This window comes from Melanerpes formicivorus, unplaced genomic scaffold (assembly GCF_026170545.1).
Source record: "Melanerpes formicivorus ecotype bairdi unplaced genomic scaffold, bMelFor1.0.p_v2 SCAF_82, whole genome shotgun sequence".
NCBI classification, from domain to species: Eukaryota; Metazoa; Chordata; class Aves; order Piciformes; family Picidae; genus Melanerpes; species Melanerpes formicivorus.
In genome coordinates, this window is record NW_027142434.1 from 1,890,685 (window position 1) to 1,957,171 (window position 66,487).

The following is a 66,487-nucleotide window of genomic DNA, read 5'->3' on the forward strand; positions in this document are numbered from 1 at the left end:
AAGAATTTCTTCCCAGCCAGAGAGATTGGCCCTGGGGATGTGCTGCCCAGGAGTCCCCATCCCTGGAGGTGTTCCAGAGGGGATTGGATGTGGCCCTTGGAGCCATGGTTTAGCTGTCAGGAGGTGTTGGGGGACAGCTTGGACTTGATGATCTCTGAGGTCTTTTCCACCCTTGTTGTTGATTCTATGATCCTCTGATGCTGGAGCAGAGCAGAACCACCTTGAGCCTCACAAAGCAGAGAAGGACAAACAAGTTAAGCCCAGCCTGAGGTGGGCACAAGCCAACCTCAGGAGGTTCAACAAGACCAAGGGCAGGGTCCTGGGGGGAGGCAATCCCAGGCACAAATCCAGGCTGGAAAGCAGCCCTGAGGAGAGAGCCTTGGGGGTGCTGGGGGAGAAGAAGCTCACCAGGAGCTCTCAGTCTGCACTTGCAGCCCAGAAAGCCAAGCAGAGCCTGGGCTGCAGCAGCAGAAGTGTGGCCAGCAGGGCAAGGGAGGTGATCCTCCCCCTCTGCTCAGCTCTGGGGAGACCCCACCTGGAGTCCTGCCTCCAGCTCTGGAGCCCCTATGGCAAGAGGGATCTGGAGGTGCTGGAAGGTGTCCAGAGCAGGGCCAGGAAGATGAGCAGAGGGCTGGAGCTGCTCTGCTGTGAGGACAGACTGAAGGAGTTGGGGCTGTTCAGTCTGGAGAAGAGAAGGCTCTGAGGTGACCTCATTGTGGCCTTCCAGGATCTGCAGGGGGCTGCAGGAAGGCTGGGGAGGGACTGCTCAGGATCTCAGGCAGTGCTAGGACTAGGGGGAATGGAATGGAGCTGGAGGTGGGGAGATTGAGGCTGGAGGGGAGGAGGAAGTTCTTCCCCATGAGAGTGGTGAAGGCCTGGACTGGGTTGTGCAGGGAGGTGGTTGGGGCCCTGTCCCTGGAGGTGTTTAAGGCCAGGCTGGCTGAGGCTGTGGCCAGGCTGATCTAGTGTGGGGTGTCCCTGCCCATGGCAGGGGGGTTGGGGCTGGCTGATCCTTGTGGCCCCTTCCAACCCTGGCTGGTTCTATGACAATCAGTCCCTGCTTCAACTCAGCAACCCATCCCCCTCCAGCAGCCCCCTGCTGGGGTTGCCAGCCTGGCTCTTCCCTCCCCTCTGACAGCCCTGCTGGAGGTGATTTCCTCCCAGCCCTGTGAGAGACTCCCCTGGGAGCCTCCAAAGGCTGCTTGGGGCTGACCTGAGGAGGCCAGGGCACAATTCTAATTTCATCCCCCATTAGCAAGTGGTTATTGGTTGTCTCCAGATTGCATTTGTCAGGAATGGCAATTCTTTGCCAAAACAAACCCTGCTGCTTTATTTATGACCTGGGCAGATTCTGTTACTCTCCCACAGAGCTTCACCCTCCAGCAGGCAGCTCGGCAGGCCCTGGCCCTCTGCCCTCTCATGTCTGCAGCCCAGCCATGAAATTGTCTGCTGGGAGCTGGGCTGAGGGCACACAAAACCTTCTCACTTCCCCATCACAGGGTCACAGAGCTGCCAGGGCTGGAAGGGAGCTCAAGGCTCAGCCAGCTCCAAGCCCCTGCCATGCCCAGGGACACCTCACACCACAGCAGCTTGCTCACAGCCACCTCCAGCCTGGCTGCAAACACCTCCAGCCAGGAGGCTTCCACCACCTCCCTGGGCAGCCTGGGCCAGGCTCTCACCACCCTCCTGGCCAACAACTTCTTCCTCACAGCCAAGCTCCATCTCCCCACTTCTAGTTCTGCTCCATCCCCCCCAGTCCTGTCCCTCTCTGACACCCTCCAAAGTCCCTCCCCAGCTTTCCTGCAGCCCCCTGCAGATCCTGGAAGGCCACAAGGAGGTCTCCTGGGAGCCTTCTCCTCTCCAGCCTGCACAACCCCAACTCTCTCAGGCTGTCTGCAGAGCAGAGCAGCTCCAGCCCTCTGCTCCTCCTCCTGGCCCTGCTCTGGACACCTTCCAGCCCCTCCAGAGCCTTCCTGGCACAGAGGCTCCAGAGCTGGCCCCAGAGCTGCAGCTGTGGGCTCAGCAGAGTGGAGCAGAGGGGCAGAATCCCCTCCCTGGCCCTGCTGGCCACACTTCTCTTGCTGCAGCCCAGGCTCTGCTTGGCTCTCTGGGCTGCCAGTGCTCACTGCTGGCTCCTGTTGAGCTTCTCCTCCCCCAGCACCCCCAAGGCCTTTCCTTCAGCCCCTGCCCAGCCTGTAGCAGTGATTAGGATTGCAAATGAGGAGAAAACACAGAATACCAAGGCAGTAGGTCAGAGGATGCTTTGCTTGGGAAACACCTCCCAGATGCTCCAGCCCAACCATTCCCTGGCTCTTCCAAGACTGGGGCTAAGCCATGGCCCTCAGCCCCACAGCTCTGCCTCTTGGAACCACCTCCAAGCATGGGGATCACACACACACACACACCCCTGCTTCACCTCCCTGTGCCAGTCTTCTAAGGGTCCAGCACAGCTCCTCAGGGTCCAGCACAGCCTCTCAGGGTCCAGCACAGCTCCTCAGGGGCCAGCACAGCCTCTCAGAGTCCAGCACAGCCTCTCAGGATCCACCACAGCCTCTCAGGGTCCAGCACAGCCTCTCAAGGGCCACCACATCCCCTCAGGGGCCATCACATCCCCTCAGAGGCCACTGCAACTCCTCTGGGTCCAGCACAGCCCCTCAGGATCCACCACAGCCTCTCAAGGCCCACCACAGCCCCTCAGGGTCCAGCACAGCCTCTCAGGGTCCAGCACAGCCCCACAGGGACCAACACAGCCTCTCAAGGTCCACCTCAGCCCCTCAGAGTCCACCTCTGCTCCTCAGGGTCCACCACAATATCACAGTATCACAGTCTCACAGTATCACTTAGGTTGGAAAGGACCTCGAGGATCATCGAGTCCAACCTATCAACACAGACCCCATGACCAGACCATGGCACCAAGTGCCACAACCCCTCAGGGTCCATCACAGCCCCTCAGGGTCCAGCACAGCCCCTCAGGTGTGCCAGCCTCCCCTGCCAGCAGGGCCCCATCAGGCTGATGAGGCTGGGTGCTGGAGGCCATCTCCTGGGTGCAGCGAGCCAGGAAGCCTCCCAGCTGCTCCTGTTTGCTCCATGGAGGCTGGGAAAGGTGACCTGGGAGCAGCCTCCTCCTTTTCCCCCCTCTGCCTGAGCTCTGACATCAGCTGCCCCAGTTAAGCTGACAGCCATCAGATGGATGTGGCCTTTGCTGCTGGCATCCTGGCTGGTGCTGCAGCCTGGCTCTGTGACCTTAGTGGCATGTGGCAAGGCCACAGGGCCCTGGCCTCTGCCTGGGGCTGCCTGCCCAGGGCAGCTTATTTCCCCAGGCTGTGCTCACAGCTCAGCAATGTCCACAGGCTATTTTTGCAGGCATGCCTCGAGAGGCAGGAGGGAGGCCAAGAGCCTTCCAGAGAAGGCAACCTGGGGATCTCAATGTTCTTCTCAATGGGAGGTGAGCTGAGGAGCCCCAGGGAAGACACAAACCTCCCAGCAGGGTGAATGGAGAGGGAGGGCAGGGAGCAGCAGGGCTCCTGGAGAGCTGCCCAGCTGCTGGGGAGCAGGGGAGAGGCCACAGCAGGAGGCAAAAGCTGAAACTGAGGGCAGGGGTGGAGGGGAGGGCAGTGGCATCAGCCCTGGAGCTGGGGCAGGGCAGTGCCATCAGGCTCAGGAGCTGGGGCAGGGCAGTGCCATCAGTCCCTGGCAGCTGGGGCAGGGCAGTGCCATCAGGCTCAGGAGCTGGGGCAGGGCAGTGCCATCAGTCCCTGGCAGCTGGGGCAGGGCAGTGCCATCAGTCCCTGGAGCTGGGGCAGGGCAGTGCCATCACCCCTGGAGCTGGGGCAGGGCTGTGCCATCACCCCTGGAGCTGGGGCAGGGCAGTGCCATCACCCCTGGAGCTGGGGCAGGGCAGTGCCATCACCCCTGGAGCTGGGGCAGGGCAGTGCCATCAGCCTCAGGAGCTGGGGCAGGGCAGTGCCATCAGTCCCTGGAGCTGGGCAGGGCAGTGCCATCACCCCTGGAGCTGGGGCAGGGCAGTGCCATCAGCCTCAGGAGCTGGGGCAGGGCAGTGCCATCAGCCTCAGGAGCTGGGGCAGGGCAGTGCCATCAGTCCCTGGAGCTGGGGCAGGGCAGTGCCATCACCCCTGGAGCTGGGGCAGGGCAGTGGCATCACCCCTGGCAGCTGGGGCAGGGCAGTGCCATCACCCCTGGAGCTGGGGCAGGGCAGTGCCATCAGGCTCTGGAGCTGGGGCAGGACAGTGCCATCACCCCTGGAGCTGGGGCAGGGCAGTGCCATCAGTCCCTGGAGCTGGGGCAGGACAGTGCCATCACCCCTGGAGCTGGGGCAGGGCAGTGCCATCAGCCCCTGGAGCTGGGGCAGGACAGTGCCATCACCCCTGGAGCTGGGGCAGGGCAGTGCCATCAGGCCCTGGCAGCTGGGGCAGGACAGTGCCATCACCCCTGGAGGCTGGGGCAGGGCAGTGCCATCAGGCCCTGGCAGCTGGGGCAGGGCAGTGCCATCAGTCCCTGGCAGCTGGGGCAGGGCAGTGCCATCAGTCCCTGGAGCTGGGGCAGGGCAGTGCCATCAGCCCCTGGAGCTGGGGCAGGGCAGTGCCATCAGTCCCTGGAGCTGGGGCAGGGCAGTGCCATCAGCCCCTGGAGCTGGGGCAGGGCAGTGGCATCACCCCTGGAGCTGGGGCAGGGCAGTGCCATCAGTCCCTGGAGCTGGGGCAGGGCAGTGCCATCACTCCTGGCAGCTGGGGCAGGGCAGTGCCATCAGACCCTGGAGCTGGGGCAGGGCAGTGCCATCACTCCTGGCAGCTGGGGCAGGGCAGTGCCATCAGTCCCTGGAGCTGGGGCAGGGCAGTGCCATCACCCCTGGAGCTGGGGCAGGGCAGTGCCATCAGTCCCTGGAGCTGGGGCAGGGCAGTGCCATCAGCCCCTGGAGCTGGGGCAGGGCAGTGCCATCAGTCCCTGGAGCTGGGGCAGGGCAGTGCCATCACTCCTGGCAGCTGGGGCAGGGCAGTGCCATCAGCCCCTGGAGCTGGGGCAGGGCAGTGCTATCAGCCTCAGGAGCTGGGGCAGGGCAGTGCCATCACTCCTGGCAGCTGGGGCAGGGCAGTGCCATCACCCCTGGAGCTGGGGCAGGGCAGTGCCATCACCCCTGGAGCTGGGGCAGGGCAGTGCCATCACCCCTGGAGCTGGGGCAGGGCAGTGCTATCAGCCTCAGGAGCTGGGGCAGGGCAGTGCCATCAGCCTCAGGAGCTGGGGCAGGGCAGTGCCATCACCCCTGGCAGCTGGGGCAGGGCAGTGCCATCACCCCTGGAGCTGGGGCAGGGCAGTGCCATCAGGCTCTGGAGCTGGGGCAGGGCAGTGCCATCACCCCTGCAGCTGGGGCAGGGCAGTGCCATCAGTCCCTGCAGCTGGGGCAGGGCAGTGCCATCAGTCCCTGGAGCTGGGACAGGGCAGTGCCATCACCCCTGGCAGCTGGGGCAGGGCAGTGCCATCACCCCTGGAGCTGGGGCAGGGCAGTGCCATCACCCCTGGAGCTGGGGCAGGGCAGTGCCATCAGCCTCAGGAGCTGGGGCAGGGCAGTGCCATCACCCCTGGAGCTGGGGCAGGGCAGTGCCATCACCCCTGGAGCTGGGGCAGGGCAGTGCCATCAGCCTCAGGAGCTGGGGCAGGGCAGTGCCATCACCCCTGGAGCTGGGGCAGGGCAGTGCCATCAGGCTCTGGAGCTGGGGCAGGGCAGTGCCATCACCCCTGCAGCTGGGGCAGGGCAGTGCCATCAGTCCCTGCAGCTGGGGCAGGGCAGTGCTATCAGCCCCTGGAGCTGGGGCAGGGCAGTGCCATCACCCCTGGAGCTGGGGCAGGGCAGTGCCATCAGGCTCTGGAGCTGGGGCAGGGCAGTGCCATCACCCCTGCAGCTGGGGCAGGGCAGTGCCATCAGTCCCTGCAGCTGGGGCAGGGCAGTGCCATCAGGCTCAGGAGCTGGGGCAGGGCAGTGCCATCAGTCCCTGGAGCTGGGGCAGGGCAGTGCCATCACTCCTGGAGCTGGGGCAGGGCTGCAGACAGAGCCTTGCCACAGTCCCTCCGTGCTCCTGCAGGCCAGCAGCAGCTCTCCATGGGTCTGTGGAGTGCTCTCTGCTCTCTGGAGCTCTTCAGGGTTCCCCTCTCTGCCTTCCTGGGCTGCTGGAGGTTTTGTTTCATAGAGTGATGGAGTTGTTTGAGCTGGAAGGAGAGCTTGGAGCCCACCAGGTTCCAACCCCCTGTGCTAGACAGAGCCTCCTGCAGCAGGCAGCCCTGACCCAGCTGGGACTCTGTCAGTCAGGGCTGGACAAGGGCACTCTGGGCCAGTGAGGCCCCAGACTGCAGCCCTGTGCCCAGGCTGGCAGGGAGCAGCAGCTCTGGGTGAGTCAGCCTGGCTCCTGTTTCCCCCTGCTCAGCTCCTGGCACTGGCATTGTCTGCCCCAGCCGCCCTCCCCTCATCCATCAGCCCTCCTGACACAGGATCCCTGCCTGCCCCCCACCCCTGCCCCCTTCCAGCCTCCTCCCAGTCTGGCCATGCAGCCCTGACCTTCTCCTGCCCGTGGCAGGGCTGCAGCCCTGCAGCTCCATCTGCCCTGGCCACTCACTATGTCCCCATGCCCAGCAGGCTGCCAGCTGGGGGTGCAGAGGGCAGCGCATGGGGGGCTGGGTGCCAGCAGGCACTGCAGGCAGAGGAGCCCTGGCAGACCCTCAGAGACCCTTCCAACGTGGGCTGCAAGCCACCAGGGCACCTGAGGATGGTCTGAGTGGGAAGAGACCTCAAAGCTCAGCCAGCTCCAACCCCCTGCCACGGGCAGGGACCCCTCCCCCCAGCACAGCTTGCTCAGGGCCTCATCCAGCCTGGCCTTACATCTTTCCAGGGATGAGGCAGCCACAGCCTCCCTGGGCAGCCTGTGCCAGGCTCTCCCCAGCCTCACAGTCCAGAGGAGGCCACAGAGATGCTCCCAGGGCTGGAGCAGCTCTGCTGTGAGGGAGCTGGGGCTGTGCAGCCTGCAGAGGAGAAGGCTCCAGGGGGACCTCAGAGCTGCTGCCAGCACCTGAAGGGATCCTGCAGGAAGGCTGCAGAGAGACTTCTGCTGAGGGGGTCTGAGCCAGGCCCAGGGGGAATGGTCTGAAGCTGAGGCAGAGCAGGTTTAGAGTGGAGCTGAGGAAGAAGCTCTTCAGTGTGAGGCTGGGGAGAGCCTGGCACAGGCTGCCCAGGGAGGCTGTGGCTGCCTCCTGCCTGGAGGTGCTCAGGACCAGGCTGGATGAGGCACTGAGCAGCCTGGGCTGGTGGGAGGTGCCCCTGCCCATGGCAGGGGCTGGAGCTGGCTGAGCTTTGAGCTCCCTTCCAACCCAACCCATCCAATGCCTCAGTGCAGAAGGGATGGCACTGCAGAAGACATCCAAGAGTCAAAAGCTGCCTTGAGAAGCCATCTCCATGAGGCAGGTTGGGTGGAAGCCTCCAAAGCTGAGTGTGCCAGAGGCAGGGGCTGGGGATTCCTGGCAGCCTTTCCCCCCTGGTGGTTCTGGCTGGCTGTGAGCTGTCAGCAGGGCTGGGGGAGGCTCTGCTGGCACCCTGCAGGCTGCTGGCTCCCCTGAGCAGCTGGGGAGTTCTGGCTTCCCCAAAGAGCACACTTGGGAGTGTTCCCAAAGGATCCAAGTGGCTTTCATCTGCCTGCAGCAAGGAAGAGACCTGGAGTGATCAGGTTGCTTGGGCACTGCACAGGACAATGCCAGCCCTGCCAGGGCCACTGCAGCCTCTCACTGCAGCCAGGGCCCTGGCTCTGAGCCTCAAGGCTTTGTCACCTTGCAGCTCAGGATGCCTTAGGGTGGAAGGGCTCTGAAAGCTCCTCCAGCCCAACCCCCTGCAGCCCCCAGGGACAGCCCCAACCCCAGCAGGCTGCTCCCAGCCCCACACAGCCTGCCCTGCACTGGTGCCAGGCCTGGGGCAGCTCCCAGCTCTCTGGGCAGCCTGGCACAGGCTCTCCCCACCCTCAGCACCAAACGTTTCTCCTTCTCTCCACTCTCAAGCTGCCTCTTTCACTTCCAAACCATCTCCCCTTGCCCTGGCACATCAGACCCTGCTCTAAACTGTGTCCCCAGCTTTCTTCCAGGCTCCTTTCAGCACTGCAAGGCCACCAGGAGCTCTCCCTGGAGCCTTCTCCTCTCCAGGCTGCACAACCCCAACCCTCCCAGCCTGGGCTCCCAGCAGAGGGCTTCCAGCCCTGCCAGCACTGCTGTGGCCTCCTCTGGCCCTGCTCCCCCAGCTCCCTGTCTGTGCTGAGGGCTCCAGAGCTGCCCCAGCCCTGCAGGGGAGGTCTGAGCAGAGCAGAGCAGAGGGCAGAATCCCCTCCCTGCCCCTGCTGCCCACCCTGCTGGGGCTCAGCCCAGGGCAGGCAGTGCTCAGTGCCAGCTCCTGGCCAGCTCTGCACCCCCAGCACAAAGGTAAACAGCAAAAGGAGGACAAGGTGAGAGAAGGACAGATGGAAATAACTTGACCTCCAAGGGGACTCCCAGGAGATTTGTGAGGCTCAGAGCTGGCACAGCCTGCTGCTGGGAGCCAGGAGGCAGTGGCCCAAAGTTCCCACAGGTTCCTTTCTTTCCTGGTGGGACTCTGCCCCAGCTTCCAGCCACTCAGACCCAGAGCCCTTTCCTGAGGCCAGGAGCAGCCTCAGAGGGAGGCCAAATGGCCAGGAGGAGGTGGCCTCAGCAGCTCTTGGCTGCAGGGAGTGCCTGTGGGCAGTGGCTTGCTGCACAGGGGTTTGGGCAACTCCTTGTCCCTGCCCTTGGGCACCTTCCTGCAGCAGGCAGGGAGCCCAGGGCAGGGCAGCCAGGGCTGGGGCCAGCAGGAGGGCACTGAAGGAAGATTCCAACGAGCCTGCACTCAGCTGAGCTGACTCTGCCCAAGCTTCCAAGGGCTACCAACAGCTCTGCCAGGAAAGCCCTTGGAACAGGAGGTCCCAGACCCTACCTCCCAGCCAGACTCCCTTAGGTGGGAGTCCCAGCCTGACATTTCCTCCAGGCAGAAACACCTCTGCTGGGAGTCCATCTTCTCCTCTGCCAGCCACAGAGAGGATGAAGGTGAGCCAGCAATGAGCTCTTCTGGCCAAGAAGGCCAATGGGGGCCTGGGGGGCATGGAGAAGAGTGTGGCCAGCAGGGCAGGGGAGGGGCTGCTGCCCCTCTGCTCTGCCCCAGCCAGGCCACAGCTGGAGCCCTGGGGCCAGCTCTGGGCTCCCCAGCTCAGGAGGGACAGAGAAGTGCTGGAGAGAGTCCAGGGGAGGCTGGGAAGCTGCTGAGGGGCCTGGAGCAGCTCTGGCAGCAGCAAAGGCTGAGAGCCCTGGGGCTGAGAGCCTGGAGCAGAGCAGCCCCAGAGGGCAGCTGAGCAATGCTCAGCAAGAGCTAAAGGAGCTGTGGGGGGCAAGAGGCTGGGGCCAGGCTCTGCTGAGTGGTGCCCAGGGCCAGGCCAAGGGGCAAGGGGCACAAAGTGGCAGGCAGGAGGCTGGAGCTGAGCAGGAGGAGAAAGTTGTTTGGGGTGAGGCTGCTGGAGCCTGGAGCAGGCTGCCCAGAGAGGTTGTGGAGTCTGCTGGGGGGAAGAGCTTCCAACCCCCCCTGGGCACTGTGCCCCTGGGCAAGCTGCTGGGGGAGCCCTGCTGGGGCAGGGGTTGGAGTGGCTGAGCTCTGCTGGGGGAGCCCTGCTGGGGCAGGGGTTGGAGTGGCTGAGCTCTGCTGGGGGAGCCCTGCTGGGGCAGGGGTTGGAGTGGCTGAGCTCTGCTGGGGCAGGGGTTGGAGTGGCTGAGCTCTGCTGGGGGAGCCCTGCTGGGGCAGGGGTTGGAGTGGCTGAGCTCTGCTGGGGCAGGGGCTGGGCTGGGTGAGCTCTGCTGTGGATGCCCTGCTGGGGCAGGGGTTGGTCTGGGTGAGCTCCAGAGTCTCTTGCAGCCCCACTGGGGCTCTGTGGCTGCTCCCCCATTTCCTGCACAGAGCTCCCTGCTTTGTGCCCATGGCTCCAGGCAGCTCTCTGCTGGGGCCTGCTGAGTGCCTCGGGGCTGAAGGCTCTCAGGAGCTGTCTCAGGGCCCAGGACTCTGCTGAGCTGTGATCCAGAGTGCAGAAAGCTGTGACCCTAGGAGCATCCCAGCCCTGCTCCCTCGGCATGCAGCTGAGAGGGGAGCTGAGAGCAGAGCTCCTGCTGCAGCTGGCTGTGTGCAGAGGCTGAGCCCCTGCCGTGAATCCCAGCCAGGCAGCTTTAGCACCTCCCGAGGCAGCTATGCAGGGAAGCTGTGCTGCTGCTGGAGGCTCCCACAGCATCTGCCTGCCCCAGCAGGTGCCAAGAGCTGGGAAATCCCTGCCCTGCTGAGAGGCACTTTGGAAGCTGTGAGGGGAGGCTGTGGCTGCAGGCAGGGCAGTGCCAATGGGGCTGCCTGCAGCTCCTCAGGCCCCTGGGGGCTGGGCTCAGAGGGCAGGAGCCCTGCAAGCAGAGCTGCTGGCTGAGCCCTGTGCCCAGCCCAGCTGCCTGTGCCCTGCCTGGGGGGGGAGGAGGTTTTGCAGGCCCAGGAGCCCCTCCTGAGGAGGTGTGGAGCCCAGCACTGCCCCACGATGGGTTTCACAGCAGGGAGGAGACAGCTCCTGGGGAGGTCATCCTCCAGGCTTTGGGACACCCCTCACAGGACCTGACACAAGCCTCCCCCAGGCCCTTTCACAGCTGCAGAGGGCATCCAGAGCCTCTCTGCTTGAGTTCTCCATCAACCAATTCAACTGTGAACTGCATCTGCTCCTCTGCTCTGCTGCCTCCAGCTCTGGGGCTCCCAGCACAAATGGACCTGGGGCTGCTGGAGAGGCTCCAGAGGAGGCCACAGAGATGAGCAGAGGCTGCAGAACCTCCCCTGTGGGGCCAGGCTGGGAGAGCTGGGGCTGTGCAGCCTGGAGAAGGATCCAAGTGGACCTTAGAGCAACCTTCCAGGACCTGAAGGGCTCCAGGAGAGCTGGGGAGGGACTCTGGACAAGGGCTGGGAGGGACAGGCTGAGGAACAATGGCTTTGAGCTGGGAGAGGGGAGACTGAGAGTGGAGATGAGGAAGAAATTGTTGAGAGGCTGGGGAGAGCCTGGCACAGGCCTGGAGCTGCCTGTGCTGGGGGGAGGTGTCCCTGCCCATGGCGGGGGGCTGGAGCTGGCTGAGCTCTGAGCTCCCTTCCAAGCCAACCCATGCAGTGATTCCAGGCCAAGGGCATCCTGGCCTGCAGCAGGCAGAGTGTGGCCAGCAGGAGCAGGGAAGTCCTTGTGCCCCTGGACTCTGCATTGGTTAGGCCACACCTGGAGTCCTGTGTCCAGCTCTGGGCTCCTCAGGTCAGGAAGGACATTGAGAGACTTGAAGGTGTCCAGAGAAGGGCAACAAAGCTGGGGAGGGGTCTGGGGCACAGCCCTGGGAGGAGAGGCTGAGGGAGCTGGGGTTGCTTAGCCTGCAGAAGAGGAGGCTCAGGGGAGACCTTCTTGCTCTCTGCAACTCCCTGCAGGGAGGTTGGAGCCAGGTGGGGGTTGGGCTCTTCTCCCAGGCAGCCAGCCCCAGAACAAGAGGACACAGTCTCAAGCTGTGCCAGGGGAGGTTTAGGCTGGAGGTGAGGAGAAAGTTCTTCCCAGAGAGAGTTGTTGGCCCTTGGGATGTGCTGCCCAGGGAGGTGGTGGAGTCCCCATCCCTGGAGGTGTTCCAGAGGGGATTGGATGTGGCTCTTGGAGCCATGGTTTGTTCATGAGGTCTGTGGTGACAGCTTGGGCTTGATGATCTTTGAGGTCTCTTCCAGCCTTGGTGATGCTGTGAGGCTGTGAGGCTGAGCTGCAGCACTGTGCTGAGGCTCTGCAGGATGGATCCTTGTGCCCAGGCCCTCGTGCAGCCTCCACAGACACCAGCTGCTTGTGAGAGGAGTTTGTCTTCTCTTCAGCCCCAGGCTGGGGAGAGCCTGGCACAGGCTGCCCAGGGAGGCTGTGGCTGTCCCCTCCCTGGAGGTGCTCAGGACCAGGCTGGATGGGGCCTGGAGCAGCCTGGGCTGGTGGGAGGTGTCCCTGCCCATGGCAGGGGCTTGGAGCTGGCTGAGCCTTGAGCTCCCTTCCAACCCAAACCCCATGCAGTGAGTCCAGGCCTGCAGTCAGACTCTGACCACCCAAACCCCACTTTTGCTGAGCTGGTTCTGCAGCTGAGCCATTCTCCAGTTCTCCTCACACAGAGGGATGGAAAGGACTTGGCAGAAGGGTTCTGCTGCCTGCTGCAGGCAGGACAGGAGCTGTGGCCCTGTGCCAGCTCCAGACACCATCCCAGGGCAGCTTTCCAGTGCTCCATGTGCTGGAGGCTGCCTTGGGTGTTCTGAGAGCACCTTCTGGTACCCTGCCCCTGGGAGAGCCTTGCCCAGGGCAGGGGCAGCCAAGGGCCCCAGGGCTGTGCTCAGCACTGGCAGCCTGGGCAGGCTCTGCTGGGCCCAGAGGCAGAGCCCCAGCAGCAGCCAGGCAGGGTTGGGCTCCAAGGCACTCTGCTGGCAGGGAGAGCAGAAGCTCAGAGCCAGGGCCCAGGCTGTGGAGGCCTCAGGATCTGAACAAAGCCCTGAGTACAATCCTGGACTCTGGGCAGAGGATGAAGAGAGCTCCCTTCCAAGGCAAACCATTCCATGGGGCTGGGACTGTGTGAGGTCTTCCCAGCACCAGCAGAGGTTGTGCTGAAGCTCATCTGCTGCCCTGCAGCCCTGACATGAGCTCAGCTCCCTGCAGTGTGCAGTGCAGAGAGAACAAAATCAGCATGGAGAGGAGGCAGGCTCTGGAGCAGAGCCTCTGCTGGAGCAGAGATGTGTGCTGGGCACTCCTGGGGCAGCCTGGGGCTGGCCCAGCACAGGCAGGCAGCAGCCAACAGCCAGGTGCCAGCAGCAGCCAACAGCCAGGTGCCAGCAGCAGCCAACAGCCAGGTGCCAGCAGCAGCCCACAGCCAGGTGCCAGCAGCAGCCAACAGCCAGGTGCCAAAGCAGCCCACAGCCAGGTGCCAGCAGCAGCCAACAGCCAGGTGCCAACAGCAGCCAACAGCCAGGTGCCAGCAGCAGCCCACAGCCAGGTGCCAGCAGCAGCCAACAGCCAGGTGCCAGCAGCAGCCCACAGCCAGGTGCCAGCAGCAGCCAACAGCCAGGTGCCAACAGCAGCCCACAGCTAGGTGCCAACAGCAGCCAACAGCCAGGTGCCAGCAGCAGCCCAACAGCCTGGTGCCAGCAGCAGCCAACAGCCAGGTGCCAGCAGCAGGGTGCTGCCACTGGTGCTGCTGCCACTGGGGCTGCTGGCACTGAGGCTGCTGGCACTGAGGCTGCTGGCACTGGGGCTGCTGGCACTGAGGCTGCTGGCACTGGGGCTGCTGCCACTGGGGCTGCTGGCACTGAGGCTGCTGGCACTGAGGCTGCTGCCACTGGGGCTGCTGGCACTGGGGCTGCTGCCACTGAGGCTGCTGCCACTGGGGCTGCTGGCACTGGGGCTGCTGCCACTGAGGCTGCTGCCACTGGGGCTGCTGGCACTGGGGCTGCTGGCACTGAGGCTGCTGGCACTGAGGCTGCTGCCACTGGGGCTGCTGGCACTGGGGCTGCTGGCACTGAGGCTGCTGCCACTGAGGCTGCTGCCACTGGGGCTGCTGGCACTGGGGCTGCTGGCACTGAGGCTGCTGGCACTGGTGCTGCTGGCACTGGTGCTGCTGCCACTGAGGCTGCTGCCACTGGTGCTGCTGCCACTGGTGCTGCTGCCACTGGGGCTGCTGGCACTGGGGCTGCTGCCACTGAGGCTGCTGGCACTGGGGCTGCTGCCACTGAGGCTGCTGGCACTGAGGCTGCTGGCACTGGGGCTGCTGGCACTGAGGCTGCTGCCACTGGTGCTGCTGGCACTGGGGCTGCTGCCACTGGGGCTGTGGCACTGAGGCTGCTGGCACTGGGGCTGCTGCCACTGGGGCTGCTGGCACTGAGGCTGCTGGCACTGAGGCTGCTGCCACTGGGGCTGCTGGCACTGGGGCTGCTGCCACTGAGGCTGCTGCCACTGGGGCTGCTGGCACTGGGGCTGCTGCCACTGAGGCTGCTGCCACTGGGGCTGCTGGCACTGGGGCTGCTGCCACTGAGGCTGCTGCCACTGGGGCTGCTGGCACTGGGGCTGCTGCCACTGAGGCTGCTGGCACTGAGGCTGCTGGCACTGGGGCTGCTGCCACTGGGGCTGTGGCACTGAGGCTGCTGCCACTGGGGCTGCTGGCACTGAGGCTGCTGGCACTGAGGCTGCTGGCACTGGGGCTGCTGGCACTGAGGCTGCTGGCACTGGGGCTGCTGCCACTGGGGCTGCTGGCACTGAGGCTGCTGGCACTGAGGCTGCTGCCACTGGGGCTGCTGGCACTGGGGCTGCTGCCACTGAGGCTGCTGCCACTGGGGCTGCTGGCACTGGGGCTGCTGCCACTGAGGCTGCTGCCACTGGGGCTGCTGGCACTGGGGCTGCTGCCACTGAGGCTGCTGGCACTGAGGCTGCTGGCACTGGGGCTGCTGGCACTGAGGCTGCTGCCACTGGTGCTGCTGGCACTGGGGCTGCTGCCACTGGGGCTGTGGCACTGAGGCTGCTGGCACTGGGGCTGCTGCCACTGGGGCTGCTGGCACTGAGGCTGCTGGCACTGAGGCTGCTGCCACTGGGGCTGCTGGCACTGGGGCTGCTGCCACTGAGGCTGCTGCCACTGGGGCTGCTGGCACTGGGGCTGCTGCCACTGAGGCTGCTGCCACTGGGGCTGCTGGCACTGGGGCTGCTGCCACTGAGGCTGCTGGCACTGAGGCTGCTGGCACTGGGGCTGCTGGCACTGAGGCTGCTGCCACTGGTGCTGCTGGCACTGGGGCTGCTGCCACTGGGGCTGTGGCACTGAGGCTGCTGCCACTGGGGCTGCTGGCACTGGGGCTGCTGCCACTGAGGCTGCTGGCACTGAGGCTGCTGGCACTGGGGCTGCTGCCACTGAGGCTGCTGCCACTGGGGCTGCTGGCACTGGGGCTGCTGCCACTGAGGCTGCTGCCACTGAGGCTGCTGGCACTGGGGCTGCTGGCACTGGGGCTGCTGCCACTGAGGCTGCTGCCACTGAGGCTGCTGGCACTGAGGCTGCTGGCACTGGGGCTGCTGCCACTGAGGCTGCTGCCACTGGGGCTGCTGGCACTGGGGCTGCTGCCACTGAGGCTGCTGCCACTGAGGCTGCTGCCACTGGGGCTGCTGGCACTGGGGCTGCTGCCACTGGGGCTGTGGCACTGAGGCTGCTGGCACTGGGGCTGCTGCCACTGGGGCTGCTGGCACTGAGGCTGCTGGCACTGAGGCTGCTGCCACTGGGGCTGCTGGCACTGGGGCTGCTGCCACTGAGGCTGCTGCCACTGGGGCTGCTGGCACTGGGGCTGCTGCCACTGAGGCTGCTGCCACTGGGGCTGCTGGCACTGGGGCTGCTGCCACTGAGGCTGCTGCCACTGGGGCTGCTGGCACTGGTGCTGCTGGCACTGAGGCTGCTGCCACTGGTGCTGCTGGCACTGGGGCTGCTGCCACTGGGGCTGTGGCACTGGGGCTGCTGCCACTGAGGCTGCTGCCACTGGGGCTGCTGGCACTGGGGCTGCTGGCACTGAGGCTGCTGGCACTGGGGCTGCTGCCACTGGGGCTGCTGCCACTGGTGCTGCTGGCACTGAGGCTGCTGGCACTGGTGCTGCTGGCACTGGTGCTGCTGCCACTGAGGCTGCTGCCACTGGGGCTGTGGCACTGGGGCTGCTGCCACTGAGGCTGCTGCCACTGAGGCTGCTGCCACTGGGGCTGCTGGCACTGGGGCTGCTGGCACTGAGGCTGCTGCCACTGAGGCTGCTGGCACTGGGGCTGCTGCCACTGAGGCTGCTGCCACTGGGGCTGTGGCACTGGGGCTGCTGCCACTGAGGCTGCTGCCACTGAGGCTGCTGCCACTGGGGCTGCTGGCACTGGTGCTGCTGGCACTGAGGCTGCTGCCACTGAGGCTGCTGGCACTGGGGCTGCTGCCACTGAGGCTGCTGCCACTGGGGCTGCTGGCACTGGGGCTGCTGGCACTGAGGCTGCTGGCACTGGGGCTGCTGCCACTGGGGCTGCTGCCACTGGTGCTGCTGGCACTGAGGCTGCTGGCACTGGTGCTGCTGGCACTGGTGCTGCTGCCACTGAGGCTGCTGCCACTGGGGCTGTGGCACTGGGGCTGCTGCCACTGAGGCTGCTGCCACTGAGGCTGCTGCCACTGGGGCTGCTGGCACTGGGGCTGCTGGCACTGAGGCTGCTGGCACTGGGGCTGCTGCCACTGGGGCTGCTGGCACTGAGGCTGCTGGCACTGGGGCTGCTGGCACTGAGGCTGCTGGCACTGGGGCTGCTGCCACTGGGGCTGCTGCCACTGGTGCTGCTGGCACTGAGGCTGCTGGCACTGGTGCTGCTGCCACTGAGGCTGCTGCCACTGGGGCTGTGGCACTGGGGCTGCTGCCACTGAGGCTGCTGCCACTGAGGCTGCTGCCACTGGGGCTGCTGGCACTGGGGCTGCTGGCACTGAGGCTGCTGGCACTGGGGCTGCTGCCACTGAGGCTGCTGGCACTGGGGCTGCTGGCACTGAGGCTGCTGGCACTGGGGCTGCTGGCACTGGGGCTGCTGCCACTGAGGCTGCTGGCACTGGGGCTGCTGGCACTGGTGCTGCTGCCACTGGTGCTGCTGCCACTGGGGTGCTGGCACTGAGGCTGCTGGCACTGGTGCTGCTGCCACTGGGGCTGCTGGCACTGAGGCTGCTGGCACTGGGGCTGCTGGCACTGAGGCTGCTGCCACTGAGGCTGCTGCCACTGGGGCTGCTGGCACTGAGGTTGCTGCCACTGGTGCTGCTGCCACTGGGGCTGCTGGCACTGAGGCTGCTGCCACTGGTGCTGCTGCCACTGGGGTGCTGGCACTGAGGCTGCTGGCACTGGTGCTGCTGGCACTGGGGCTGCTGGCACTGGTGCTGCTGCCACTGGTGCTGCTGCCACTGGGGCTGCTGGCACTGAGGCTGCTGCTACTGAGGCTGCTGGCACTGGGGCTGCTGGCACTGGGGCTGCTGCCACTGAGGCTGCTGGCACTGGGGCTGCTGGCACTGGGGCTGCTGCCACTGAGGCTGCTGGCACTGGGGCTGCTGGCACTGGGGCTGCTGCCACTGAGGCTGCTGGCACTGAGGCTGCTGCCACTGGGGCTGCTGGCACTGGGGCTGCTGCCACTGAGGCTGCTGGCACAGCTGGACAATGGTCTCCTGCCCCCCCTGTGTCTGCTGCCCCTACCTCTTAAGGATGAGGATGGCAGGAAGCTGCTTCACCCCTGGGGGACTCTGGAGGGTGAGGCAGAGCTCATTTAGCTGCTCCAAGAGCCTTCTGCTGGGGTTTGCTTCCTGTTTCCAGCACAGATTTGCTCTCTGAGTGCTGGCACTGGGAGTGCTTTGATTCATAGAGTCACAGAATGGGTTGGGTTGGAAGGGCGCTCAAAGCTCAGCCAGCTCCAGCCCCCTGCCAAGGGCAGGGACACCTCCCCTCAGCCCAGGCTGCTCCAGGCCTCATCCAGCCTGGCCCTGAGCATCTCCAGGCAGGGCACAGCCACAGCCTCCCTGGGCAGCCTGTGCCAGGCTCTCCCCAGCCTCACTCTCAGACTCTCTTCCTAAGCTCCATTGCTGCTGCAGGCTTTTACTCTCCCCTGGCAGGGCCAAGCCTTGCTGTGCAGATCACCACCAAGTTGGGGAGGGGTCTGGAGCACAGCCCTATGAGGAGAGGCTGAGGGAGCTGGGGTTGCTCAGCCTGGAGAAGAGGAGACTCAGGGGAGACCTTATCACTCTCCACAACTACCCAAAGGGAGGTTGCAGACAGGCAGAGGTTGGGCTCTTCTCCCAGGCAGCCAGCAGCAGAACAAGAGGACACAGTCTCAGGCTGTGCCAGGGGAGGTTCAGGCTGGAGGTGAGGAGGAAGTTCTGCACAGAGAGAGTGATTGCCCACTGGGATGTGCTGCCTGGGGAGGTGGTGGAGTCCCCATCCCTGGAGGTGTTCAGGAGGAGCCTTGATAGGGTGCTTGGTGCCATGGGTTAGTTCTTTGGGTGGGTTGGATTGGTTGATGGGTTGGACACCATGATCTTGAAGGTCTCTTCCAGCCTGGTTTGGTTTATTCTAAATACTCTAAATAACTAAACCACAGCAGCTGAGACAAGGCCACATGAAAGCTGCTTCCTTGGCCCTGCAGAGGGGGCAATGGGCCTGGGGAGTGGTGGGCTCCCCACAGCCCCTCAGGACACACCATCAGCAGCCTCTGTTCCTCTGCCCTACAGCCTGTGGGCTGAGCAGCCCCCCCTTGACCCATCAATTACAGCACACAATTAGCTGCACTGAGGCAGAGTGGCAGAGCCCAGCCCAGCCCTGGCCAGCTGCCCTTCCTCCCACTTCGCCCTCATTAGCCTGCTCCTCCCTTGCTAGATCTTTAATTAGCTTGTCACCAGCAGCTTGGCCTGGATTGAGTGCCCTTCATTCTCCCCAGACAGATGGGACACCACAAGCAGCAGGGGAGCAGGGTGAGAAGTCACCCAGAGCACCCAAGCCGTGCCCAGGACTGCAGGGACAGGCTGGGCAGGGGCAGCAGGGAGCTCTCAGCTCGGGGGGGCTCAGAGCTTTGCTTGGCTGGCACCCAGCAGTCTCATTGCAGCAAACCCTCCCCAGGGCCAGCAGAAAGGAGAGACAAAGCCCAGCAGGATCAGCAGCCTTGAGGAATAAAGCTGATTGTGCCAGCAAGTGAAGGGCCATGGCCAAATGCTGGGCCAGGGTGAGGCACTGGCACAGGCTGCCCAGGGAGGGGCTTGAGGCTCCATCCATGGAGACATTCAGGATCAGCCTGGCTGTGTCCCTGGGCAGCCTGCTGGAGCTGGAGGTGTCCCTGTGACTGCAGGGGGGTTGGATAGGATGACCTTGGAGCTTCCCTTCCAACCCAGTGCATCCTGTGGGTCTGTGCCTCTCCTCTTGGCCCCATTCCCTCTTTTACCTCATTTCCAGCTGACCTTGGAGGTTCCCTTCCAACCCAGTGCATCCTGTGGGTCTCTGGCTCTATACTTGGCCCCATTCCCCTTTGGTCCCATTTCCAGGATGACCTTGGAGCTTCCCTTCCACCCCAGTGCATCCTGTGGGTCTGTGTCTCTGTCCTTGGCCCCATTCCCTCTTTTGCCTCACTTCCAGGATGGCCTTGGAGCTTCCCTTCCACCCCAGTGCATCCTGTGGGTCTCTGCCTCTCCTCTTGGCCTCATTCCCCTTTGGTCCCATTTTCAGGATGGCCTTGGAGGTTCCCTTCCAACCCAGTGCATCCTGTGGGTCTGTGTCTCTCCTCTTGGCCTCATTCCCTTTGCCTCATTTCCAGGTGATCTTGGAGCTTCCCTTCCAACCCAGTGCATCCTGTGGGTCTGTGCCTCTGTCCTTGGCTCCATTTCCCTTTTGCCTCCTTTCCAGGATGGCCTTGGAGCTTCCCTTCCAACCCAGGGCATCCTGTGAGTCTGTGCCTCTGTCCTTGGCCCCATTCCCCTTTTTGCCTCATTCCAGGATGACCTTGGAGCTTCCCTTCCAACCCAGTGCATCCTGTGGGTCTCTGCCTCTGTCCTTGGCCCCATTCCCCTTTTGCCTCATTTCCAGTTGACCTTGGAGCTTCCCTTCCAACCCAGTGCATCCTATGGGTCTCTGCCTCTCCTCTTAGCCCCATTCCCCTTTTTGTCCTATTTCCAGTTGATCTTGGAGGTTCCTTTCCAACCCAGTGCATCCTATGGGTCTGTGTCTCTCCTCTTGGCCCCATTCCCCTTTTTGTCCTATTTCCAGTTGACCTTGGAGCTTCCCTTCCAACCCAGTGCATCCTGTGGGTCTCTGCCTCTCCTCTTAGCCCCATTCCCCTTTTTGTCCTATTTCCAGTTGACCTTGGAGCTTCCCTTCCAACCCAGTGCATCCTGTGGGTCTCTGCCTCTGTCCTTGGCCCCATTCCCCTTTGGTCCCATTTCCAGGATGACCTTGGAGCTTCCCTTCCAACCCAGTGCATCCTGTGGGCCTGTCCCTCTGTCCTTGGCCCCATTCCCCTTTAGCCTCACTTCCAGGATGACCTTGGAGCTTCCCTTCCACCCCAGTGCATCCTGTGGGTCTGTGTCTCTGTCCTTGGCCCCATTCCATCTTTTGCCTCATTTCCAGGATGACCTTGGAGCTTCCCTTCCACCCCAGTGCATCCTGTGGGTCTGTGTCTCTCCTCTTGGCCCCATTCCATCTTTTGCCTCATTTCCAGGATGACCTTGGAGCTTCCCTTCCACCCCAGTGCATCCTGTGGGTCTGTGTCTCTGTCCTTGGCCCCATTCCCCTTTAGCCTCACTTCCAGGATAACCTTGGAGCTTCCCTTCCACCCCAGTGCATCCTGTGGGTCTGTGCCTCTCCTCTTGGCCCCATTCCCTCTTTTACCTCATTTCCAGCTGACCTTGGAGGTTCCCTTCCAACCCAGTGCATCCTGTGGGTCTCTGGCTCTATACTTGGCCCCATTCCCCTTTGGTCCCATTTCCAGGATGGCCTTGGAGCTTCCCTTCCACCCCAGTGCATCCTGTGGGTCTCTGCCTCTCCTCTTGGCCTCATTCCCCTTTGGTCCCATTTTCAGGATGGCCTTGGAGGTTCCCTTCCAACCCAGTGCATCCTGTGGGTCTGTGTCTCTCCTCTTGGCCCCATTCCCCTTTTGCCTCATTTCCAGGATGACCTTGGAGCTTCCCTTCCAACCCAGGGCATCCCGTGGGTCTGTGTCTCTCCTCTTGGCCCCATTCCCCTTTTGCCTCATTTCCAGTTGACCTTGGAGGTTCCCTTCCAACCCAGGGCATCCCGTGGGTCTGTGTCTCTCCTCTTGGCCCCATTCCCCTTTTGCCTCATTCCAGGATGACCTTGGAGCTTCCCTCCCAACCCAGTGCATCCTGTGGGTCTGTGCCTCTGTCCTTGGCTCCATTTCCCTTTTAGCCTCATTTCCAGGATGGCCTTGGAGCTTCCCTTCCAACCCAGTGCATCCTGTGGGTCTGTGTCTCTCCTCTTGGCCCCATTCCCCTTTTGCATCATTCCAGGATGACCTTGGAGCTTCCCTTCCAACCCAGTGCATCCTGTGGGTCTGTGCCTCTGTCCTTGGCCCCATTCCCCTTTTGCCTCATTCCAGGATGACCTTGGAGCTTCCCTCCCAACCCAGTGCATCCTGTGGGTCTCTGCCTCTGTCCTTGGCCCCATTCCCCTTTTGCCTCATTCCAGGATGACCTTGGAGCTTCCCTCCCAACCCAGTGCATCCTGTGGGTCTGTGTCTCTCCTCTTGGCCCCATTCCCCTTTTGCCTCATTCCAGGATGACCTTGGAGCTTCCCTTCCACCCCAGTGCAATTTGTGAATGGTCAGCCTACCAGCCCAGTGTCAGGAGGCAGCTTTATTTCACACCTCACATGGCTCCTGTGCCTTCCCTGACTCAGAAGCCACCCCTTGGCCTGGAGTCACCTCCTCCCTGCAGTCTGCAGCCAGGCTCTGTCCCCCCTCTGCCACCCCCTGAGCTCAGCAGATGCTCCGCGGCGCCGCGGCAGAGCCCCGAGCCAGCCTGGAGGGAGGGAGGGAGGGAAGGAAAGAGAGGAGAGCAAACATCCAGGCTGGGGAGGGCAGCCCATAAAGCACACACCTGTTGCCAAGCAGAAGCCAAGGCTGGGGTCAGCCTGCTGCATATATTTGCTCTTCCACCTCGGTGACCTTTTCCATCCTGCCCCCCCGGGGGCACTGCTCCCATTAAGTGCCACCTGATCCTCTGCTAATGCAGCAGTTATGAGAGCAGCACAGCACTTGTCACTGGGATAAACACCTCTCTGCTGGGAGAGGGGCACAGCCTGCCCTTCCCCTCGCTTCCCCAGCTCCCCCTCCCTCCAGCTGCCCATCCCCAGCCATCCTCCCTCCCTGCGGGTGTTCCAGGCCAGGTTGGTGAAGCCTTCAGCGACCTGGGAGGGGTCCCTGCCCGTCCAGGATCTGCAGGGGGCTGCAGGAAAGCTGGGGAGGGACTTTGGAGGGTGTGAGGGAGGGATAGGACTGGGGGGGATGGATCCAAGCTAGAGAAGGGGAGATTCAGATTAGACCTTAGGAAGAAGTTCTTCGCCATGAGGCTGGGGAGAGCCTGGCACAGGCTGCCCAGGGAGGCTGTGGCTGTGCCCTGCCTGGAGGTGTTCAGGACCAGGCTGGATGAGGCCTGGAGCAAGCTGTGCTGGTGGGAGGTGTCCCTGCCCGTGGCAGGGGGTTGGAGCTGGCTGAGCCTTGAGCTCCCTTCCAACCCAACCCCATGCAGTGACTCTGATTCCATGACAATGATGATTCACACCTTGGTGTCCCTGGCACCAGCTTGCTTGGCACTGGATGAGCTTTAAGGTCCCTTCCAACCCAAACCCATTCTGGGAGTCTGTGAATCATTGGGATGTGCTGCCCTGGGAGGTGGTGGAGTCCCCATCCCTGGAGGGGTTCAGGAGGGGATTGGATGTGGCCCTTGGAGCCAGGGTTTGGTTGTCAGGAGGTGCTGGGGGGCAGCTTGGACTTGATGCTCTCTGAGGTCTTTTCCAACCTGATTGATTCTGTGATTCCAGGATCACTGTCACAGGCTCACACTTGGATGAGGGAAGCTGAGCCCAGCTGGAGCACCAACCCCTGTCTGCCTCTGCAGGGCAGGAGGCCCTGGGACCCCCACCCAAGGCTCTGATCTCCTGCCCAGTGAAACGTCCCTCTGCAGCAGCAGCTCAGGCTGGGACACAGGGTGCACACTGACTGTCCCTTCACAGCATCACAGAGTGGGTTGGGTTGGAAGGGAGCTCAAAGCTCAGCCAGCTCCAACCCCCCTGCCATGGGCAGGGACACCTCCCACCAGCACAGCTTGCTCCAGGCCTCATCCAGCCTGGTCCTGAACACCTCCAGGCAGGGCACAGCCACAGCCTCCCTGGGCAGCCTGTGCCAGGCTCTCCCCAGCCTCACTCTCAACAATCTCTTCCTCCTCCCCACTCTCAGCCTCCCCTCTCCCAGCTCAAAGCCATTGTTCCTCCTCCTGTCCCTCCCAGCCCTTGTCCCAAGTCCCTCCCCAGCTCTCCTGGAGCCCTTCAGCTCCTGCAAGGCTGCTCTGAGGTCTCCCTGGAGCCTTCTCTTCCCCAGGCTGCGCAGCCCCAGCTCTCCCAGCCTGGCCCCATGGGGCAGGTTCTCATCTTCCTGGCCTCCTCTGGACCCTCTCCATCAGCTCTGTGTCCTTCCTGTGTTGAGCCCTGCAGGTGAGGTCTCCCCAGAGCAGAGCAGAGGGGCAGGATCCTCTCTCTCCACCCCTGGCAATGGGCACTGGCAGCCCAGAAGGCCAATGGCAGCTGTGCTGCCATTGGCCTTCTGGGCTGCCAGTGCCCATTGCTGCCTCCTGTGCAGCTTCCCCCAGGCAGAGCTCTGTCCCCCTCTGTCCCCCAGCTCACCCTGGGGCAGAAAAGGCAAAAGCAGCTGCTGAGGGGCAGGAGAAGGTCAGGCTGCTGCAGGGGGGGAAGCAGAGAAGCTGCCTTGGGCCTCAGGGAGGAATTTCCTTGGCGAGGTGGCTGGCAGCTGATGAGCAGCTGTGATTTATTCAGGTAGAAACCCACCCACCCCCTCCCCTCCTCCCCTCCTGCCCAGGCTCTGTTTGCTCTCTCCTCCAGCAACAAACCCACCCAGGGGCCCCTGGCAATGACAGCTCCCAGCATGTGCAGTGCTGCCAGGCAGTGACAAGGAGCTTCATCAAGCCAGATAAATATCCCTCCCTTCTCAGTGCCAGTGCTTCATGCTCCACATGTCTCACCTCCCCTACCTGCCAACATTTGAGACCTATCAACAAGGGCCAGCTGGGAGAGGAGCAGGGATGGAGACAGCCACCCACAGGCTGGCCAGGCCAGGCCAGAAGTAAGCAGCAATGCAGCAGGAGGGCTGAGCAGAGCCTCACAGGATCACCAAGCCTGGAAGAGACCTCAGAGATCATCGAGTCCAAGCTGTCACCACAGAGCTCATGACCAAACCATGGCACCAAGTGCCACATCCAATCCCCTCTGGAACACCTCCAGGGATGGGGACTCCACCACCTCCCTGGGCAGCACATCCCAAGGGCCAACAACTCTCTCTGGGAAGAACTTTCTCCTCACCTCCAGCCTAAACCTCCCCTGGCACAGCTTGAGACTGTGTCCTCTTGTTCTGGTGCTGGCTGCCTGGGAGAAGAGCCCAACCCCCACCTGGCTCCAACCTCCCTGCAGGGAGTTGCAGAGAGCAAGAAGGTCTCCCCTGAGCCTCCTCTTCTGCAGGCTAAGCAACCCCAGCTCCCTCAGCCTCTCCTCCCAGGGCTGTGCTCCAGACCCCTCCCCAGCTCTGTTGCCCTTCTCTGGACACCTTCAAGTCTCTCAATCTCCTTCCTGACCTGAGGGGCCCAGAACTGGACACAGGACTCCAGGTGTGGCCTAACCAATGCAGAGTCCAGGGGCACAAGGACTTCCCTGCTCCTGCTGGCCACACTCTGCCTGCTGCAGGCCAGGATGCCCTTGGCCTTCTTGACCACCTGGGCACACTGCTGGCTCCTGTTCAGGCAGCTGTCAATCAGCACCCCCAGCTCCCTCTCTCTTTGGCAGCTCTCAGCCACTCTGCCCCCAGCCTGCAGCTCTGCCTGGGGTTGCTGTGGCCAAAGTGCAGCCCCTGGCACTGGGACTTGTTGAATGCCATCCTGTTGGCCTCTGCCCAGCTGTGCAGCCTGGCAAGGTCCCTCTGCAGAGCCCTTCTGCCCTCTCACTGACCAACCTCTGCCCCCAGCTTGCTGTCAGCTGCACATTTGCTGCTGACTGACTCCATCCCCTCCTCCAGATCATCAATGAAGATGTTAAAGAGCACAGGGCCCAGCACTGCTCCCTGGGGCACAGCACTGGTGCCTGGCTGCCAGCTGGCTGTGGCACCATTCACCACCACTCTCTGGGCTCAGCCTCCAGCCACTTCCTCACCCAGCTCAGAGAGCTGCTGTCCCAGCCAGGGGCTGACAGCTTGGCCAGGGTTTGGCTGTGGGGGATGGTGGCCAAGGCCTTGCTGCAGCCCAGGCAGACCACATCCACAGCCTGCCCCACAGCCACCAGGCAGTCACCTGATCCTGACCCTGCAAGGCTGGGGCAGCCTGGCAGCTCAGTGTGCTATCCACAGCTCCCTTTTCCCTCTCCTGCCCTCCTGTCACCTCAGGAGCAGGGGAACCTGCTGCTCTCACCCCTGCAGCAAGGCTCCAGCACATCCCCCACATGCCTGCAGCAGACCATGGACTCTTGGGAGGGTTCAGGTTGGCAAAGCCCTCTGGTACTGGGAGGCTGCTCTGAGGTCTCCCTGGAGCCTTCTCTTCTCCAGGCTGAGCAGCCCCAACCTGGGACCTGGGACAAGGGCTGGGAGTGGCAGGAGGAGGGACAATGGCTTTGAGCTGGGAGATTAAGTGAGATCAGACATTAGGAAGAAATTCTTCCTTCAGGCTCAAAGGATCATCCAGGCCAACCCCAACCCAACCCCCCCATGGCCACCCAACCCTGGCCCCAGCTGCCATGGCCACAGCTTGCTGCAACCCCTCCAGCCATGGGGACTCCACCACCTCCCTGGGCAGCCTCTGCCAGGCCCTGAGCACTCCTCCAGCAAAGACATTTGGCCTCCTCTCCAACCTCAGCCTCCCCTGCCACAATTTCAGGCCAGTTCCTCTCCTTCTGTCCCCTGAGCCTGGGGAGCAGAGCTCATGGGGGCAGCCCTGGGGACAGCCACTCAGGTGGCTCACTCCTGCTGCCCATGAGCCCAAAGGGTCCCCAGGGCAGAAGCTCTGAGTGGTGAGGAGCTCTCAGTGCTGGTTGTGTCACACCTCCATGGGACCCCTGACAAACACCACTGGGAATCACAGAGTCACAGAAGGGCAAGGGTTGGAAGGGACCTCTGGAGATCACCCAGTCCAACCCCCCTGCAGAGCTGGAGCATGGGCTGGAAGGTGTCCAGAGCAGGGCCAGGAGGAGGAGCAGAGGGCTGGAGCTGCTCTGCTCTGCAGACAGCCTGAGAGAGTTGGGGTTGTGCAGGCTGCAGAGGAGAAGGCTCCCAGGAGACCTCCTTGTGGCCTGCCAGGATCTGTAGGGGGCTGCAGGAAAGCTGGGGAGGGACTTTGGAGGGTGTTGGGTGGTGACAGGACTGGGGGGGAATGATGCAAGCTAGAGAAGGGGAGATTGAGATTGGAAGTGAGGAAGAACTTCTTCCCCATGAGGCTGGGGAGAGCCTGGCACAGGCTGCCCAGGGAGGCTGTGGCTGTGCCCTGCCTGGAGGTGTTCAGGACCAGGCTGGATGAGGCCCTGAGCAAGCTGTGCTGGTGGGAGGTGTCCCTGGGCATGGCAAGGGGTTGGAGCTGGCTGAGCCTTGAGCTCCCTTCCAACCCAACCCCATGCAGTGACTCTGATTCCATGACAATGATGATTCACACCTTGGTGTCCCTGGCACCAGCTTGCTTGGCACTGGATGAGCTTTAAGGTCCTTCCAACCCAAACCCATTCGGGGAGTCTGTGAATCATTGGGATGTGCTGCCCAGGGAGGTGGTGGAGTCCCCATCCCTGGAGGTGTTCAGGAGGGGATTGGATGTGGCCCTTGGAGCCAGGGTTTGGTTGTCAGGAGGTGCTGGGGGGCAGCTTGGACTTGATGCTCTCTGAGGTCTTTTCCAGCCTGATTGATTCTATGATTCCAGGATCACTGTCACAGGCTCACACTTGGATGAGGGAAGCTGAGCCCAGCTGGAGCACCAACCCCTGTCTGCCTCTGCAGGGCAGGAGGCCCTGGGACCCCCACCCAAGGCTCTGATCTCCTGCTCAGTGCAATGTCCCTCTGCAGCAGCAGCTCAGACTCCCTCTCCAGAGGGGATTCTTTCATCATCATCAAGGTCCCTTCCAACCCTGACCATTCTGTGGTCACCCAGGGGCAGGTCACCCAGCAGCACATCCAGACAGACTCCTGTGTGACCTGCCCAAGCAGAAGGGCACAGAGCAGCAGTGCAGGGCAGCTTGGGTGCCCAGCCCCTGTCCTGCCCTCCCTTGCAGGCTGCCTGGCAGCGCAGCGCAGCTCTTTGACACCTACAGCACAACCTGCTTCGAATCCAGCCCTGCTCAAAGCTGTTAATTGCCTCTTATAGTCTTCTGTCAGCAACATTATCCCCCCCCTGCCCTGCTGAGGGCAGGACTGGGGAGTGAGTGTCCTCCCCCAGTGGCTGCCGTTGGGACACGGAGAAGGTGAAACTCAATCCCAGGAAGGACCTCAGGGCTCAGGGAAAAGCTGTGAGGGAGGCAGGATTCCAAGCAGAGGAGGAATGCTGGGGGGGGGGAGGGAAAAGCATGGAGCCAAAGCTCCAGCAGCAGCCTGAAAGGGCCCAAGAGATGGATTTGTTGGAAGCCTGTTTTTAATGCAGCCCTCCCCTCACCTCCCCCCAGCCCCCCAACCACAACCCCAACCCCACCACAGCCTGCTGAGGGGGCTGCCTGCAGCCCCACTGAGCAGACTGCAGCCCAAATCAGCAGCAAAAGCATTCAGTGAGGCAGGACCTGGAGTCCTGTGTCCAGTTCTGGGCCCCACAGGTTAGGAAGGACACTGAGAGACTTGAAGAAGGGCAACAGAGCTGGGGAGGGGTCTGGGGCACAGCCCTGGGAGGAGAGGCTGAGGGAGCTGGGGTTGCTTAGCCTGCAGAAGAGGAGGCTCAGGGGAGACCTTCTTGCTCTCTGCAACTCCCTGCAGGGAGGTTGGAGCCAGGTGGGGGTTGGGCTCTTCTCCCAGGCCCCCAGCACCAGAACAAGAGGACACAGTCTCAAGCTGTGTCCCCATCCTGGAGGGTGGGTTAGTGTGACTGGAGCTCTGGAAGCCCCAGAAGTCCTTGCTGAGACTGTTCCCAGTCCTGTCAAAGGTTCTATGTCCAGAGCCAAGTGAATGGAGGGCAAGAGGAGGGTCCAAGAAGCAGCAGTGATGTCTTGGTCTGCTGTCAGGGGCACTGGCACTGACCTGGGGCTGGTGAGCCTGGAGAAGAGCAGCTCCAGAGGTGTTAGGTATTAGGTAATAGGTTGGACTTGATGATCTCTGAGGTCTTTCCCAACCTGTTTGCTTCTATGATTCTAAACTGCTGTGCCAGGGGAGGTTTAGGCTGGAGGGGAGGAGAAAGTTCCTCACTGAGAGTCATTGACTATTGGGATGTGCTGCCCAGGGAGGTGGTGGAGTCCCCATCCCTGGAGGTGTTCCAGAGGGGATTGGATGTGGCACTTGGAGCCATGGTTTGGTCATGAGGTCTGTGGTGACAGCTTGGACTGGATGATCTTTGAGGTCTCTTCCAACCTTGGTGATCCTGTGAGACTCTGATACCTTGCTGCAATCCCTCCAGCCATGGGGACTCCACCACCTCCCTGGGCAGCCTCTGCCAGGCCCTGACCCTTTCCTGTGGCCACATCATCAACTTCAGGCCTGCAAATAACCTTGGCCCTGGCCCTGTGGCACCACCCTGGGAAGCTCTGCTCTTGTGCTGGGCTACACCATCCTGGATAGGGGCTGGAGAAAGAACCCAGATGAGCTTTTTGATCCCTTCCAACCCAACTCAAACTATCCTGTGACTCCATGGCTCTCTGGAGAGCTGTGAAATGCATCAGGTGTTGTGGCTGTTAATGCCCTGCAGTCTCCCCTTACCCATGGAGCTCATCCTTACTGGAACTGCTGGTGTCAGCTTCTGCAGGACAGGTGGCACTTTTGTTCCTGTGGGCAGCAGCTGAGGACACCCAGGGGCAGCTCATCCTTGTGCTGCCTGCACAGGCCACAGCCAACCCCTGGCCAAGCTGCCAGCCCCTGGCTGGGACAGCAGCTCTCTGAGCTGGGTCAGGAACTGGCTGGAGGCTGAGCCCAGAGAGTGGTGGTGAATGGTGCCACAGCCAGCTGGCAGCCAGGCACCAGTGCTGTGCCCCAGGGAGCAGTGCTGGGCCCTGTGCTCTTTAACATCTTCATTGATGATCTGGAGGAGGGGATGGAGTCAGTCAGCAGCAAATGTGCAGCTGACAGCAAGCTGGGGGCAGAGGTTGGTCAGTGAGAGGGCAGAAGGGCTCTGCAGAGGGACCTTGCCAGGCTGCACAGCTGGGCAGAGGCCAACAGGATGGCATTCAACAAGTCCCAGTGCCAGGGGCTGCACTTTGGCCACAGCAACCCCAGGCAGAGCTCCAGGCTGGGGGCAGAGTGGCTGAGAGCTGCCAAAGAGAGAGGGAGCTGGGGGTGCTGATTGACAGCTGCCTGAACAGGAGCCAGCAGTGTGCCCAGGGGGCCAAGAAGGCCAAGGGCATCCTGGCCTGCAGCAGGCAGAGTGTGGCCAGCAGGAGCAGGGAAGTCCTTGTGCCCCTGGACTCTGCTTTGGTTAGGCCACACCTGGAGTCCTGTGTCCAGCTCTGGGCTCCTCAGGTCAGGAAAGAGGTTGAGCTGCTGGAAGGTGTCCAGAGAAGGGCAACAGAGCTGGGGAGGGGTCTGGAGCACAGCCCTGGGAGGAGAGGCTGAGGGAGCTGGGGTTGCTTAGCCTGCAGAAGAGGAGGCTCAGGGGAGACCTTCTTGCTCTCTGCAACTCCCTGCAGGGAGGTTGGAGCCAGGTGGGGGTTGGGCTCTTCTCCCAGGCACCCAGCAGCAGAACAAGAGGACACAGTCTCAAGCTGTGCCAGGGGAGGTTTAGGCTGGAGGGGAGGAGAAAGTTCTTCCCAGAGAGAGTTGTTGGCCCTTGGGATGTGCTGCCCAGGGAGGTGGTGGAGTCCCCATCCCTGGAGTTGTTCAGGAGGGGATTGGATGTGGCACTTGGAGCCATGGTTTGGTCATGAGGTCTGTGGTGAGAGGTTGGACTTGATGATCTTTGAGGTCTCTTCCAACCTGGCTGACACTGTGAGACTGTGACTGCACTGGGAACCTTCTTCCAGCACAGGGATGGAGTCCCACCAGCTGCCAGCTGGCAAAGGCATTCTGGTTTAAGTTGTGAGGAGACATTAACTCACAGCCTGGAGAGGCAGCCTGCTGCTGGGAAAGGCAGCCTGAGTCCAGGGAGAAGGCTTCTTCCTCTTCAGCTGCAAACAGAAGGCCCTGGGCTGGGTATCAAGCACAAACTGAAATCTGCTTGCAGAGCACCTCCAGAATCATCAGGTGGCAGGAGAGGATGCAAAGGTTCCTGGGCATGGGGTCAGCCTTCCTGAGCTCACATCCTGAGCTCACATCCTTGTCCCCAGGAAGAGCAGGTTTTCTTCTCTTTTGCATAGGATCATTGAATTGTTTGGGTTGGCCAAGCCCTCTGAGATCATCCACTCCAACCCCACCATGGCCACTAAACCATGGCCCCAGGTGCCATGGCCACACCTTGCCTGAGCACCTCCAGGGATGGGGATGTTCAGCCTGGGGAAGAGAAGGCTCCAGGGACACCTTAGAGCAGCATCTCAGTACCTACAGGGGACCTACAGGAAGGCTGTGCAGGGACTGGTTGCAAGGGCTGGTAGAGACAGGACAAGGAGCAATGGTCTGAAACTGGAGTAGGAGAGATTTAGGTTGGACATGAGGAGGAAGTTCTGCACAATGAGACACAGGTTGCCCAGGGAGGGGGTGGAGGTCTTCACCTGAAGACATCCAGGATCAGCCTTGCTGTGTCCCTGGGCAGCCTGCTGGAGCTGGAGGTGTCCCTGCTGCCTGCTTGGCCTGGATTGAGTGCCCTTCATTCTCCCCAGACAGATGGGACACCACAAGCAGCAGGGGAGCAGGGTGAGAAGTCACCCAGAGCACCCAAGCCGTGCCCAGGACTGCAGGGACAGGCTGGGCAGGGGCAGCAGGGAGCTCTCAGCTCGGGGGGGGCTCAGAGCTTTGCTTGGCTGGCACCCAGCAGTCTCATTGCAGCAAACCCTCCCCAGGGCCAGCAGAAAGGAGAGACAAAGCCCAGCAGGATCAGCAGCCTTGAGGAATAAAGCTGATTGTGCCAGCAAGTGAAGGGTCATGGCCAAATGCTGGGCCAGGGTGAGGCACTGGCACAGGCTGCCCAGGGAGGGGGTGGAGGCTCCATCCATGGAGACATTCAGGATCAGCCTGGCTGTGTCCCTGGGCAGCCTGCTGGAGCTGGAGGTGTCCCTGTGACTGCAGGGGGGTTGGACAGGATGACCTTGGAGCTTCCCTTCCAACCCAGTGCATCCTGTGGGTCTGTGCCTCTGTCCTTGGCCCCATTCCCTCTTTTGCCTTCTTTCCAGGATGACCTTGGAGGTTCCCTTCCAACCCAAAGCAATCTGTGAGTCTGTGAATTGCTTCACAGGAGACCAAGGGTTCTTTCCTGCTAGAGGTCAGTGCTCTGGGGGCAGCTCAGAGCCAAGCCCTCGTGGTTTGCAGGGGCTGCTGGGGGCTGCTTGGCAGCAGCGCCGCTGGAGCAGGAGTCTCAGCTCTCCTCCAACCCAAACTGGAGGGGGCTGATTCTTCAGAAAACCCCAAATCTCAACCAGACACAGGACACAGAATCAATGCCAGACTGGTTTGGGTTGGAAAAGACCTTTAAAGCTCCTCCAGCCCAACCCCCTGCAGCCCCCAGGGACAGCCCCAACCGCAGCAGGCTGCTGCCAGCCCCAAACGACCTGACCTGCACTGGTGCCAGCCCTGGGGCAGCTCCCAGCTCTCTGGGCAGCCTGGCACAGGCTCTCCCCACCCTCAGCACCAAACATTTCTCCTTCTCTCCACTCTCAAGCTGCCTCTTTCAGTTCCAAACCATCTCCCCTTGCCTGGCACATCAGGCTCTGCACCGATTACCACCGCGCAGGGCAGGGCACGGGCACGGGCACGGCCCCACGACCCCTTGGCAGGGATAGGACCCGCGGCCCTGCGGGAGATGAGGATGCCCAGGGCGGAGACAGCGCCGCCCGGCACCAGGGGCCCCGCCCGGCCACCGCCGCTGCCGACCGCCGCCGCCAGCCCCGCTGCGGGCGGAGAGACAGGTGCGCCTCAGGACCCGGCCGGGCGTTCGCCTTCCGATTGGTCGCTGCTACTGCCTGTCACTAAACGTCACGCGCCGTAACCAATAGGCTTGCAGGGCCGGGGGCGAAGGCGGGGCTTGCGGTAGCTGGGGCCGGGGCTGATGGGCGTCGCACGCCGGCGCTGAGGGGCAGGTAGGGTGGCTCCGGCCCCGGCTCCGGCTCCTTCCCGTGCCCGGCTCCGGCTCCTTCCCGTGCCCGGCTCCGGCCCCAGCCCCGGCTCCGGTTCCGACTCCTTCCCGGCTCCGGCTCCTTCCCGTGCCCGGCCCCGGCTCCGGCTCCTTCCCGTGCCCGGCCCCGGCTCCGGCTCCTTCCCGTGCCCGGCTCCGGCCCCAGCCCCGGCTCCGGTTCCGACTCCTTCCCGGCTCCGGCTCCTTCCCGTGCCCGGCTCCGGCTCCGGCTCCTTCCCGTGCCCGGCTCCAGTTCCGACTCCTTCCCGGTTCCTGCTCCTTCCCGTGCCCGGCTCCGGTTCCGACTCCTTCCCGTGCCCGGTTCCGACTCCTTCCCGTTCCCGGCTCCTTCCCGTGCCCGGCTCCGGTTCCGGCTCCTTCCCGTGCCCGGCTCCGGTTCCGGCTCCTTCCCGTGCCCGGCTCCGGTTCCGGCTCCTTCCCGTGCCCGGCTCCGGTTCCGGCTCCTTCCCGTGCCCGGCTCCGGTTCCAGCTCTTTCCCGTGCCCGGCTCCGGTTCTAGCTCTTTCCCGTGCCCGGTTCCGACTCCTTCCCGTGCCCGGCTCCGGTTCCAGCTCTTTCCCGTGCCCGGTTCCAGCTCCTTCCTGTGCCGGCTCCCCGCCGCTTCGCGTGCCCGTGCCGGCTCGGGCCGTGTCCGCGAGTCGGCACCGTGCGGGGGCAGGGGGCGCGGGGGTCGGTGCTCGCCGCGGGGGGGCGGCGCCCGGGGGTCCCGCAGGCATGCCGCCGGGCCGGGCCGGGCCGCTCCGCGGGGCGCAGCTGGGGTGCGGGAGCCCCTGAGCGGCTGAGCATCCTTCCGCGGTCCCTCGGCGGGAGCGGGGGGCGGCTGCCGCTGCCGGCCGAAGGGCTGCGCCGGGCCCGGCTGGGTCGGGTCGGGGCGGTCGGAGCAGAGGCTGAGGGCTGAGGTGGTGGTGAGCAGCGTGAGAGAGGCTCTGCAGATGAAGCCGTAGGAGGCTCCAGCAGATCAGCTTGGTCCTGGCTGCTGCTTTGCTTAGATGGAGAGGGTCTGGGGGCTTGTCAGCCCTACTGCGGATCATAGCATCACAGAATCAGTCAGGGTTGGAAGGGACCACAAGGATCAGCCAGCCCCAACCCCCCTGCCATGGGCAGGGACACCCCACACTAGATCAGCCTGGCCACAGCCTCAGCCAGCCTGGCCTTAAACACCTCCAGGGACAGGGCCCCAACCACCTCCCTGCACAACCCAGTCCAGGCCTTCACCACTCTCCTGGGGAAGAACTTCCTCCTCCCCTCCAGCCTCAATCTCCCCACCTCCAGCTTCATTCCATTCCCCCTAGTCCTAGCACTGCCTGAGATCCTGAGCAGTCCCTCCCCAGCCTTCCTGCAGCCCCCTGCAGATCCTGGAAGGCCACAATGAGGTCACCTCAGAGCCTTCTCTTCTCCAGACTTGAACTTGAGACATTCTCCCCCTGTGCTCAGCACTGCTGAGGCCACACCTGGAGTCCTGTGTCCAGCTCTGGGCTCCTCAGGTCAGGAAGGAGGTTGAGCTGCTGGAAGGTGTCCAGAGAAGGGCAACAAAGCTGGGGAGGGGTCTGGAGCACAGCCCTGGGAGGAGAGGCTGAGGGAGCTGGGGTTGCTTAGCCTGCAGAAGAGGAGGCTCAGGGGAGACCTTCTTGCTCTCTGCAACTCCCTGCAGGGAGGTTGGAGCCAGGTGGGGGTTGGGCTCTTCTCCCAGGCAGCCAGCACCAGAACAAGAGGACACAGCCTCAAGCTGTGCCAGGGGAGGTTGAGGCTGGAGGTGAGGAAGAAATTCTTCCCAGCCAGAGAGATTGGCCCTGGGGATGTGCTGCCCAGGGAGGTGGTGGAGTGCCCATCCCTGGAGGTGTTCCAGAGGGGATTGGATGTGGCACTTGGAGCCATGGTTTGGTCATGAGGTCTGTGGTGACAGCTTGGACTTGGTGATCCTTGAGGTCTCTTTCAACCTTAGTGATACTCTGAGATTGTGAGACTGTGAAAACTGTCCCAGAGTGGGGCAGGGGGGGAGGCTGGAAGGGACCTCTGGAGCTCAGCCAGCCTCACCCCCTGCCAGAGCAGGGTCAGCTAGAGCAGGTTGCACAGGACAGTGCCCAGGCAGGTAGGGAATGACTCCAGAGGAGACTCCACGGCAGCTCAGGGCAGCCTGCTCCAGGGCTCCAGCAGCCTCAGGGTAGAGCTCCTGCTCAGCTCTAGGTGGAACCTTCCCAGCCCCTGCAGAGCTCCACAGCAGGGAGGGAGCTGCAGGAGGCTTAGGTGGAGGTGCAGAAGGCAGAGGGGAAGGCAGGCAGCAGAGCTCAAAGAGGATTAGAAGGGGTTGGGTTGGAAGGGAGCTCAAAGCTCAGCCAGCTCCAACCCCCTGCCATGCCCAGCGACACCTCCCACCAGCACAGCTTGCTCAGGGCCTCATCCAGCCTGGTCCTGAACACCTCCAGGCAGGGGACAGCCACAGCCTCCCTGGGCAGCCTGTGCCAGGCTCTCCCCAGCCTCACTCTCAGCAATCTCTTCCTCCTCTCCACTCAGTCTCTCCTCTCCCAGCTCAAAGCCATTGTTCCTCCTGCACTCAGCAGGGACATCCTCCACTGGAGTAGGCTGCCCAGAGCCCTCTCCAGCCTCACCTGGGAGATCTCCAGGGCTGGAGCCTCAGCCCCCTCCCTGGACAACCTGCTGCAGTGTTCCAGCAGCCTCACAGTGCAGAATTTCTTCCTAACATCGATTCTCAATCTGCTCTGCTCTCATTTCAAGCCATTGTTCCTCCTCCTGTCCCTCCCAGCCCTTGGCCCAAGTCCCTCCCCAGCTCTCCTGGAGCCCTTCAGCTCCTGCAAGGCTGCTCTGAGCTCTCCCTGCAGCCTTCTCCTCTCCAGGCTGCACAGCCCCAGCTCTCCCAGCCTGGCCCCACAGGGGAGGTTCTGCAGCCTCTGCTCATCTCTGTGGCCTTCTCTGGAGCCTCTCCAGCAGCTCCAGGTCCTGCTTGTGCTGGGCCCCCCAGAGCTGGAGGCAGTGCTGCAGGTGGGGGCTGAGCAGAGCAGAGCAGAGGGGCAGAATCCCCTCCCTGTGCTGCTGCTCTCCCTGCCCTGGCTGCAGCCCAGCTCAGGGCTGACTTTGTGCTGCCAGGGAGCACTGCTGGCTCCTGTTGGGGTTTTCAGCAGCTCTGGGTGCAGGGCTGTGGTGGTTTGGCTGTGTGGCTCTGGCTGGTGGCAGCTGTTGGGACAGGAGTGCTTCCTGGGGCCCTGCCTGAAGTGTTGCCTCCAGGAGGATCTCTCTGGCTGTGACCCCAGGGATCAATTTCTACCTTCTGGGCAAACCAGGAGCAAGCAGCAGGAAAAACCACAGCTCAGAACAGCTCCTTCTGGATGCTGGCTGCCCTCAGCTGAGTTCCTCTCTCCTGGGTGTGACTTGGAATCAACCAGGATGGAAGAGACCTCAGAGAGCATCAAGTCCAAGCTGTCCCCCAACACCCCCTGACAGCTAGACCATGGCTCCAAGTGCCACATCCAATCCCCTCTGGAACCCCTCCAGGGGTGGGGACTCCACCACCTCCCTGGGCAGCACAGCCCCAGGGCCAATCTCACAGCCCTGTGTTTCCTCAGGCTTCCAGGATGTCGGCCCAGAGCCCCCCGAGGTGTGCGAGCTCCGCGGTGCTGCTGGCTCTGCTCTGCTGCCTCCTTCCTCCTCCAGCAGAAGGCAGCAAGGTGAGAGGAGAGCTGCAGCGCCGCGGCTGGGCTGGCAGAGGAGTCGCTGCCTGCCTGGGGCAGCTCCCAGGGCTGAGAGGAGCTGGGAGGGTGACCTCTGTCCCCCCCCGGGCTCTGCCTGAGAGCTTGCATTCTACAAGCTGAGACCCATGGAATGGTTTGGGCTGGCAAAGGCCTCTGAGATCCCCCAGGCCAACCCCAACCCAACCCCCCCATGGCCACCAAACCCTGGCCCCAAGTGCCATGGCCACAGCTTGCTGCAACCCCTCCAGCCATGGGGACTCCACCACCTCCCTGGGCAGCCTCTGCCAGGCCCTGACCACTCCTCCAGCAAAGACATTTGGCCTCCTCTCCAACCTCAGCCTCCCCTGCCACAATTTCAGGCCAGTTCCTCTCCTCCTGTCCCCTGAGCCTGGGGAGCAGAGCCCAACCCCCCCTGGCTGCAGCCTCCTCTCAGGGAGCTGCAGAGAGCAATGAGGTCTCCCTCAGCCTCCTCTGCTCCAGGCTCAACCCCCCCAGCTCCCTCAGCTGCTCCTCCCCAGCCCTCTTCCCCAGACCCTTCCCCAGCTCTGTTGCCCTTCCCTGGCCCTGCTTCAGCCTCTCACTTCTTGGAGTGAGGAGCCCAGAGCTGAACCCAGCACTCAAGCTGTGGCCTCCCCAGGGGCACCCTCCCTGCCCTGCTCCTGCTGCCCACCCCACTGCTGCTCCAGCCCAGGCTGCTGCTGCCCTCCTTGCCCCCCTGGGCACCCCCTGGCTGCTCTCCAGCTGCTGCCACTCACAGTGATGATGCTGAAGGTGATGCCAGTGGTGTGAGGCTGCAGCTGATCACCTCCAGCACCTGCAGGAGCTTTGGGCAGCCTCTTCCAGTCCCTGACCACTCCAACACCTCCAACCTCAGCCTCCCCTGGCACAATTTCAGGCCAGGTCCTCTCCTTCTGAGCCTGGGGAGCAGAGCCCAACCCCCCCTGGCTGCAGCCTCCTCTCAGGGAGCTGCAGAGAGCAATGAGGTCTCCCTCAGCCTCCTCTGCTCCAGGTCCCTCAGCTGCTCCTCCCCAGCCCCTTCCCCAGCTCTGTTGCCCTTCCCTGGCCCTGCCCCAGCCCCTCAGTGCCCCATGGAGCCTCAGCAGTGTCAGAGCTCCAGGGCTGAGGAGCAGAGCCGGGAGGACATCCTCAAGCTGGGAACTTGCCGGCGGGAGAGCAGCAGTGCAGGAGGAAGAGCCAAGGTGTGGAGTCCTCTCTTGGAGAGAGGGTTGTGCCTGGGTGGGGAGGGGGCAGCAGAAGTGGCCACAGGTGGGTGCCCTCCCCCTGCTGCCAGCCCCTCTTGCTTCCCCAGAGCTCGGAGGACATCCGCTGCAAGTGCCTCTGCCCCCCGTACCGCAACGCCAGCGGCCACATCTACACCAGGAACGTCTCCCAGAAGGACTGGTGAGTGCTGGGGGCACCCCCAGCCCCGGGGGGGCCCAGCTGCAGCCAGGGCAGCCCCCCTGCCCTGCCCTGCCCTGCCCTGCCCTGCCCGGCCCTGCCCTGCCCTGCCCTGCCCTGCCCTGCCGGGGGTGCAGAGCAGGCACAGCTGGGCAGGGCCTGAGGGCTCCGGGCGCAGCTGTGGGGTGAAGCATCCAGGCCCTGGTGGAGGAGTGGAGCCCTGAGAGGCACAGGGGGTGCCAGGGCAGACAGAGGGGCAGAGTGTGCCAAGAGACACATGGGCAGTCTGTGCCAGGACAGACAGATGGGCAGAGGGTGCCAGGGCAGACACATGGACAGTCTGTGCCAGGGCAGACAGAGGGACAGAGTGTGCCAGGACAGACAGGGACAGGGTGTGCCAGGGCAGACAGAGGGACAGGGTGTGCCAGGACAGACAGAGGGACAGAGTGTGCCAGGGCAGACAGAGGGACAGAGTGTGCCAGGACAGACAGGGACAGGGTGTGCCAGGGCAGACAGAGGGACAGAGTGTGCCAGGACAGACAGAGGGACAGACTGTGGCAGGGCAGACAGGGGGACAGAGTGTGGCAGGACAGACACAGGGACACTCTGTGCCAGGGCAGAGAGAGGGACAGGGTGTGCCAGGACAGACAGAGGGACAGAGTGTGCCAGGACAGACAGAGGGACAGAGTGTGCCAGGACAGACACATGGACAGGGTGTGCCAGGACAGACAGAGGGACAGGGTGTGCCAGGACAGACAGAGGGACAGAGTGTGCCAGGACAGACACATGGACAGGGTGTGCCAGGGCAGACAGAGGGACAGGGTGTGCCAGGACAGACAGAGGGACAGAGTGTGCCAGGACAGACAGAGGGACAGGGTGTGCCAGGGCAGACAGAGGGACAGGGTGTGCCAGGACAGACAGAGGGACAGAGTGTGCCAGGACAGACAGAGGGACAGAGTGTGCCAGGACAGACACATGGACAGGGTGTGCCAGGGCAGACAGAGGGACAGGGTGTGCCAGGACAGACAGAGGGACAGAGTGTGCCAGGACAGACACATGGACAGGGGGTGCCAGGACAGACAGAGGGACAGGGGGTGCCAAGAGACACATGGGCAGTCTGTGCCAGGACAGACAGAGGGACAGAGTGTGCCAGGACAGACAGGGACAGGGTGTGCCAGGACAGACAGAGGGACAGAGTGTGCCAGGGCAGACAGAGGGACAGGGTGTGCCAGGACAGACAGGGACAGGGTGTGCCAGGGCAGACAGAGGGACAGGGTGTGCCAGGACAGACAGAGGGACAGAGTGTGCCAGGACAGACAGAGGGACAGAGTGTGCCAGGACAGACAGGGACAGGGTGTGCCAGGGCAGACAGAGGGACAGAGTGTGCCAGGACAGACAGGGACAGAGTGTGCCAGGGCAGACAGAGGGACAGAGTGTGCCAGGACAGACAGAGGGACAGGGTGTGCCAGGGCAGACAGAGGGACAGAGTGTGCCAGGACAGACAGAGGGACAGGGTGTGCCAGGACAGACAGAGGGACAGGGTGTGCCAGGACAGACAGGGACAGGGTGTGCCAGGGCAGACAGAGGGACAGAGTGTGCCAGGACAGACAGAGGGACAGAGTGTGCCAGGACAGACAGGGACAGGGTGTGCCAGGACAGACAGAGGGACAGAGTGTGCCAGGGCAGACAGAGGGACAGGGTGTGCCAGGACAGACACATGGACAGGGTGTGCCAGGGCAGACAGAGGGACAGGGTGTGCCAGGACAGACAGAGGGACAGAGTGTGCCAGGACAGACACATGGACAGGGTGTGCCAGGGCAGACAGAGGGACAGAGTGTGCCAGGACAGACAGAGGGACAGAGTGTGCCAGGACAGACACATGGACAGGGGGTGCCAGGGCAGACAGAGGGACAGGGGGTGCCAGGACAGACACATGGACAGAGTGTGCCAGTGCAGGCAGAGGGACAGAGTGTGCCAGGACAGACACAGGGACAGTTTGTGCCAGGGCAGACAGATGGATAGAGTGTGCCAGGACAGACAGAGGGACAGGGTGTGCCAAGAGACACATGGGCAGGGTGTGCCAGGACAGAGAGATAGGCAGTCTGTGCCAGGGCAGACACATGGGCAGGGTGTGCCAGGGCAGACACATGGGCAGGGAGTGCCAGGACAGACAGAGGGACAGAGTGTGCCAGGGCAGACACAGGGACAGGGTGTGCCAGGGCAGACAGAGGGACAGAGGGTGCCAGGACAGACAGAGGGACAGACTGTGGCAGGGCAGACAGATGGGCAGAGGGTGCCAGGGCAGACAGAGGGACAGAGTGTGCCAGGGCAGACACAGGGACAGTCTGTGCCAGGGCAGACAGAGGGACAGAGTGTGCCAGGACAGACAGAGGGACAGAGGGTGCCAGGGCAGACAGAGGGACAGACTGTGCCAGGGCAGACAGAGGGACAGAGTGTGCCAGGGCAGACAGAGGGACAGAGTGTGCCAGGGCAGACACAGGGACAGTCTGTGCCAGGGCAGACAGAGGGACAGAGTGTGCCAGGGCAGACAGAGGGACAGAGTGTGCCAGGGCAGACACATGGACAGGGTGTGCCAGGGCAGACAGAGGGACAGAGGGTGCCAGGGCAGACACGTGGGCAGAGTGTGCCAGGACAGACAGAGGGACAGAGGGTGCTGGGGCAGACAGAGGGACAGGGGGGTGGCAGGACAGACACAGGGACAGAGTGTGCCAGGGCAGACAGAGGGACAGGGTGTGCCAGGGCAGAGAGAGGGGCAGAGTGTGCCAGGGGCCTGAGGGGTGCTGAGCTGTGCAGGATGAGGATGAGCAGCCTGAGGGGTGCTGAGCTGTGCAGGATGAGGATGAGCAGCCTGAGGGGTGCTGAGCTGTGCAGGATGAGGATGAGCAGCCTGAGGGGTGCTGAGCTGTGCAGGATGAGGATGAGCAGCCTGAGGGGTGCTGAGCTGTGCAGGATGAGGATGAGCAGCCTGGCAGGGAAGCCTCAGGCCAAGGCAGCCAGCAGCCAGCAGCTGTGGCTTCACCTTCCCCTGCTGCTGCTTTGGGGGCTTGGCGTTGGGGCAGCCCCCAGCAGCAGTCCAGGCTGGGGAGGAAGGGTTGGGAGCAGCCCTGGGGAGAAGGCCTTGGGGGTGCTGGGGGTGCAGAGCTGGCCAGGAGCTGGCACTGAGCACTGCCTGCCCTGGGCTGAGCCCCAGCAGGGTGGGCAGCAGGGGCAGGGAGGGGATTCTGCCCTCTGCTCTGCTCTGCTCTGCTCAGACCTCCCCTGCAGGGCTGGGGCAGCTCTGGAGCCCTCAGCACAGACAGGGAGCTGGGGGAGCAGGGCCAGAGGAGGCCACAGCAGTGCTGGCAGGGCTGGAAGCCCTCTGCTGGGAGCCCAGGCTGGGAGGGTTGGGGTTGTGCAGCCTGGAGAGGAGAAGGCTCCAGGGAGACCTCCTGGTGGCCTTGCAGTGCTGAAAGGAGCCTGGAAGAAAGCTGGGGACAGAGTTTAGAGCAGGGCCTGATGTGCCAGGCCAAGGGGAGATGGTTTGGAAGTGAAAGAGGCAGCTTGAGAGTGGAGAGAAGGAGAAATGTTTGGTGCTGAGGGTGGGGAGAGCCTGTGCCAGGCTGCCCAGAGAGCTGGGAGCTGCCCCAGGGCTGGCAGCAGTGCAGGGCAGGCTGTGTGGGGCTGGGAGCAGCCTGCTGTGGTTGGGGCTGTCCCTGGGGGCTGCAGGGGGCTGGCCTGGGCTAGGTGACCTGTAAAGGTCCTTTCCAACCCAAACCATTCCATGAGTCTATGATTTTAAAACTCCAAGGAGAGTGGCAGAGAACTCTCTTGGGGTTTAGTAGCCTCCATGGGGCCAGGACTCTCCTGGGGGGCTTGGACTGCCCCCAGGGCCTTGTCCAGGGCTAGAGGAAGCACGGCAGGAGCACTCCCCCAGGCTGTGGGGCAGCCAAGCCCTGGGTTCCCCTTTCTCCCCCCAGTTGTGGAGACCCTGGGCCATGGGGCCAGGCAGTGAGCCCCACATCTCCCTCCTCCCCCTGCTGAGGCCCAGCTCTGAGTGAGGGATGGAGGGGACCTGTCCTGCTCCTGCTTTCAGTGCTGGTGGCTGCTGAGGCTGCCCCACTGCCCTGAGCTCCCTCCCTGGCAGCCTCTTGCACACTGGAATGGAGGTTGAGACAGCTGCCCCTGGACTGCAGTGGAGCAGCTGAAAGGTGAACCCCCTCCAGCACCCTGCCCAGCCCTGGAGGCATCCCTAGCAGAGAAGTGATGGATTCAGGGCCCCCTGGGACCATCATGATCTGCTGCTGCTCTTGCACAGCCCTCAGCATCCTCCCCCAGGCCATCACCAAGGAGCCCTTCCCAGCACACAGCTGGGCATGGGCAGGACATGGGCATCATAGTCTCATAGTATCAGCCAGGGTTGGAAGGAACCACAAGGATCAGCCAGCCCCAACCCCCCTGCCATGGGCAGGGACACCCCACACTAGATCAGCCTGGCCACAGCCTCAGCCAGCCTGGCCTTAAACACCTCCAGGGACAGGGCCCCAACCACCTCCCTGCACAACCCAGTCCAGGCCTTCACCACTCTCATGGGGAAGAACTTCCTCCTCACATCTAGCCTGAACACCTCCAGCTTCACCAGAGGGCAGCTCCTTCAGCAGGGACATTGAGCTCACTCCTCTGTGCCCTGACTCTGGGGAGGTCTCAGGCAAAGGGGAGACCTTCTGGCTCCCTGCAGCTCCCTGAAAGGAGGTTGGAGCCAGGTGGGGGTTGTGCAGATTGAGAGTGGAGAGAAGGAGAAATGTTTGGTGCTGAGGGTGGGGAGAGCCTGTGCCAGGCTGCCCAGAGAGCTGGGAGCTGCCCCAGGGCTGGCAGCAGGGCAGGGCAGGTTGTGTGGGGCTGGGAGCAGCCTGCTGGGGTTGGAGCTGTCCCTGGGGGCTGCAGGGGGGTTGCAGGGGATGGGAGTTAACTGTGTTGCAGCCCAGAGCAGTCTGTGAGCCCCTGCTCCCCCCTGCAGCACCTGCCTGCACGTGGTGCAGCCGATGCCGGTGCCGGGCAGCGATGTGGAAGCCTACTGCCTGCTGTGTGAGTGCAAGTATGAGGAGCGCAGCACCACCACCATCAAGGTACTGCCAGCCCTGCTCCAGGGCTCTGCCTGCTGCTCTTTGCCCTGCCACACCACCCCCAGCCCCAGCTGAGCTGCTGGCTTGCTGGAGAAGCAGCAGCAGTGGGGTGGGCAGCAGGAGCAGGGCAGGGCTGGTGCCCCTGGCATGGGCACTGGGGAGGCCACAGCTTGAGTGCTGGGTTCAGCTCTGGGCTCCTCACTGCAGGAAGTGAGAGGCTGGGGCAGGGCCAGGGAAGGGCAACAGAGCTGGGGAAGGGTCTGGAGAAGAGGGCTGGGGAGGAGCAGCTGGGGGAGCTGGGGGGGTTGAGCCTGGAGCAGAGGAGGCTGAGGGAGACCTCATTGCTCTCTGCAGCTCCCTGAGAGGAGGCTGCAGCCAGGGGGGGTTGGGCTCTGCTCCCCAGGCTCAGGGGACAGAAGGAGAGGAACTGGCCTGAAATTGTGCCAGGGGAGGCTGAGGTTGGAGAGGAGGCCAAATGTCTTTGCTGGAGGAGTGGTCAGGGCCTGGCAGAGGCTGCCCAGGGAGGTGGTGGAGTCCCCATGGCTGGAGGGGTTGCAGCAAGCTGTGGCCATGGCAGCTGGGGCCAGGGTTGGGTGGCCATGGGGGGGTTGGGTTGGGGTTGGCCTGGATGCTCTCAGAGGGCTTTGCCAGCCAAACAAGAGAAGAAGAGAGAAGCCTCAGGTCCCAGGGCTGCTTCAGGGGGGCACAGAGCTGTGCAGGCACAGAGCCAGGCTGCAGGGCCAGGGGAAGCAGGGCCCCCCAGGTGGGGCTGGAGCTGAGCACTGGGGTGGCACAGGCACAAAGGGACCCTCTGCAGGTACCAGGCACCTCCTGGGGTTTCCAGATTGGCAGAGCCCAGAAAGGGGAAATCAAACTGTCTGTCCCAGCTGCACCCAGAGGCTCTGTGTCAGGAGGGCTCCTGGCAGTCAGGAAGAGGCTGCACTGAAGCTTGGGCTCCTTGCTAAGGATGTGTGACAGTGCCAAGCACACCTCTGGCTGAGCACCCAGCTTGTCTCCTCTCACATGCAGCAAGTGTCCTAAAGTGGCTGAGGAGAGCAGCAGAGCTCCTGCAGTGGTGGCACTTGCACCTCACCCTGCTAGAGGCTGCATGGGAGCAAAAGGAGAAGGAGAGAATGGCTTGGGCAGCAGCTCTGAGCTGGGTGAGGAACTGGCTGGAGGCTGAGCCCAGAGAGTGGTGGTGAATGGTGCCACAGCCAGCTGGCAGCCAGGCACCAGTGCTGTGCCCCAGGGAGCAGTGCTGGGCCCTGTGCTCTTTAACATCTTCATTGATGATCTGGAGGAGGGGATGGAGTCAGTCAGCAGCAAATGTGCAGCTGACAGCAAGCTGGGGGCAGAGGTTGGTCAGTGAGAGGACAGAAGGGCTCTGCAGAGGGACCTTGCCAGGCTGCACAGCTGGGCAGAGGCCAACAGGATGGCATTCAGCAAGTCCCAGTGCCAGGGGCTGCACTTTGGCCACAGCAACCCCAGGCAGAGCTCCAGGCTGGGGGCAGAGTGGCTGAGAGCTGCCAAAGAGAGAGGGAGCTGGGGGTGCTGATTGACAGCTGCCTGAACAGGAGCCAGCAGTGTGCCCAGGGGGCCAAGAAGGCCAAGGGCATCCTGGCCTGCAGCAGGAAGAGTGTGGCCAGCAGGAGCAGGGAAGTCCTTGTGCCCCTGGACACTGCATTGGTTAGGCCACACCTGGAGTCCTGTGTCCAGCTCTGGGCTCCTCAGGTCAGGAAGGAGATTGAGAGACTTGAAGGTGTCCAGAGAAGGGCAACAAAGCTGGGGAGGGGTCTGGGGCACAGCCCTGGGAGGAGAGGCTGAGGGAGCTGGGGTTGCTTAGCCTGCAGGAGAGGAGGCTCAGGGGAGACCTTCTTGCTCTCTGCAACTCCCTGCAGGGAGGTTGGAGCCAGGTGGGGGTTGGGCTCTTCTCCCAGGCACCCAGCAGCAGAACAAGAGGACACAGTCTCAGGCTGTGCCAGGGGAAGTTGAGGCTGGAGGTGAGGTGAAAGTTCTTCCCAGAGAGAGTTGTTGGCCCTTGGGATGTGCTGCCCAGGGAGGTGGTGGAGTCCCCATCCCTGGAGGTGTTCAGGAGGGGATTGGATGTGGCACTTGGAGCCAGGGTTTGGTCTTGAGGTCTGTGGTGACAGCTTGGACTTGATGATCTTTGAGGTCTCTTCCAGCCTTAGTGATCCTGTGAGACTGGGGCATCAGGGACAGCTGGGGAGGCAACTTCCTGGCCTCTGTGGTGCTTCTTACAGAACCACAGAGTGGTAGGGGCTGGAAGGGGCCTCAAAGATCATCCAGGCCAAGCCCCCTGGCAGAGCAGGGCAGCCAGGGCAGGGCACACAGCCAGGTGGGGCTGGAAAGCCTCCACACCAGCAGACTCCACCACCTCTCTGGGCAGCCTGCTCCAGGCCTCCAGCAGCCTCACAGTGCAGCAGCTCCTCCTCATGCTTGGCTGGAGCCTCCTGGGCTCAGCTTTGTGCCCAGGACCTCTTGCCCTGTCCCTGGGCACCCCCGAGGAGGGCCTGGCCCTGGCAGCCAGCAGCACCTCTGCTGCTCCTGCACTGTGCTGCCCCTGCCTGCAGGTGATCATCATCATCTACCTGTCGGTGGTGGGGGCCCTGCTGCTCTACATGGCCTTCCTGGTGCTGGTGGACCCCCTGCTCCGCAAGCCAGACGCCTACAGCCAGCCCCTGCACAGCCAGGAGGAGAATGAGGTGAGGCTGCACAGGGCTGCATGGGGCCAGGCTGGGAGGGTGGCAAGGGAAGGGCAGCAGGAGCCTGCAAGGTGTCCTTCAGGCCAAGAGGGCTGAGGGTGCCCTGGGGTGCATGAGGAAGAGTGTGGCCAGCAGGTCAGGGAGGTTCTCTCCCACCTCTACTCTCCTCTGGTTAGGCCACATCTGGAGCCCTGGGGCCAGTGCTCTGCTCCCCAGTTCAGGAGGGACAGGGAACTGCTGGGCAGAGTCCAGTGGAGGCTGTGAGGGTGATGAAGGCTGCCCAGAGAGCTGGGAGCTGGCACCAGTGCAGGTCAGGTTGCTTGTGGCTGGGAACAGCCTGCTGTGAGAGCAGAGACAGCACCAGGGGCTGCAGGCCAGCCCAGCACCCCCTGCCCCAGCCCCCCAGCACCACACACACCTCCCCCAGGCTGCAACACAGCCTCAGGGCTGGAGGGCTCTGCCCTGCACTGAGCACAGCCTGAGGGAGCTGGGGTTGAGCTCTGAGGATCCCTTCCCAGCCAAAGCAGTCAGGGATCCTATGACCCTGAGCCAGTGCTGTGCTCCCCAGTTCAGGAGGGACAGGGAACTGCTGGGCAGAGTCCAGTGGAGGCTGTGAGGGTGATGAAGGCTGCCCAGAGAGCTGGGAGCTGGCACCAGTGCAGGGCAGGTTGCTCCTCTCTGGGACAGGCTGAGCTGTGGAGCTGGAGAGCAGCCCTGCAGCACCACCTGAGCAGCAGAGCAGCAGGGACTCTGCCAGCTGGTGGCTGAGGGCAGGGGAGCCATGGGCCCAGTGCCAGGGGGATGCAGTTTCCCCCTCAGGGCAGCCCCTGGCAGAGATTTACACCCAGTGCAGTTCCTCTCCTGGAGACTTCATCTGGGGGCTGTGACTTCCCCACCAGTGCTCCCCAGGAGCAGCTCTCCTGCTGGAGCTGAGGAGCTCTGACAGTGATGACCACAGAGGGCTGGAGCTGCTCTGCTCTGCAGACAGCCTGAGAGAGTTGGGGCTGTGCAGGCTGGAGAGGAGAAGGCTCCCAGGAGACCTCCTTGTGGCCTGCCAGGAGCTGCAGGGGGCTGCAGGAAAGCTGGGGAGGGACTTTGGAGGCTGTCAGGGAGGGATAGGACTGGGGGGGATGGAGCAGAACTAGAAGTGGGGAGATGGAGATTGGCTGTGAGGAAGAAGTTGTTGGCCAGGAGGGTGGTGAGAGCCTGGCCCAGGCTGCCCAGGGAGGTGGTGGAAGCCTCCTGGCTGGAGGTGTTTGCAGCCAGGTTGGAGGTGGCTGTGAGCAAGCTGCTGTGGTGTGAGGTGTCCCTGCCCATGGCAGGGGCTTGGAGCTGGCTGAGCCTTGGGGTCCCTCCCAGCCCTGGCAGCTCTGTGTTGCTCCCCAGCAGCACAGCCGCAGCCTCCCGGGGCTCTGCCAGCTGCAATCTCTCCCAGCACCTCCTGCTGCTGGGCTGGGCAGGGCCAGCCCTGAGCTCTTTGCCCTTCTGTCCCCCTGCAGGAGGCTCGGAGCCTGGCTGCAGCCCCGCTGGTGCCGGGGGGCAGAGCCAACACGGTGCTGGAGAGGGTGGAGGGAGTGCAGCAGCGCTGGAAGCGGCAGGTGCAGGAGCAGCGCAGGACCGTCTTCGACCGCCACAAGATGCTGAGCTAGGCCTCTGCTCAGCCCCTGCCAGCTCCCCCCCGGGGCAGGGGCAGCAGGGCAGCCCTCAGCACCCTCTGCTGCCGGGCTGCAAGCTCCCAGCCTCCGCTCTGCTGTCCCCAGACTGCTGCTCTGCTGGCAGCCCCTCGGCCCTTGCCTGGCTGCTCCCTGGCCCTGTGCCTGCCTGGCAGTGCTGCTGCTGCCCCGGGGCTGCCTGCGGCCAGGGCTGCAGCTCCAGTGCGTGGCTGGGGCCAGCAGGCAGCACTCGGTGGGGCTGAAGAGCCTCAGCTCCCTCAGCCTGGCCTCCTGCCAGCCCCCCCCTGCCAGAGCTGCCTGAGTCCTCTGGGATAAACCAGTGGGGTAGCTGGGGGATAAATCACCTGGGGCTCCTCCAGAGAAGCCTCCTCCTCCTCATCTTCCTCCTCCTCCTCCTCCTCATCTTCCTCCTCCTCCTCCTCCTCATCTTCCTCCTCCTCCTCCTCCTCATCTTCCTCCTCCTCCTCCTCCTCATCTTCCTCCTCCTCCTCATCTTCCTCCTCCTCCTCCTTCTCCTTATCTTCCTCCTCCTCCTCCTTCTCCTTATCTTCCTCCTCCTCCTCCTTCTCCTTATCTTCCTCCTCCTCCTCCTTCTCCTTATCTTCCTCCTCCTCCTCCTTCTCCTTATCTTCCTCCTCCTCCTCCTTCTCCTTATCTTCCTCCTCCTCCTCCTTCTCCTTATCTTCCTCCTCCTCCTCCTTCTCCTTATCTTCCTCCTCCTCCTCCTTCTCCTTATCTTCCTCCTCCTCCTCCTTCTCCTTATCTTCCTCCTCCTCCTCCTTCTCCTTATCTTCCTCCTCCTCCTCCTTCTCCTTATCTTCCTCCTCCTCCTCCTTCTCCATATCTTCCTCCTCCTCCTCCTCCTCCTTATCTTCCTCCTCCTCCTCCTTCTCCTTATCTTCCTCCTCCTCCTCCTTCTCCTTATCTTCCTCCTCCTCCTCCTTCTCCTTATCTTCCTCCTCCTCCTCCTCCTTATCTTCCTCCTCCTCCTCCTCCTTATCTTCCTCCTCCTCCTCCTCATCTTCCTCCTCCTCCTCATCTTCCTCCTCCTCCTCATCTTATCTTCTCCTCCTCCTCCTTATCTTCCTCATCTTCCTCCTCCTCCAGTTGGCACTGCTGTGACCTGGGCCTCGTGGTGCTGAGACCAGCAGCAGCCTGCCCCAGGAGGCAGAGGAGGAGCTGCCCTGCAGTGCTCAGCTGCTGCTGCTGCTGCTCCCCCTGCTGTAAAGAGAGAAGGTGCCCAGGGCAGCCTGCCCAGGTCACAGCAGCCTGGCTCAGGCTGCAGCCTGCTCCTGTGGGGGCTGAACAGCACAGAGTTGCTGAGGAGCTTCAGCAGGAAGAGAGCAGCAGGTGAAAGGCTGATTCCACCTGACAGAACCCCCCTGGGGAGAAAGCTTCCTGGCTGTGCCCACACCTGCACCCCCTCCGTGCTCCCAGGGGCAGCTGTGTCCAGCAGAAGCAGGGCAAAGGCTCTCCTGGAGCCCTGCAGGCACTTGTCTGGCTCTGGGGGCCCTGGGAAAGGAACATTTGTGCCACTCAGAACACTCCAGGAGCTCTGACTGCACTGGGGCTGTGTGGAGGAGCCTGAAGTGGTGCTGCAGGGTGTGGATGGAGCCCACTGAGAGCAGCCAGGGTGCCAGGAGGGGGCTGGGCTGGGCTGGGCCATGTAGCTTCTCTCTATTAAAGGCAGACAAAGCTCTGTGGCACTGCTGGCTTCTCTTCAGGGCAGTGCCCCAGCAGGCCAGGCCTGGGGCTCCCAGGGGTCAGCAGCTGCTGCTCTGCAGGCAAAGTGGAGCCAGAGCAACTGTGGTGATGGTGCTCAGGGGTGTGAGAGCCCTGGGGCTGAGAGCCTGGAGCAGAGCAGCCCCAGAGGGGAGCTGAGCAATGCTCAGGGAGAGCTGAAGGAGCTGTGGGGGGCAAGAGGCTGGGGCCAGGCTCTGCTGAGTGGTGCCCAGGGCCAGGCCAAGGGGCAAGGGGCACAAAGTGTCAGGCAGGAGGTTGGAGCTGAGCAGGAGGAGAAAGTTGTTTGGGGTGAGGCTGCTGGAGCCTGGAGCAGGCTGCCCAGAGAGGTTGTGGAGTCTGCTGGGGGGGAGAGCTTCCAACCCCCCCCTGGGCACTGTGCCCCTGGGCAAGCTGCTGGGGGAGCCCTGCTGGGGCAGGGGTTGGAGTGGCTGAGCTCTGCTGGGGGAGCCCTGCTGGGGCAGGGGTTGGAGTGGCTGAGCTCTGCTGGGGGAGCCCTGCTGGGGCAGGGGGGTTGGGCTGGGGGAGCTCCGACCCCCGCGGTGCTGGGACTCTGGGAGGGAGGTTAACAACCTGCCCGAAGGCTCTGAGCGGCGGCAGCCGCTGGCTGGGAGCTGCGGCGCAGGACGGAGCCGCTGCGAGAGGTCCATCTGGTGGCTGCTGCCCTCTGAGCAGCGCTCAGGCATCGGTGAGCAGCTCTGGTGGGGGCCCTGCTCCCAGCGACCTGCCCCCCAGGGTCCCTCACCCTGGCAGGTGAGGGGTTTGATGAGCAGCACCCCCCTGCCTTCCCCTGATCCCTGCCAGCAACAGCTTGGATCGGGATGGGAGAGAGAGAAACCCCTCCGAGGCAGGAGCTGGTGGTCAGAAGACTCAGCGGGGGCAGGGTGCTTTGGTGGGCTGCAGGAGCCCCCACTGCTGGTTAATTACTTGGGGTGTTAATTAGCTGAGCAGCTTTGTCCTGTCCATCGTCCTGCCCAGGGAGGAAATGTTTCCTGCAGCTCCTAAGCTTCTGCTCCTCCCCTGTCCCCCAACATCCTCTGTCCTACCCCCAGCCCCTCTCCCACCCCCAGCCCCTGTCCCCCCACATCCCCTCTCCCACCCCCAGCCCCTCTCCCACCCCCAGCCCCTCTCCCACCCCCAGCCTCTGTCCCCCCACATCTCCTGTCTCACCCCCAGCCCCTCTCCCACCCCCAGCCCCCTGTCTCCCCACATCCCCTGGCCCCTGTCCCCCCACATCTCCTGTCCCACCCCCAGCCCCCCACATCCCCTGGCCCCCCACAGCAGCTGCCACCCCCCACAGAATCACAGAACATTAGGGGCTGGAAGGGACCTCTGGAGCTCATCCAGTCCCAGCCCCTGCCAGAGCAGGGCACCCAGGGCAGGGCACACAGAACACATCCAGGGGGGGCTGGAAAGGCTCCAGAGGAGACTCCACAGCCTCTCTGGGCAGCCTGCTCCAGGCTCCAGCAGCCTCCCAGGGACAAAGTTTCCCCTCCTGCTCCCCTGGCAGCTGCTCTGCTCCAGCTTGCCCCCAGTGCCCCTTGTGCTGTGCTTGGCCATCCCTGAGCAGAGCCTGGCTCCAGCCCTGCACAGCGTTATCCCCAGCACTGAGGGCAGCCCTCAGGCTGCTCTGCTCCCAGCTCCCAAGCCCCAGCTGCCTCAGCTGTGCTCACAGGAGATGTTCCACTGCCTGCAGCAGCTCTGGGGCTCTGGGCTGGGCTCTCTCAAGCAGTTCCCTGAGGTCCAAGGTCTCTTCCAACCTGGTCTCTCTCTCCTCTCTCCTCTCCCTCTCCTCTCCCCTCTCCTCTCCCTCTCTCCTCTCTCTCCTCTCCCTCTCTCCTCTCCCTCTCTCCTCTCCCTCTCTCCTCTCCTCTCCCCTCCCTCTCCCCTCCCTCTCCCCTCCCTCTCCCCTCCCTCTCCCCTCCCTCTCCCCTCCCTCTCCCCTCCCTCTCCCCTCCCTCTCCCCTCCCTCTCCCCTCCCTCTCCCCTCCTCTCCCTCTCCTCTCCCCTCCCCCAGGGTTTTTCTTCTTCAGGCTGGACAGGTTGGGGCCAGGTTGGACTCGATGCTCTTTGGGGTCTTTCCCAACCTTATTGATTCTCTGACCCGAGGGGCCCAGAGCCGGCCACAGTACTGCAGCTGCGGGCTCAGAGGGGCAGGAGCTGGGCTGCAGCCCGGTCGCTACTTTAATTCCTGACGCAGAAGAGGGAGGGAGGAGCAGCAGGGCCCTCAGGCTGCGGCCGCGGCTCCCTCGGCATCCCCCTGGCCGCCGCGGGAGCCCGGCGCGGTCCAGACCTGGAGGCTGCGGATGATCAGCCACTCGCTCTGCCCCCGCGTCACCCGCACCCGCAGGCACTCCACCGGGCCCCCCGGCGCCCTCTCCAGCCCCCGGCCGTCGAAGGAGCCCTGCTGGAAGGCGCCGGCCGGGGTGTAGGCGGCGCAGTCCCTGCCGTCCGCCCGCCGCCGGCGGCCGAGCTCCAGCAGCCCTGCGCGCAGGCGGTCCCCGGGGCGCTGCGCAGAGCCGGTCAGCACCCGCACCCGGCGCAGCAGGGCGGGCTGCCGGAACACCACGGTGAACACGCTGCCGGCCACGGGGTCCTTGCCCCAGAAGTAGCCTTCTGCCGTGCCGTAGGCCTCCCGGGGCTCGTGGTGCTCGAAGACGTCCATGCTGCTGAAGAGCTCGGCCGGGGGGTTGTCCGGCGGGTCCGAGGCGTCCGCCTGGAACTCGTCGTCCTCCAGGCGGTTGAGGCTGCCCTGGAAGGAGGAGTAGAGCCCTCGGTGCTGGAAGAGGGAGGGCCTGAAGCGGATGACCTCCTTCTGGGCGAGCAGCTGTCGGAAGTGGGTGAGCAGCCAGTCGCAGGGCATCTCCTGGTAGAAGAGCAGGAGGAAGCGCGCCAGGCGCGGCAGCTCCCGGGCGCGGTAGAGCTTCCCGATGTAGCCCAGCTTGGAGAACTCCAGCGTGGCCCAGGCCGAGCCTGCCCGGGAGGCCACGGCCCTGCGGACGGCCGTCAGGAAGGAGCGGGCGCAGCGCACGTCGTCCTCCACCATCAGGAAGTAGGAGGAGAGGTTGGCGGCGAAGGCGAAGAGGAAGGCGTAGTCCAGGTTCTGCTTGGAGCGGAACCTGACCCTCTCCTCGGGGTCGCCGTAGTTCCTCTTGAGCCCCTCCAGGCTGGGGTAGCGCTGCTGCGGGGCGTGGATCAGCAGCAGCCTGCCCAGCAGGACGTGCTGGGCGAAGCGCTGGGCGAGGCTGGCGGCCACCCGCCCGTTCCAGGAGGGGTCGGGGTCTGCCAGGTGCACGACCACCACCAGCTCCTGCAGCTCCTCCTCCGTCGACTGCTCGAAGAGGGACTGCAGCGTGGCCGGCAGGTAGAAGCCCCGCGGGCGCCGCACCGAGGCCAGCCCCACGGCCAGGAACTCTGCCAGGCAAAAGCCAAGGTTCAGCAGCTTCCCAAGGGCTGAGACAGCCAAGGGCTGCCCAGGGCCAAAAGGAGAGAAAAGAGCATGGAGGCACAGATCCACAGATCCATGGAATCAACCAGGCTGGAAGAGATCTGAGAGAGCAGCAAGTCCAAGCTGTCACCCAGCACCTCCTGACAGCTAAACCCTGGCTCCAAGTGCCACATCCAAGCCCCTCTGGAACACCTCCAGGGATGGGGACTCCACCACCTCCCTGGGCAGCACATCCCAAGGGCCAATTCCTCTCTCAGGGAAGAACTTTCTCCTCCCCTCCAGCCTAAACCTCCCCTGGCACAGCTTGAGACTGTGTCCTCTTGTTCTGGTGCTGGCTGCCTGGGAGAAGAGCCCAACCCCCACCTGGCTCCAACCTCCCTGCAGGGAGTTGCAGAGAGCAAGAAGGTCTCCCCTGAGCCTCCTCTTCTGCAGGCTAAGCAACCCCAGCTCCCTCAGCCTCTCCTCCCAGGGCTGTGCTCCAGACCCCTCCCCAGCTCTGTTGCCCTTCTCTGGACACCTTCCAGCAGGTTGCTCAGAGCCACTTCCAGCCTGGCCCTGAACCCCTGCAGGGAGATGTTCCTCGTTGGGCAGAGGGGAAGAGACCTCAGGCAGGGACTGAGCTTTTCAGCAGTGACTTAGTGCTTGCTGCTGCCACCCCCTGCTGCAGAGCTGACCCTGGAGCTTTCACCCTGGCCCTGCTAGACCCATGCTTACCACAGGCTTCCCCAGGCCCTGTGGCACAGCAGGAAATTCACTGCCAGCCAAGGCCAGGAGGAAGCCTCTCCCCCACACACCATAAGGGAACAGCAGACAGCCTGAGAGGGAGAGAAGATGGAGGCCTGGAGCACAGCCCTGGGAGGAGAGGCTGAGGGAGCTGGGGTTGCTTAGCCTGCAGAAGAGGAGGCTCAGGGGAGACCTTCTTGCTCTCTGCAACTCCCTGCAGGGAGGCTGGAGCCAAGTGGGGGTTGGGCTCTTCTCCCAGGCAAGCAGCACCAGAACAAGAGGACACAGTCTCAAGCTGTGCCAGGGGAGGTTGAGGCTGGAGGTGAGAACAAAGCTCTTCCCATCAAGAGAGATTGGCTCTGGGGATGTGCTGCCCAGGGAGGTGGTGGAGTCCCCATCCCTGGAGGTGTTTAGGAAGAGCCTGGCTGAGGCCCTTGGTGCCATGGGTTGGTTGATCAGGAGGTGCTGGGGGAGAGGTTGGACTGGATGAGCTCTGAGGTCTTTTCCAACCTGGTTCATTCTGTATCCTGTACCTTCAATAGAGAGAGAGAGGGAAACAGAACAGAGGAACAGATTCCAACCTCCTGGGCCAAGCTGCCTGTCCCCCTGGGCCTCTCTAGCCTCTGGAGGACTTTTCTTCATGGTTACACCAATTAACTCTTGATTGCCCTTAACCTCCAACAGCAGGCTTGAGGGGGGACCTGAAGCTGTCCAGCCTGGAGAGGGGAGGCCTCCAGGGAGACCCAAGAGTGTCCTTCCAGTAGCTGCAGGGAGCTGCAGGAAGGATGGAGAGAGACTGTTCCCAAAGGCCTGCAGGGCCAGGCCCAGGGGCAATGGCTTCAGAGCAGAGCAGATTGAGATTGGATGTGAGGAACAAGTTCTGCACCAGGAGGCTGCTGGAACACTGCAGCAGGTTGCCCAGGGAGGGAGTTGAGGCTCCAGCCCTGGAGATCTTCCAGGTGAGGCTGGAGAGGGCTCTGGGCAACCTGATCCAGTGGAGGATGTCCCTGCTGAGTGCAGGGGTTGGACTGGAGGAGCTGTGCAGCTCCCTTCCAGCCCAAACCATTCTGTGATGCTGTGGCTGCACCACCAGGAGGTTCTTCCCTGCAGGCCCTGAGGAACAGCCTCCAGAAAGCTCTCCATGTGGCCAACCCCCAGGGGTCACACTGCTGCTGGCAAGGCCAGGAGGTCCTTTCTGAAGCTGAAGCCTCCAGCAGCTCAGCAGGGGCCCAAAAGTGGCCAGGAGAGGCCAGGAGAAGGAGTCAGAGGTTCCTCTGAGGAGGAAATCCTTGGGCACAGCTCAGAGAAAGCCCAAGCTGGGGAGGGGAGAAATGCAGGGAGAGGCTGCAGGGCAGGGAGGGCTTTGTGGTGTGGCTACATGGCCTGCAGACAGGTCCTGCTCTGAACCTGCTGGAGATCTCCTCCCACTGCAACAGCCTGCCCAGGGAGGCTGGGGATGAGTAGGGACCCTGCAGGTGTTCAGGACCAGGCTGGATGAGGCCCTGAGCAGGCTGTGCTGGTGGGAGGGGTCCCTGCCCATGGCAGGGGCTGGAGCTGGATGGTCTTGAAGGTCCCTTCTAGCCCAAAGCATTCCCTGCTCCTCCTGCCCTCCTCACAGCCCAGCTGGGGCTGCATTTGGCTGCAGCTTCTGCTGCTGCTCTTCTGTGCTGCATGTCCTGGGCCTCTGGTTTCTTGCAGGGCTGCCCTGAGCTCCTTCCCAGGCCCTCTGCATGAGAGTTGCTTTTTGTCCACCTGTCCCAGAGCCTGAGCCACATCTCCCACAGCCTGCAGTTGTGCCCAGCTCCACCATCTGCACCTCCCTGCCTGGAGCCCAGGCAGCTGGAGCCCAGTGAGCTGGGATCTGAGCCACCCTCCCCACAGAGGTCACAGCATCACAGAATGCTCTGGGGTGGAAGGGAGCTGCACAGCTCCTCCAGCCCAACCCCTGCACTCAGCAGGGACATCCTCCACTGGGTCAGGTCACCCAGAGCCCTCTCCAGCCTCACCTGGAAGATCTCCAGGGCTGGAGCCTCAACCCCCTCCCTGGGCAACCTGCTGCAGTGTTCCAGCAGCCTCCTGGTGCAGAACTTGTTCCTCACATCCAAGCTCAATCTGCTCTGCTCTGCTCTGAAGCCATTGCCCCTGGGCCTGGCCCTGCAGGCCTTTGGGAGCAGTCTCTCTCCATCCTTCTTGTAGCCTCTTCAGGTCCTGGCAGTTGCTCTAAGGTCTCCCTGGAGCCTTCTCCTCTCCAGGCTGAACACCCCCAGCTCCCTCAGCCTGCCCTCACAGCAGAGCTGCTCCAAGCCCCTGAGCATTCTCCTGGCCTCCTCTGGAGTCTCTCCATCAGCTCCAGGTCCTTCCTGTGCTGAGGGCTCCAGCCCTGCACCCAGCCCTGCAGGTGAGGTCTCAGCAGAGCACAGAGGCAGAGTCTCCTCTCTGGCTCTGCTGGCAGCACTGCTTTGGCTGCAGCCCAGGTTGGGGTTGGCCTCCTGTGCTGCAGGCTCACCCTGCCTGCTGCTGGCCAGCTTCTCCCCCACCAGCACCCCCAAGGCCTCTGCCTCAGGGCTGCTTTCCAGCCCCTCCTCCCCCAGCCTGTGCTGACAGTGAGGATTGCTCCAGCCCAGGTGCAGAGCCCTGCCCTGGCTCTGGCTGTACCTCATGAGGTTCCCCTGGGCCCCAGCTCTGCAGCCTGCCCAGGTCCCAGGGTGCAGAAGCAGCAGCTGGACCTGGAGCACAGAGACCTTGCTCTGCTCATCTGCCCAGCCAGAGCAGCCAGGCTAGGGAGGAGGCCACCAGAGATCAGCAGGTTGCCCATCCCAGAGGGGCTGGAAGCAGCCCCCAGCCGCAGCAGCAGCAGTGTGGGGCAGGTCCATGCTGGGCACAGCCAGAGCCCTGCTCAGCCCCGGGGCCACTCACTTTTGTGGGGGGTCAGGGAGCCAGCCAGCAGCTGGTAGGAGACGTTGTGGAGAGCAGAGAAGTCCTCAGCCTCGCTCAGGGTGTGCCGAGCTCCTCCTGCCTGCAGCTGCTGCAGCACCGCGGCCGGGGCCGAGCCATGAAGCTCCACCTGCAGGGCAGCCACAGGCAGCCAGGGCTGAGCCAGGGCAGCCACAGGCAGCCAGGGCAGAGCCGGAGCAGAGCTGGGGCAGAGCCAGGGCAGAGCCAGGGCAGCCACAGGCAGCCAGGGCAGAGCCAGGGCAGAGCCGGGGCAGAGCCAAGGTAGAGCCGGGCAGAGCCAAGGCAGAGCCAAGGCAGAGCCGGGGCAGAGCCGGGGCAGAGCCAAGGCAGAGCCAAGGCAGAGCCGGGGCAGAGCCGGGGCAGAGCCAAGGCAGAGCCGGGGCACAGCCGGGGCAGAGCAGGGGGACAGTGACCATGGGGGGGGACACAGAAGTGAGGGGGAGCCCCCCGTGCTGGACCCCCACCCAGCTTCTGGACTGAGGGAGGCCCAGGGGCACAGGGCAGTCCCAGGGAGCAGAGCTGGGGATTGGGGGTGACATGGAGCAGGGAAAGGAGCACAGCAGGGGCTGGGAGTGACATGGAGCAGGGATGGAGCAGAGCAGGGGCTGGGAGTGACATGGAGCAGGGATGGAGCAGAGCAGGGGCTGGGAGTGACATGGAGCAGGGATGGAGCAGAGCAGGGGCTGGGGCTGGGGCTGACATGGAGCAGGGATGGAGCAGAGCAGGGGCTGGGGCTGACATGGAGCAGGGATGGAGCAGAGCAGGGGCTGGGAGTGACATGGAGCAGGGATGGGGTTTGGGGGGTGACATGGAGCAGGGAAGGAGCAGAGCTGGGGCTGGGAGTGACACAGCAGGGATGGAGCAGAGCTGGGATTTAGAGGTAACAGAGCAGGGGAAGGAGCAGAGCTGGGGGTGGGAGTGACATGGAGCAGGGATGGAGCAGAGCTGGGGCTGGGAGTGACATGGAGCAGAGCTGGGGTTTGGGGTGACATGGAGCAGGGATGGAGCAGAGCTGGGGGTGACATGGAGCAGAGCTGGGGTTTGGGGTCAATGTGGGGCAGACAGGGAGGGGATGATGCTCTAACAGCCCCTCCAGTGGGACAGCAAGGGCTGGGGGACTCACCTCCTGGGGATCCTCCTCCTGCTGACAGCCTCTGTAGAGGAGGAGGAAGAGGAAGAGGAAGAGGGAGGAGGCTGCGAGGGCAGCCAGCAGGGCACGCCGGGGGGGAGCAGCGCATGGCCGTGGGCACAGCAGGGCCTGGGGGAGGAAAGGACAGACCAGGGCCAGGCCACAGCCTGGGCACAGCCACCAGCACCTGGGCAGGACCATGGGGGGGGCAGCTGGATGCTGACCCAGGGCAGCCATGGGGCAGCATGGGCAGGGGGCAGGACACCCCAAACCCAGCCAGGTACAGACCCAGGCCCCTGCCCCTGGTGCCCTGCAGCCCCTCACAGCAGCCCTGGAGCACTCAAGACTCGGGTGGCACCTCAGGGAAGGCCTTTGGTGCCAGGGTGACACCCCAGGAGCAGCCACCCAACCCTCCAGACCTGGCAGCAAGAGCTCAGAGGAGCCCAGGATGCTCTTCCAGGAGCACAAGGACCGAGCAGCTCCCCCAGCCCCCCTGCTCCTGTCCACCCCTGCAGCTCTGCTTGCCCAGCCCCAGCCCCAGCCCTTGGGCAGCAGGGCAGGAGGCTGCCTGGCAGGGGGGGCAGTGTCACCTTCAAGGAATCTGTAGTGCCCTTGAGATGTTTTCCCTTGCAGCAGAGCTGTGGCAGGAGGCTCAAAGGCTTCTGGGCTTGCCTGGGGATTTTCCATTACAAATAAGCCCAGGAGTGCCCTGGGAAAGGAGAAACTGCCCAGGGAGGAGAGCCCAGCTCAGGGTGGGCACAACCCCACTGCCCACAGTGCCACCTGGCTTGGGTCAAGCTGTGTCTGAGTGTGAACACAGCCTGGGCTCCAGCCAGGGCTTCACAGAGCCAGGGACTGGCTTGGGTTGGAAGGGAGCTCAAAGATCATCCAGTGCCCAGCCCCTGCCATGCCCAGGGACACCTCCTCCCAGCACAGCTTGCTCCAGGCCTCACCCAGCCTGGCCACAGCCACAGCCTCCCTGGGCAACCTCTCCCCACCCTCACTGCAAGGAATTTCTTCCTCCTCTCAGTCTCTCCTCTCCCAGCTCAAAGCCATTGTTCCTCCTCCTGTCCCTCACAGCCCTTGGCCCAAGTCCCTCCCCAGCTCTCCTGGAGCCCTTCAGCTCCTGCAAGGCTGCTCTGAGCTCTCCCTGCAGCCTTCTCCTCTCCAGGCTGCACAGCCCCAGCTCTCCCAGCCTGGCCCCCACAGGGGAGGTTCTGCAGCCTCTGCTCATCTCTGTGGCCTCCTCTGGAGCCTCTCCAGCAGCTCCAGGTCCTCCTTGTGCTGGGACCCCCCAGAGCTGGAGGCAGTGCTGCAGGTGGGGGCTGAGCAGAGCAGAGCAGAGGGGCAGAATTCGCTCCCTATGCTGCTGCCCTCGCTGCAGCCCAGCTCAGGGCTGTCTTTGTGCTGCCAGTGCCTGGTGCCAGCTGCTGCCAAGCTGCTCATCGACCAAAGTTCTCCTCAAACACCTCCCTGCACCACCTGCCATGGGCCAGCTCCCCCCAGCCCCCCTGCGGCCATCGGGGGAGCAGCTCGAGGGACCCAGCCCAGCCCTCAGGGACCTCCCCCCCTGCAGCCAGCCTGGAGCTGGGGCTCTGCCCAGGGCCGTGGGATGAGCTGGGCAGGGGGCAGCTGGCAGCTGGGCACCTGCTGGGCTGGGCACATTTTAACTCTGGGTGGCCAAAGGATTTTCCAGCTGCTGGGGGGGGGGTTCTGGCTGCCAGGGGCCCACCCTGGAGGGCACAGGAGGTGCTGCTGTGCTCCCCCAGATCCCTCAGGCTGAGGTTTTGTGCAGAGGGAGCAGGGAGCCTGTGAGGGGCAGGGACTTGCCCCACCCTTAGAATCATAGCAGCGAGGAAGAGACCTCAGAGATCATCCAGTCCAGCCCAACACCTCCTGGCTAACTGAGCCATGGCTCCAAGGGCCACATCCAAGCCTGTTTTGCACACCTTGCCCCAGCCCTGCCCCACACCGAGCCCCCAAGCTGGGCTGTTGGGGTTTGCACCCACGAAGCAGCCCAGCAGGGCACAGCAGCAGCCCCTGGGCTCCCACCTGAGTGCCTCCCTGTGGAGCATCCCTGTACCCACCGCTGCCCCAGCACCTTCCCCACGGCTCCAGGCCCTGCTGCTGCTCCCCCAACCCTCCCAGCAGGACAGGGGAGGGGGACAGCCTCAGCAGGGCGCTGCCAGAAGCATCTTCCCACCCCGGGGGGAAGGGAGGAGGCTGCGGGGCACCCAGGGGCGTGAGCATCAGGGCTCCTGCCCCGGGGGGAAGGGAGGAGGCTGCGGGGCACCCAGGGGGTGAGCATCAGGGCTCCTGCCCCGGGGGGAAGGGAGGAGGCTGCGGGGCACCCAGGGGGTGAGCATCAGGGCTCCTGCCCCACGGGGTGTGCGGAGAAGGGACCAAGCAGCGGCTGGCTGCCCGGAGCCAAGCTCCTGCGCTTGGTTAGGAGCTTCCTGCCCACAGGGGTGGCGGCGCCGGCCAGCAGCAGAGGGGAAGGAGCCGCAGCAGCTCTGCTGGTCCCGAGAGGCTGCGAGCTGGGCAGGGCTGCTCCCCGGGCAGGGCTGCTCCCCGGCGGCTCCCCTGCTGCTCCTCTGCTGCTCCCCTGCTGCTCCCCCCCTGCTGCTCCCTTACTACTCCCCTGCTGCTCCCCTGCTGCTCCCCTGCTGCTCCTCCCCTGCTGCTCCTCCCCTGCTGCTCCCCGGCGGCTCCTCTGCTGCTCCCCTGCTCCTCCCCTGCTGCTCCTCTGCTGTTCCCCGGGCGGCTCCACTGCCGATCCCCTGCTGCTCCCCTGCTCCCCCCCCTGCTGCTCCCCTGCTGCTCCCCTGCTCCCCCCCCTGCTGCTCCCCTGCTCCCCCCCTGCTGCTCCCCTGCTGCTCCCCTGCTGCTCCTCTGCTGCTCCCCTGCTGCTCCCCTGCTGCTCCCCTGCTGCTCCCCTGCTGCTCCTCTGCTGCTCCCCGGCGGCTCCCCTGCTCCCCCCCTGCTGCTCCCCTGCTCCCCCCCTGCTGCTCCTCTGCTGCTCCTCTGCTGCTCCCCTGCTCCCCCCCCTGCTGCTCCTCTGCTGCTCCCCTGCTCCCCCCCTGCTGCTCCCCTGCTGCTCCTCTGCTGCTCCTCTGCTGCTCCCCGGCGGCTCCCCTGCTCCCCCCCTGCTCCCCCCCTGCTGCTCCCCTGCTCCCCCCTGCTGCTCCCCTGCTGCTCCCCTGCTGCTCCTCTGCTGCTCCCCTGCTCCCCCCCTGCTGCTCCTCTGCTGCTCCTCTGCTGCTCCCCGGTGGCTCCCCTGCTGCTCCCCTGCTGCTCCCCTGCTGCTCCCCTGCTGCTCCCCTGCTCCCCCCCTGCTGCTCCTCTGCTGCTCCTCTGCTGCTCCCCGGTGGCTCCCCTGCTGCTCCCCTGCTGCTCCCCTGCTGCTCCCCTGCTCCCCCCCTGCTCCCCCCCTGCTGCTCCCCTGCTGCTCCCCTGCTGCTCCCCTGCTGCTCCCCTGCTGCTCCCCTGCTGCTCCCCTGCTGCTCCTCTGCTGCTCCCCTGCTCCCCCCCTGCTGCTCCCCTGCTGCTCCTCTGCCGCTCCCCTGCTGCTCCTCTGCCGCTCCCCTGCTGCTCCCCTGCTGCTCCCCTGCTGCTCCTCTGCTGCTCCTCTGCTGCTCCCCGGCGGCTCCCCTGCTGCTCCTCTGCTTCTCCTCCCCGGCAGCTCCCCTGCTGCTCCCCTGCTGCTCCCCTGCTCCCCCCCTGCTGCTCCTCTGCTGCTCCTCTGCTGCTCCCCTGCTCCCCCCCTGCTGCTCCTCTGCTGCTCCCCTGCTCCCCCCCTGCTGCTCCCCTGCTGCTCCTCTGCCGCTCCCCTGCTGCTCCTCTGCCGCTCCCCTGCTGCTCCCCTGCTGCTCCCCTGCTGCTCCTCTGCTGCTCCTCTGCTGCTCCCCGGCGGCTCCCCTGCTGCTCCTCTGCTTCTCCTCCCCGGCAGCTCCCCTACTCCTCCCCGGCCGCTCCCCGGCCCAGGCGGCTCTGCTGCTTCCTCCGGCGCTCAGCCTCCCGCTGCCGTTAGCAGCTTCCCACGGTGGGGGAAAGGGAGGCAGGGAGCAGGCTGCGTGGCACCCAGCGGGGTGAGCCCCAGGCCTCCCGCACCAGGGGGCAGTGCCCCGGGGAGGACCCCGGGATGGAGAGGGGCAGGGCTGTGACCCAGCGCCAGGACATGGCACAGGGTCCCCAAAGGGCAAACCACGGCTGATGAGGGCGCTCCTTGGCCCCCTGGGAGCCAGCCCGGGGTGCAGCCCCATGCCCTGCGGCTGCCCCTGCTCCAGGGGTCGTCCCAAAGGGAGGACAGGGAGGGAAAGCTACGTTTCAGGAGCTGTGGAAGGCAAAGCTTTAGGCCAGCCCAGGGGTCCCACGGCAGGGTGCGGGGAACACTTGTGTCGGATCTGCTCCCCGCAGCTGAATGGGGACCCCCGAGTGCCACCCCCCCCTCCCGCACCGCCCAGCTCCCCGGGAGAGCCTGTCCGGGGCCATCCCTTCCCTGCGGAGCCCATCCCCCGGGGCCAGCGAGGGGGCTCCTGCCCAGCAGCGCTCCGAGGCGGCAGAGACTTACGGGGCGGCGGCAGCCCAGGGGTGGGCGCGGGGTGGTGGCAGCCTGGCAGCCTCGGCGCCTGCCCTGGCAGCTGCCCGGGGCCGGCCGGGCTCCGGTTTCTCGCTCAGCAAAGCTCCACCCCGAGCCCTCGGCTGCCTCCCGCAGAGGAGGAGCGGCCCCGGCGCTCCTCTGCCCCACGCCGGGGCGCGCTCGGGGCCGCGCTTGGGCTGCGGTGACCCCGGGCGGGACGGGGCAAAGGGCTCCCAGCCCTGCTGCAGGAGTGAGGGCAGCCTCAGCCTGCCCCCCTCGGAGGGGCGGCCCGCCGTAGCCCACCGGCAGCCCCAGCGCCCCCGACAGGCTCAGAGCTCCCGAGGGCTCCTGCCCAGCACCAGCAGCACAAACCTGGCACCGGGCTGAGCCCCGAGCCAGCAGCCCGCTGGCAGGAACCTCTTGTGCCGGCAGAACCCCGCGGGGCTGGGAGCCAGGGCTGCAGCCCCCAGGCCAGGGCACAGCTGGCTGCCAGGATCCCACCCGCGGTGTGCCCCGTGGGGGGGCACCACAGCCTCCCCTCACACCCCAGCTCCTCGTGGGGCCGTTGGGCATCGAGGCCCCGGCTGGGAGCAAAGTTCCTTCCACCCCCAGGAGCCAGCGGGGGCCATGTGGGGCCCTTCCCATGCCCCACTTTGGCCCCGAGTCCTGTAATCAGAGAATCAGAGAATCAACAAGGTTGGAAAAGACCTCAGAGATCATCAAGTCCAAGCTGTCACCCAACACCTCATGACTACTAAACCATGGCACCAAGTGCCACATCCAATCCCATCTGGAACACCTCCAGGGATGGGGACTCCACCACCTCCCTGGGCAGCACATCCCAAGGGCCAACAACTCTCTCTGGGAAGAACTTTCTCCTCACCTCCAGCCTAAACTTCCCCTGGCACAGCTTGAGACTGTGTCCTCTTGTTCTGGTGCTGGTTGCCTGGGAGAAGAGCCCAACCCCCACCTGGCTCCAACCTCCCTGCAGGGAGTTGCAGAGAGCAAGAAGGTCTCCCCTGAGCCTCCTCTTCTGCAGGCTAAGCAACCCCAGCTCCCTCAGCCTCTCCTCCCAGGGCTGTGCTGGAGGCCTCTCCCCAGCCTCATTGCCCTTCTCTGGACACCTTCAAGACTCTCAATGTCCTTCTTAAATTGAGGGGCCCAGAAATGGACACAGTAAAACCCTCCAGAGATGGTGACCATCAGAAGAGACCATCCCCTGGAAACTTTCTAATCGATAAACCATAGCTTTCTAATACATAACTGATCTTTCTAATCAATGAATTATAATTTACAGTATGCAATAGCTCTGATTGCTACCTTGGATCAGCTGTCCTGGCTTTAGCCCCTCTGAGCTTTAGCAGCTGGCCAACTCAAAACCATTGAGTACTCTGGAGGCTCAACCGTGGCTGGCCACCAAGTGTCTTCCCAGCTTTGTTCTCACCTGCAGTCCTGCCAAACCCCTCCCAGCTTTCCTGAACAGGAAAACTGATTCTATCCTAGCAAAACCAGGACAACCCCTTCGATGTTATTTTGCACGTGGAACCCTGGAGGAGTTTGGTTTGGAGGTCACCTGCAGTACTGACATCTATGCTTGGTAAGAAAGAACTGCAGCGTGCAGCAGTTACTCAGCACCTGCGGAGGAGTCCCTGGGAGTGACAAGTTGCCCATCTGATGGGAACTACTCCAATGATCTTATCTTGGCTTGAAACATGCTCCACAAACAAGGCCCTGCATTGTCCCACACAGAGTTCATTCCCTCAGCTACCAGCTAACAGACGCCCAAGCAAGACAACCTTTGAAGTTTTGGGTCATTTATGCTATAACCTGACAGGATCTGAATTAAAAATGCAAATTCCATGCCCCCCCCCCTCTTCACTGCGCCCTCCAAGCCTCTTTCCTCCCTCCCTGCTTCCTCCTCCGCACCTGCAGCAGGAAGATGGCCCCAGAGCACCCAGCAGCACCCAGCAGCGAGGCTGGAACCCAGCAGCACCCAGCAGCGAGGCTGGAACCCAGCAGCACCCAGCAGCGAGGCTGGAACCCAGCAGCACCCAGCAGCACCCAGCAGCGAGGCTGGAACCCAGCAGCACCCAGCAGCGAGGCTGGAACCCAGCAGCACCCAGCAGCACCCAGCAGTGTGGCTGGAACCCAGCAGCACCCAGCAGCACCCAGCAGTGTGGCTGGAACCCAGCAGCACCCAGCAGCACCCAGCAGCACCCAGCAGCGAGGCTGGAACCCAGCAGCACCCAGCAGCACCCAGCAGTGAGGCTGGAACCCAGCAGCACCCAGCAGCACCCAGCAGCGAGGCTGGAACCCAGCAGCACCCAGCAGCACCCAGCAGCGAGGCTGGAACCCAGCAGCACCCAGCAGCGAGGCTGGAACCCAGCAGCACCCAGCAGCACCCAGCAGCGAGGCTGGAACCCAGCAGCACCCAGCAGTGAGGCTGGAACCCAGCAGCACCCAGCAGCACCCAGCAGTGAGGCTGGAACCCAGCAGCACCCAGCAGCGAGGCTGGAACCCAGCAGCACCCAGCAGCACCCAGCAGCGAGGCTGGAACCCAGCAGCACCCAGCAGCGAGGCTGGAACCCAGCAGCACCCAGCAGCGAGGCTGGAACCCAGCAGCACCCAGCAGCACCCAGCAGTGAGGCTGGAACCCAGCAGCACCCAGCAGCGAGGCTGGAACCCAGCAGCACCCAGCAGCGAGGCTGGAACCCAGCAGCACCCAGCAGCACCCAGCAGCGAGGCTGGAACCCAGCAGCACCCAGCAGCACCCAGCAGTGTGGCTGGAACCCAGCAGCACCCAGCAGCGAGGCTGGAACCCAGCAGCACCCAGCAGTGTGGCTGGAACCCAGCAGCACCCAGCAGCACCCAGCAGTGAGGCTGGAACCCAGCAGCACCCAGCAGCGAGGCTGGAACCCAGCAGCACCCAGCAGCGAGGCTGGAACCCAGCAGCACCCAGCAGCACCCAGCAGCGAGGCTGGAACCCAGCAGCACCCAGCAGCACCCAGCAGTGTGGCTGGAACCCAGCAGCACCCAGCAGCGAGGCTGGAACCCAGCAGCACCCAGCAGCGAGGCTGGAACCCAGCAGCACCCAGCAGCACCCAGCAGCGAGGCTGGAACCCAGCAGCACCCAGCAGCACCCAGCAGCGAGGCTGGAACCCAGCAGCACCCAGCAGCACCCAGCAGCGTGGCTGGAACCCAGCAGCACCCAGCAGTGTGGCTGGCACCCAGCGGCACCCAGCAGTGTGGCTGGAACCCAGCAGCACCCAGTGGAACCCAGCAGCACCCAGCAGCGAGGCTGGAACCCAGCAGCACCCAGTGGAACCCAGCAGCACCCAGCAGTGAGGCTGGAACCCAGCAGCACCCAGTGGAACCCAGCAGCACCCAGCAGCGAGGCTGGAACCCAGCAGCACCCAGTGGAACCCAGCAGCACCCAGCAGCGAGGCTGGCACCCAGCAGCACCCAGCAGCACCCAGCAGTGTGGCTGGAACCCAGCAGCACCCAGCAGCGAGGCTGGAACCCAGCAGCACCCAGCAGCACCCAGCAGCGAGGCTGGAACCCAGCAGCACCCAGTGGAACCCAGCAGCGAGGCTGGAACCCAGCAGCACCCAGTGGAACCCAGCAGCACCCAGCAGCACCCAGCAGTGTGGCTGGAACCCAGCAGCACCCAGCAGCGAGGCTGGAACCCAGCAGCACCCAGCAGCACCCAGCAGTGTGGCTGGAACCCAGCAGCACCCAGCAGCACCCAGCAGCGAGGCTGGAACCCAGCAGCACCCAGCAGCACCCAGCAGCACCCAGCAGCGAGGCTGGAACCCAGCAGCACCCAGCAGCGAGGCTGGAACCCAGCAGCACCCAGCAGCACCCAGCAGCGAGGCTGGAACCCAGCAGCACCCAGCAGCACCCAGCAGCACCCAGCAGCGAGGCTGGAACCCAGCAGCACCCAGCAGCGAGGCTGGAACCCAGCAGCACCCAGCAGCACCCAGCAGTGTGGCTGGAACCCAGCAGCACCCAGCAGCGAGGCTGGAACCCAGCAGCACCCAGCAGTGTGGCTGGAACCCAGCAGCACCCAGCAGCACCCAGCAGCGTGGCTGGAACCCAGCAGCACCCAGTGGAACCCAGCAGCACCCAGCAGCGAGGCTGGCACCCAGCAGCACCCAGCTCAGTGCCAGACAGCTCTCCTCTCCCTCAGACACAGAACTCATGCAGCTGGAGACCCTTTCCCTCCCCTCCAGCCCACGCTCCCCGTTCATCCACCCAGGGATGTGAATCCCACGTCCCTCTCCTGCCCCTCTCCTACCTTCAGGCAGCCTCCAAAGTCTCCTCGCAGGCTCTGTGCTCCTCAGCCCCGCCCGGGGCCAGCTCCCAGCCCTGGCTCCGCCTGGGGTTCAGGTGGAGCCCCCAGCGGCTGCCAGTCCCGGGGCAGGGCAGGGAGCCTGCGGCGGGGCTGGGAAGGTGGCAGCGGGGTGCGGAGGCTCCCGGGGAGCTGGCTGGGGAGGCTCTGCCCACATCAGGGCTGGCAGGGCCCGGGGGGGGCCACGGGAGGCAGGGCGGTGGAAGCCGGCGGAGAGTCCCCGAGCAGCGGCGCAGGGCGAGGAGAGGCTCCGGGACCTGGGGCCTCAGGTGGGACATCAAAGCCTCCCGCAGCAGCTGCGGGGTGGGGAGGGCTTTGTTCACCCCCCCCATGGCTCCCAGTCCTGCACAGGAAGGAGCTGGGGCTTGGCCTTTCCTGCCCCGGCAGGCAGGAAGCAGCGGGTGGGAGCCACAGCGCCCAGCGCAGCCCTGCAGCCCCCAAAGCCCAGGGGGCAGCGCTGGAGGCAGCTCTGGGTCACTCACCCCAGGGACATGGAGGGGCTGGAGCAGGGCCAGGGAAGGGCAACGGAGCTGGGGAAGGGGCTGGGGAGGAGCAGCTGAGGGAGCTGGGGGGGTTGAGCCTGGAGCAGAGGAGGCTGAGGGAGAGCTCATTGCCCTCTGCAGCTCCCTGAGAGGAGGCTGCAGCCAGGGGGGGTTGGGCTCTGCTCCCCA

General features: G+C 63.9%; 2 protein-coding genes across 4 annotated transcripts; one reads left to right on the forward strand and one right to left on the reverse strand.

The window, feature by feature from the left end:
- The first annotated feature begins 9,089 nt into the window (after positions 1-9,089).
- On the forward strand, positions 9,090-48,597 carry TMEM9 (transmembrane protein 9). 3 transcript variants are annotated; one of them, XM_068164739.1, is made up of 6 exons: positions 9,090-9,099; positions 35,852-35,953; positions 37,287-37,378; positions 42,390-42,498; positions 45,087-45,218; positions 46,718-48,597. In XM_068164739.1, the coding sequence occupies exons 1-6, from the start codon at positions 9,094-9,096 to the stop codon at positions 46,865-46,867; spliced, it is 591 nt and encodes a 196-aa protein (XP_068020840.1). In that variant the 5' UTR covers positions 9,090-9,093; the 3' UTR covers positions 46,868-48,597. The 3 variants fall into 3 exon arrangements, with proteins under 3 accessions (XP_068020840.1, XP_068020841.1, XP_068020839.1); XM_068164740.1 differs by lacking the exon at positions 9,090-9,099 and adding an exon at positions 32,172-32,218; XM_068164738.1 differs by lacking the exons at positions 9,090-9,099; positions 35,852-35,953 and adding an exon at positions 36,587-37,176.
- Positions 48,598-50,779: 2,182 nt separating this feature from the next.
- Positions 50,780-58,075, reverse strand: LOC137454622 (alpha-1,6-mannosyl-glycoprotein 4-beta-N-acetylglucosaminyltransferase-like). Its single transcript, XM_068164737.1, has 3 exons — positions 56,881-58,075; positions 55,719-55,866; positions 50,780-52,045 (listed from the first exon to the last, which is right to left on the reverse strand). Exons 1-3 carry the CDS (start codon positions 57,571-57,573, stop codon positions 50,859-50,861), a joined length of 2,028 nt encoding a protein of 675 aa, XP_068020838.1. The 5' UTR covers positions 57,574-58,075; the 3' UTR covers positions 50,780-50,858.
- Positions 58,076-66,487: the final 8,412 nt, after the last annotated feature.

Excerpts from the sequence above, each read along its gene's own strand:
- TMEM9 (XM_068164738.1), top strand. The coding sequence starts at position 37,066 with ATGGAGCCTCAGCAGTGTCAGAGCTCCAGGGCTGAGGAGCAGAGCCGG. Across the intron at positions 37,379-42,389 it reads AACGTCTCCCAGAAGGACTG|CACCTGCCTGCACGTGGTGC; the intron begins GTGAGTGCTGGG and ends TCCCCCCTGCAG. Across the intron at positions 42,499-45,086 it reads GCAGCACCACCACCATCAAG|GTGATCATCATCATCTACCT; the intron begins GTACTGCCAGCC and ends CCCTGCCTGCAG.
- LOC137454622 (XM_068164737.1), bottom strand. The coding sequence starts at position 57,573 with ATGGAAAATCCCCAGGCAAGCCCAGAAGCCTTTGAGCCTCCTGCCACA. Across the intron at positions 55,867-56,880 it reads AGGAGGAGGATCCCCAGGAG|GTGGAGCTTCATGGCTCGGC; the intron begins GTGAGTCCCCCA and ends GCTGCCCTGCAG. Across the intron at positions 52,046-55,718 it reads CTCCCTGACCCCCCACAAAA|AGTTCCTGGCCGTGGGGCTG; the intron begins GTGAGTGGCCCC and ends TTTGCCTGGCAG.